Below are 72089 nucleotides of genomic sequence, written 5' to 3' on the forward strand. Positions count from 1 at the left end.
GAAAAAAGGAAAAAAAACACTAGTAAGATTCGAACCCATGACTTTGCACTTGTAATCCGTCAAACACTCTCCTCACTACCGATTTGGCTAATTCACATATGCAAAATAAATTGCGACACAAAACCCTATATAATAAAAAAGAGTGGGCAAAATTTAGGGTACAACAACACTAGGGTGGCAAAGTGAGTGGCCCGCTCCATTTAGGCCCGATCCGCCCGTTTACTAAAAAGTTGGTGGGTTAGGGTTAATTTAGTTATAATTAATTTAGTTTCACTTCGCTGCATCATCGCAACATTCACGTCATTCTTTAAAATAAAGAAGTCTCAATAAAATAAACATCAATAAAAATTCAACAACATTAAACAAGTTTCAAAACAAATGCAATCACCTAAGTAAGGGTCAAAATAAATCGGATCAGAATAAAAACATTGCAAGTAAAGTTTAGTTTAACTCTTTTTTTTTTTTTAGGCCGAGAAAAAAAAACAAAATAAAATGCTTGAGGGCCAACTCGGCCCGCCCTATTTTATTAGTAGATTAGGCAAGACGAACCAACTTAAAACACCAAGTCAAAAACTTCGACTCAACCCACCAAAAATAGCAAATTAAACATACCCATCCAATGTATATGACCAGACTTAAACGGACACTCAAAATACATATCACATTTTCTATAAAAAAAATAAATAGAAATGTTTAAATTTAGGTATTTCATTATTTTCATCATCACCATCATCAAATAAAATTAGGAAAAAGTAGAAAAATATATCATTGGTTTGAAAAATTGGATATTTTTTGGAACACATCCCCCATTTAGCTCATGAAGTGGATTGATTAAAAAAAAAAAATCATGAAGTGGATTGGATCATGACCATGATGATTGAAAAGCAAGGGTCCATAAACATCACCATGAAACCATAACCCACCCGTTTTCATTTATAGTCGGCACGTTCCACAAAAAAAAAAATCAACACGAAACGACACACCGAATCACATTATTATCAAATTAAACGCACTTCCTTTTTAAGAACTCGGGTCAACCCGACCCATAATCCATATCCATAAAACTACCTTTACACGCAAATACACCTATTTAAATTTCCTCCAACCATCATCTCTCTCTTCTAATTCTCAATCGTAAATTAGGGTTTTGAATTTTCAAATTCCCAAATCCCCAAATCGTTTTCATTTTCAATTGTTTTCACGATGTCGCTCAGACCTAATGCTAGAACCGAGGTTCGTCGCAACCGTTATAAGGTTGCCGTTGATGCCGACGAAGGTCGCCGGAGAAGAGAAGATAACATGGTTGAGATCCGTAAAAACAAGCGTGAAGAGAGTCTTCAGAAGAAAAGACGTGAAGGTCTTCAAAATCAACAGTTTTCTACTCCTCTTCAATCTGCTTCCATTGTTGAGAAAAAGGTAATTGTCGATCGCGGTTATTTTAGGGTTTGATCGTGAATTTCCGATTTCGGATTTTGATTATGCAGTTTTGATTCAATATGTTTAATCCGTTTACGCGTTTTGATTTGATTGGGTTGTTTTTGTGATGTTAGGTTTAGTGATAGTTAGTTAAACAACGGTTTTGACGGTTATTTATTGATGTTTGTCTTTTTGTTGGTGGTGTTGCAGTTGGAGAGTCTTCCTGCTATGGTTGCTGGGGTTTGGTCGGATGATAATACCCAACAACTGGAAGCAACTACGCAATTCCGGAAGCTGCTTTCGATTGGTAACTTTTGATTCTGTTTAATGTTTTTAAGTGCATTGCTATGTTGATGTTGATGTGATTCTAAGTGTTAAAGTATTGATTTTGGTTTTGTAGAACGTAGCCCTCCGATCGAGGAAGTTATTCAATCTGGTGTTGTTCCTCGTTTTGTTGAGTTTCTAGTTAGGGAGGATTTTCCTCAACTTCAGGTTTGAAATCTTGTCTTTTGTTTTTCCCTTTTGAAAGTGTATATATATAGTGTAGTTGAATTTGTTGTTTTGGTTGGTTGTTTATATGACATGTTTTTTGTTTAGTTTGAGGCTGCTTGGGCTCTCACAAACATAGCATCCGGAACTTCTGATAACACTAAGGTGGTAATTGATCATGGGGCAGTGCCAATCTTTGTCAAGCTACTAAGTTCTCCTAGTGATGATGTTCGTGAGCAGGTATATTGATTATTGCTATTTGATAGCATTAGCAATAGCATAACATGCATTTGTACTTTTTTTTATGATTTTTTGCGGAACTATCCTGGTTATTAAAACTTTGAAATTTGTAGGCTGTGTGGGCATTGGGAAATGTTGCTGGTGACTCCCCTAGGTGCCGTGATCTTGTTCTCAGTCATGGTGCCCTGATCCCGCTGTTATCCCAGTTGAATGAGCAGGCAAAGCTTTCAATGCTGAGAAATGCTACTTGGACCCTGTCAAACTTTTGCAGGGGCAAGCCACAACCTCCATTTGACCAGGTAGTTGCTGTGTTTTTTTTTTTTTTTATAATAAACCTGATCCTGCAAGACGACCTTTTATGTGTATTAATAATGGATCATTGATGAACAGGTGAGGCCAGCGCTTCCTGCTCTTGAGCGTTTGGTTTTTTCCAATGATGAAGAAGTCTTGACAGATGCATGCTGGGCGCTCTCATATCTTTCTGATGGAACAAATGACAAAATTCAAGCGGTGATCGATGCAGGTGTATGTGGAAGACTGATTCATCTCCTTCTGTGAGTACCAATTCTTTTATTATGTCGACCAATATTTTGTTGCAATTATTGATTTTTTTGGCTCTAAATATACCTTTATGTTTTGAAGGCACCCATCTCCTTCAGTGCTTATCCCAGCACTTCGCACGGTGGGAAATATTGTAACTGGAGATGATAATCAGACTCAGGTAATGTCATAATGGCTTGTGAATTGTTGTGATGATTAGTTGCTACCTAATTATTATTTCTAATAAAATTAACTTTTATTGAGTTATGTACTGAATTAGTGTTGTGTTAAACATATTTTAAAACAACTTAAAGTTTTAAATAGTATAACCTGGAATTAATGATAGGTAAATTTTGCTTATGAGAAAACATTATTAAAGCTTTAGTATGTCGTTGAAGCTTGATTGACAATTTTAGGATTATTAGCCTAGGTATCGATTTTGTTTTTTTGAGGGGTGAGGGAATCTTGGTCACTGCGAAGATTGTAGAGCTATATTTGATAATCATTGTTGGTGAATCATTATTATTTATTACCTTGAATCTAGTATCTTCTTGCCCCTTGTCTTTTATTCATTTGTCACTTGTCAGAATTATCTGATTTTGGTGGGACTATTTTTGCCAGGCCATTATCAACCATGGGTCACTCCCATGCCTTTTGAGCCTGTTGACCCATAATCATAAGAAAAGCATTAAGAAGGAAGCTTGCTGGACTATATCAAACATTACAGCTGGAAACAGAGAGCAGATACAGGTAAGCTAGTAAATCTCATCCTTTTAATAATCAATTGATTGATGTTAAAAATCATGTATAATAAAGTGTAGTGTTAATTTCTTTATTGTTTATCTTTTTCTTCAAGTTTGATGTGTGGGTATCATTTGAATATAATTTAAATTTTCCAGTGTAGTTATTGACCTTATGAAGTTGATAATTCATTGTTCCAAGTTTCTTGGCCTGTTGTTAGATGTTAATGTTGCTTTGGTCTTGGTCCTTCCATATGGGGAACTACATGCTGTTTAGCTTTGATGTGTTGTCCAATAACCATTGGAGTCTTGTAGATATATTTAGTTCTTAGGTTACACCAATTAGAGAAGATTTAGAGAATAATATTTATTCACAACACACCAACATTTACATTCATTTTCCCTTTTTAATCACCAGAGATTGAAACTGTGCTAATGTTATTTCGCTTTGTGTTGTCTCGTAGAGTAATAATTAGACTGTTAGGTAATTGTAAGCCCTTTTTTCTCCATTTTATTGAAAATACATCACTGAACGGAATGTAATGTGTTACTTGATGGATAACATTGACTTTATGTTTTCTGTTTTGGGTCTTGAGATTATTTTGCGTTTTACTGCAAAACATGTGGCTTTTGTTGGCTTATTTGCTAATGATGCACTCTGAACTCTACCTTCTATGTATGATGTAGGCTGTTATTGAAGCTGGTTTGATTGGTCCCATCGTCAATCTTCTTCAAAATGCCGAGTTTGACATTAAAAAAGAAGCTGCTTGGGCACTCTCTAATGCTACATCTGGTGGTACCCACGAGCAAATCAAGTATGTGAAGTGAATTTTTATTATTTTCTAGCTCTGCTTCATGCTTGCAACATTTAGAGTTTATGTATTAACTTGCCAAATGTTGTTGTTACAAGGTACTTGGTGAGCCAGGGTTGCATTAAGCCTCTATGTGATTTGCTTATTTGCCCTGATCCAAGAATTGTTACTGTCTGTTTAGAAGGTCTTGAGAATATACTGAAGGTTGGAGAAGTGGAGAAAAGTCTTGGTAACACAGGAGATGTCAACTTATATGCTCAGATGATAGATGATGCTGAGGGATTGGAAAAGATTGAAAACTTGCAGAGTCATGACAACAATGAGATTTATGAGAAGGCTGTTAAAATTCTCGAGACATATTGGTTGGAGGATGAAGACGAGACACTACCATCAGGCGATGGTTCTCAACCTGGTTTTAATTTTGGAAGCAATGACCTTTCGGTCCCATCTGGTGGATTCAACTTCAGTTGAAGACTTCTCTTCAGTGAGTAATATGCCTTGGTTGGGGTTATAATCGTAGTTTACATATCCAACTTCATTTTATTCCTATGTTCTCTAAACCAATTGCTCTCAATAACTGTAGGAACTTGGTTGGATGGAGCAGGGTTGATTTAGGGTGACAGTTGGGGTTGAGTCCGGGTGGGTTGGGGTGGGGTTGGGTTGAGGGGTCGATCCATGTACTTCATGGTGTCTGGTGTCAGTCCGGTCCGGTCTAGTGTCTAATGAAGTGCTGGGGTGGGTCAGTCTAAACTGCCATGTCCAAATAAGAATGGGGGTGGTGGGTTCAGTTAGCAGCATAATGTGGCCATCATATCTTCTACAAGAAATATATTTACCGAAGAAAAAGTATGTTGCAGCAGCAAGGACCCGTTTTGTGTGTGATCATGGGGGGAGGGTTTTCTTTGAAGCGGCTTTCGAGTCCTATTTTTTATTGAGTCCTAGTTTGTATTGGTAATTAATTTACCGAGTCAGTATTTTAATTGAGTGAATACAGTGTTCAGAAACAAATTTTATGGTGTATTCTAAGTAAAATATTCACGTTATTTTTTGTGCTTGCATTTGCATATATTTGTAGCAATAATCACTTTCTTTTCATGTATAAAATGAGGATGAGATTAGGTTCATATACAAGTAGTGTGGTGGATAATTTAGGCTAGGATTGTGTGCTGTCACATTTGTGGATTTTTTATTAAGATTAGACGTAAAGAGGAAGAAGACAATTGTTCAGCCTATTTTTAATTCTTAATCATGGGAACAATATCAAGGGAAAGAGAAAGCATTGACAACTAGAGAAGTCTTTATCTTTAAAATTGTGCTTTTAGTCTCTGAGTCTCTGTAGACTTTAAAATTACCAGGACTAAGAAACCTAATTTTATAAAGAATTTAAATTTTTTTTTATTAATAATTTTTATTTTGATAATTTTTATTAATATTTCTAATCAGTACTTCTAAAACACTGTTTAATATTTTTAAAAAATTTATTTAACATATATTCTTAGAATAGAAGTTAACAAAATTTTAAAGTAAAAAACCTTTAAAACATGGGATTGAAGAAGGAAGGTGGATGGCAGCCAAGCTGAGCTGGATCCCTCAACTCTTTGTTTGTAGGACAACTGTACAAATAGTACTAATAGTAATAAACTGTGAATTCTAAAAAGCATGATGATAATTTTCCAAAAAATAAAATAAAAAGCTTGATGATTGATACACACACGAATTAATTCACTCAGAAATGAATCATTGGTGTCAGAACATATAGTAATGCCAGATCATTCTGACAGCTACCCAAAGGATTCTCTCATTGGATGGATACAGCAACTATCCTAGTCCTTTCAGCATAGCATATGATCAATTATCTTGCACATGTTAGAGAAATTATAAATTGACATCTTTTTTTAGACAACATTTACTACAACCGTACGGAGGGGTAATTTTGTAAAATAAAAACAAAAAAAATCAAAGGTTTTCCTTCTAACCGGCGAACATCACAAAGGTTGTTTCCACCACCACGCCAGTCGCACGCCATAGAGATCTATGTTGTGAACAATCGGCTTCTGGTTGAAAGAATTTTCGTAACCACGGCGTTGTCGTTGAATAGATTCGTAATTGCTGGAATCGTGTCGTTAGTGACAGGTTTGGATTGAGGCATGGAGAAGTGGTGGCGGCGGTACTGATGCTGTGCTTGGTGAATGATGAAGATGGTGAAAGTGGCGGTGTTGTGGTCGGTGAAGATGATGAGATGGCGGTAGGGGTGATCGTATCTGAACCAATTCAAATCGAAACCGCAAAAACCGCATTTAATTTTAACAGCATGCATCATTTTCTTCTAAACCGCATGGTTTGGTTTGGTTTGCGGTTTTCATTTCAGAAAATCGAACCAAACCAAACCAAACCACAATACTTAATTTAGTTCTATCAACTATTAGCAATCGATCCAAATTGAGTTCGTAAAACAATAGGCTGTCAAAACATATCATTTATGCGATCCAGAACTATATTGTTGGTATTAAAAATAAGCTATTATGTATATGCAATTTATGTATATACATATTGCATCATGTAAACAATAAAATAAAATTATACCAGAACAATCATCAGAAAGATTTTTTTTTTTTTCATACATATAGGAAAGATAATTTTTTTTGTTGATACAAGTAGGCAACGTAGCACAAAATAGACAGTACGCAAGACGACAAAAATAACAATTAAATATATTTGACTCCTATAAATTTTAAACACTTAAAAATATAAGGCAAATGCTAATAATATCTTAAAAGTTTAAATTTTTTATTTTTGAAGATAATATTTTTTTTTATTTCTTTTTTTTTTTTATTTTTTTAGGCTCCTTTTGATTACTTAACAAGTATCCTAAGAATAGTTGTTTGCAAAACTTTTTCAGAAAACTTTTAGTTTAATCTCTCTAATATCACTTTTTTCCTGTTCGGTTCTCCAAATTTAAAAAAATAAAAAATTTGTCCATAATATTTTATAGATAATTCTGAAGTTTGATCAATAGGACTATTAGAGCAAGAGTGAAGGTAGTTTGGGAGTCAAAAACCTATGTTTGGATTGGTGGTACAAAATGGAATGGAGCGGAATGGAACATAATGGAATGGAGTGGGGTAAAGGATAAGTTGAATAGCATTCCACTCCATTCCATTATGTTCCATTCCGCTCCATTCCATTTCATTAGCATTCCCTCGCTTGTATAGTTTGTCAAATCAACCACAACACTCTATTAGAGACATGGGGGAGTGGGAGGGTGGTACCTGGGTTAGAAATTTTAATCGGAGAAGCCCAAGATTTGTTTGGGAGGAGGAGTTGCATATATAATAGCTTATTGACCATGTTGGAATCCGCTTTAATCTCCACCGAAGAAGATTCTTGGATTTATTGTCTTTGTAATGGAGGTACGTACTCAATTAAGATAAACTATTTACACATTTATCATCTTTTTGCTTCGTCCTCTTCTTCTTTTTTAGATATCTCTCGTTGTCGAAATGTGGTGGATATTTGGGAGAGGTTGACACCTTTAAAGGTAGTTGTTTTCTCGTGGCAAGCTTTCCTTGGGCGGCTTCGGACGAGACGAAACTTGGCTATTAGTGGGGTTATTCAGGGGGATGGTGAAGAAGGTTGTCTGTTTTGCAACCTTGTTCTTGAGTCTTTTTTGCTTTGCCGGTTTGCATGAAATATTTGGTTATATAAATGGTTCGGTTTGAGCGAGGTTTTACCAAACACTATCGGAGATTTGTTCCTTAGCTTCTTTGGGGCTCTTAGAAACAAGAAGGCTCTTAAAGGAATAGTCATGATTTGGCAAGCGGTGATTTGGGTGGTATGGCGAACAAGAAATGGTAGAATTTTTGCTCATAAAGCTCAAGATATTAAGAGAAATGATATTTGTACAACCATTTTTTAACAACTTTTGAGACAACTTTCTCTCTCATACTCACATTATCTTTTTACTTTCTCTCTCTATTGCTTTGATTTTTGTGCCAACACCTACTTTCATTTGTAAATTTATTGTTGTCCCAAAAGTTGTCACCTAAATTGTTGTTCAAATAACACAACTCGATATTAATATAGCAGTTGAGAGAATTAAATGTATCTCTTAAAGTGATTGTTGGCAAAGAAGTCTAGATTACCTTGTTTGTTTTATAAATGGAATGTAAATCCATTTTATTGTATAATTAGGTAATGGTTGGGTCTCTCCCTTGTGGTGGTGACCTTTCTTCCGGTTGTTTTGGTAGAATAATACCTATACTTAACTGTTTTCGATAGGTTGAGTACCACATATATTTTATTTCAATTATTAATACATTATATTTTTGGTCGTTTAAAAAAAATGTCAAAATATTAAAATTACTTATATTTTTATAAGTGTAGGAATCAATAAAAATATGCTGATAGTTGGTTCAGTGGTGATTTATGCTGAACTTGGTAGGGAATACCACAGTTCGATCCCCCGCAACTGTGATCGGGAGGGGGCTGAAACCACTTGATGTCAGAACTGACCTCCGAACCAGATTATACTGGTGGTGAAAGAAAAAAAATGCTGATATTTAAACGATCAAATTAAAGGTTTACTATAAATATTTGATTGGAACAAACTTTGTATAAATTGTTTGTAGTGCAAACTTGTAGAGACCCATTAGCGAGACGCTCCTAACCATGAGTGGGCTAGAAGAGAAAAAGAATACTCCCTTTATCCCACAATGAGTGAGTCAGTTGACTGTAACACCTAAACCCATTATTTAAGTAATTCTACCTTTGTTTAATCTTTTTCAAAATACGTGACGGAAAATTACAAATTAATTTATAGAATATTAGTTCTAGGTATTACACTCCTCTTTACAACATAATACTAACGTGATTACTTAGTAAAACTCATTTTATACAATATAAATCCTCTTATAAGAGATACATTTTTCCAATCTAAATACATAAGTCATGAATGACTCTATATACTAAATACAACCCTTTTTCCCGTGTCACAATCAGAGCGGAGCTTCACACCAACGACTCGACATCGATAAACACAAAACATGTGAATCTGGACCCCCAAAGGTCCAGCACATAACACATAAAAGAGAGTTAGATAACATACTAAAAAATATACAAGTGTAAGTAAACTATACTTAAACACTTCATCACAATTCATGCATATTCATAAATCATAAATATACATCATCATTCATACCAATCATAGTATTCAAGAGATTGAAGCCAATTATATTTTTAATCATCGGACAATCAACACATAAAGCAAGTCTAACACACATAGACAATTATCACCAATTCCAAACATATGTGTCATATATCAAATATTAAATAATGTACACATATCCTAATGTAATCTAATGTCACAATCTTCATGCTATGTCCCCTAGACATATCTAATACATGTGATACCATCGTCTTTATTAGAGTATCTCACCTCTAATATCATTCTTTATCGGATAAATATAATCCGATATCATTCTTTATTGGAATATCCAATATCACATATAATTCATGAATGCATGTATGTATTTCATGAATTCACTCACAATCAATAGCATTAAACTCTTCATTTATAATGTGGAACACTATCCAACATTTTGTCTTTATTAAGATAACACTATACCTTAATATCATTCTTTATTAGAATAATATAATTCTAATATCATTCTTTATTAAGTTGATTAACACCTTAATATACTCCCTCCGTCCCGAATTATAAGAGAAAATAAAAAAATCACACTTATTAAGAAAAAGTAAAACATAAGAATTTGAAATATGTTTTTGTGGGTTTTCCTTGTAATAACTTGCATAGGAAAATGTAAAAACAATTTTTATTGGTCGTTGTTTATTGAGAAAAGGGTAGAGAGAGAAAATTAAATGCAATTTGCATTTAATTTTATGAGAATAAGGAAATAACATTCTTGAAAATGACTTTCTCCCTTATAATTTGGGACAAAAAAAATGGGCTTTTTTCTCTTATAATTTGGGACGGAGGGAGTACTTCTTTGACAATTTAACAAACATCATCAACACAATCAGCAACAATTATAATCAACAATTCATCAACAAGCAATCAATCATGGTTATAAACACTTAATTGCATGTTAGGATACCATTAATCCATGTTACAAGTGTCTAATTACACTTTAAAACATCAACAAAATAAGTCAGACCTAGTACTGGTCACTAAGCGAAGACTGGCGAGCCATGTCCGTGTAAGAACAGCTTCTGGCGAGAACTGGCGAGGACGGTCGCCAACACTCGCTAAGCGAACAGCTACAGACAACAATTGCTCTGTTCGTGATTCTGGACGTAAATCCACCCAAAAATCTCATTTTTGATGTTCCAGACCCAAAGTAAGTTTGTTCCTAAGTGTAATAGACATATATAAACACAAAAGGACGGTTCATTTCACTGATCTACCATTTTTACTACAAAAAAGTAGAGATTTACCATTTTTATCTCAAAAGCTCAAGAACACAACAACTCATTCAAAACATAACAAATTCCCACTTTTAACCCACAAAATCGTTTGTATAACATGTTAAGAGTGTAATATACATGTTTTAATCAATAGATTTCACTTTTATTTAGGAAAGATCCCTCAACCCAAAACGAAAATGGAGTGGAGAAAGTTCGGGTACGGAGAAATCGATATTCTCCCTTTTCTCGAGTCACTCACGAATATGAAATATACTCTCTTACTTTAATCCGACGAAAGCTCGACAATTTGCTCTTGATCTCTCTTGCTCAAGCTTGCCCTAGCTCCTCTCTTCTCTTCCTTCTCTCTACTTCTCCAAAAACAAAGAGAAAATGAACTCTCTCTCTAAGGGCTTCATATAGAGCCCCCCCCCCAACCTTAAGTCCAAGGCCCAATGGGCCTAAAACCCACTAACACGGCCCAACTCGCGTAAACTCTCACTAACTCGCGCGTTAACTAAAGCTCTTGATAAATAACTTAAAGTTACTATCTTAATTAAAAATCACGTCACCAAATAATTAAACACTTAAATAGCGAATAATAAATCAAACAAAAGTTGTCAATTCCTTCTTTTTTAGCAGATCAAACACACTCATAATCTTTTTAATCAATAGTAAAAACAAATTTTTTGTATGATGAAAATCTTACATCACTTGTGTATATTAGTCAGAATTACAAAAGTATCGTTTTATTCATGTACCCCCTATAAGAAAAATTGACCACAGATCAATGAACTAGATCCTTCTCAACGGTTCGAATTTATTTTATTTATTTACCTTTTATTGTCTATTTGTGAGATAAATAGATATACAAGTGAAGAATTGGCGTGAACTCATTAGTACATCTATTTATTAAAATGGATCTTCCACTCTCCAAATCAATGACTTGTTAGGGAGGGGGTTGGAACCACTTGATGCAAGAACTGTCCCCAGAACCAGATTAAACTGGTGGTGAACGCAAAAAAAAAAAAAAACTTCCTAAGCAATTAAAAAACTTCACCAACAATTTTGGCGTGTTTGGTTTTGTAGAAAGAAAGTGGAAGGAAAGAAAATTACGAAAATCGATGGATGAACTTAGACTCCTTCCACTTTCTTTCCTTCAAACCAAACGAAATCTTAGCGATGAGGTAGCAAACATCAACTATAACTTACACTCACAACTATAAGATTCAAACTCGATAAAAATATCTATATCTGTATATCGATATTGTCGATTAAATATGCTAGCTCCAAAGTACCACGATCCCTATATATTCCAGCTGTAACCCTATCTCTCATCACTAACATCATCATCCACCGTATAGAAACAATAATTTCAATCCTATTTCACAAGTTGCCATATTTATTTGAGGTGTCATCTTTAAGAGGAGTGCTATATCCAACGAACGGGTATTTCAAGAAATTTCATAACCTTATATACAACTCAATGGTAAAACAGTTTTGTTAACACATAAATTCCAGATTTGACGAAATACAAGTAGGTGTGGTGTTATGTGGATAAATTGCACTATCGTAATGGATTCGTGAAAAAAAAACCTTCGCTGTATATATCATTTTCCTATCTTTAAACATACAAAAATGAACACCATATTTAATATCGTATACTCACTTTATAACAAGACAAGATATAAATAAATAAAAAAAGTACACGATATTAAAAATAGTAACACATCGTATACTCACTTTAGAAAGAACACATATTAGCATTTTCTACGGAAACAATAGATATAATTGGATTAAATTATTTTATTATATAGAGTAAAATACAACTTACTTGCATAATTTTGAAATTGATGAGAGAAAAATCAATATGAAAGTTGATAATGTTATCCACATTCTGTGTTAATGTCAAATTTTGTATCCGAAAAATATTTACATTATTGTTAACAAATTTCAGGACATATATGAAAAAAAAAAAAAAAAGAACAAATTTCAGATCAAAATTACTAGTACTTGAGTTAGAACTTAGAACACTTACTAAAACAAGCAACTTCAAAATTTAAGTGATTGCTTATCAAATGTTGATGGTAATTAACACCAAAATAAAAACTCACTTATATGTAACAAGCACAAAATAAACGAAAATTAATAAAATAAAACTTAATTTATTTCATAAATTAATGTATTTTTCATACTAAATAAACAAAATTAAAAAGCTAAATACAATTATAAATTATAAATAAATTACAAATTGTCAACAAATTGCAGATCTTCGATCAACCTACATTACCATTAGAAAGAACCAAAAATAACTACACTTTGCATATTCACTGACCTCACTTTTCCATTTTTACCCTTCAAGATCTGCAAAATTCCATCCACTTATTTTCTTTCTTTCCATTTTCCTCTCATTGTTTTTTCTTCTATTAAAAGAAAGCAAGAAAAATAGGTAAAAGAGAGACAGCATAGAGCATTATCGATCCCTTCACCGGAGCCGCCGTGGACGGCGGCGGAGTATGGTAGTAAAATGGAAAATACGGCACAATTGGATTCGGTGGAGGTGGAGTCGGATAATTCCCACCCCCACTTCCACCAGTCGGTGGCGGATAATAATAACCGCCACCTCCACCACCTCCACCACTCGCCGGAGGCGGTGGAGATGAGTAGTAGTACACCGACGGCGGTGGTGGAGAGTAATAAGTTGAACCACCACCACCACCGGAGCTCGGTGGTGACGGAGGCGGAGGACAGTTACCGGTGGAAGCAGGCGGCGGTGACGGCGGCGGTGGAGAAGGTGGCGGCGGAGATGGAACTTGACCACACGGCGTACACTTCACTTCATCTTTTGAGTTAGTTGTAAGATTCTTCTGATCTATAAAATCGCCAACCGCTATAGTAACTGTTTGAGATAGCAACACAATTATGAAGCAACACAATCTTAGTGTTGCTATTGTGTGAAGTGTTCCCATTTTTTTTGTCTTGTTGAATTTGTGAGAACAATGAGAATGATGAAATTCTTAAAATGAAATGGGGTTGAATAATGATGTTGCTTAGTAAACAAGGGTGTGAGAGAGTGGAAAGTTTGTTTTTGATAAAGAAAAGTGAAAGGAGTTTTTGTGTTGCTATTTGATGTGTGAAGTGTGGTGTGAAACAACTTACTCTTATCTTTTGAAGCTACACTATACTACACCTTGTCTTTTTATCAATGCACTCATTGTTTCTATTTTTATAAAAATGTATATATATATATATATTTTAAAAACAAAATTAGAAAGTCAGTAGTATCCGTTTTAAGAATCGACTAATTCAGTTAGACCAATTTTACTATCGACAAATAGAGGACCAATTGAAGTTAGAAGAAACTCTTAACTTTGAAATTATTAGCAGAGAAAGGAGGATCTGATCTAAAATTTAAAGAGAAGCACACTCCGAGACCTCAAAGATGAACAACCAAGCGATTTGTTATATTTTATTTTTTAATTGAAAAAAATGAGTGAAATGAGAATATATAAGTCAGCACAAGACAGAAAACAATGGAAGACACCGACACGTTTTACTTTACCAAAAAGCAGCCACGTTTGAATAGAGTTATGAGACATAGACTTAGGTTGGACGGTAATTTAACTACGTAACAACATTTCTAATTGTATGTGTTCAATGTTCATACATGAGTTTTTGTAAGAATTGGTTTTACCATTGTATTATTAGTAACCTTTGATATAGACACGATATGTAAAAATAGTTTAATTTTCTAGAATAATTGTTCTCACCTCAATTGTAAGTGTTGAGCCTTGCAAAAATTCATGATTTTGTCCTTAAGTAGAAAGATTATATAAAGAACCAAATGCATTTCGACCCGTGGTAGTTCTCAATCACTTCGTGGCACCGAGCATGGCTGAACCATGCCACAAGTGGAAGCAACCAAAGCTTTGGTCATTCAGTTGACTCTGCCAGTCCATGCTTGCTATCATATATGCACGTTGGATTGAAGAGTACTAATGTTTATAAACTATTTTTAATCTTAAGTTTTTTTAGTAGTATGAAATTTTTGATGTAATAGAATAGTAAAACGAAACATACAAACTGATTTTATCTGTGGATCTAAATCTCGACCACCGCATGATTTTCGTCAAAGAGGATAAGTGTTTTCAATTTCATTATAATGAATATATTTGATCTATATATAAATTAAATACATTAAACTATTCAATGAATCTATGAAAACCAAAATTTTACTTATATTATGTTGAAGAGGAAGTACTACAGTAAAATTTTGTTTGAAATTTTTATTCTTATGTGGAATTATATATAAGTCTAACTTAAAATAAGTTAAAATATCAAAATGCACTCTAATCATTGAAGATAAGGTCAAAGTTGTCAAGCACAATTTGATGCTCTTTTATGTAATTTACTTACCACTTGGTAGTTTTTTTATAGTAAGGTATATATGGTGACAGTTACTTTAGTTAGTTAGATGAGGCCATAATTAGGAGTAGTCAGCCAATGTGTCTCATTCTAGCAGCCCCAAATCACCAACTTGGTATTTATTTTGGAGTTAATATTTTTAGGTAAGTAAGGTTAATATGAGTTATTATGGTAATATGATGTGTGTATAGTAGGAGGAGGTAAATTGGTAATAATGTGTTAGGATGGTCCTATAATGAAGAGACGTAAAGGGAACGTAAGAAGCCATTAAGAAAGAGATGCAAAATGCAAAACAAAGTTGGATTCATCTGATTATTTGTTTGTTTGTTTATTTGTTTTGGGGGAACAAATGCGTTGGATCTGTTTGTGTACAAATTACTTCTTCTCTCATCCTTTTAGTGTATGTATTTATTATTTCTTAATATATCGTATACTAATTTCTCTATTTGTGTTGGTGTTATTGTGTTTGGCTGATAATTTAATTTTTAGTGAGTAGTATCATGTGTCACTTTACCCAAGAGTAGACGGTTAAAATGGGCTAATCTGAATGGGCCGATCCGTCAAGCCCGATTTTTTCTCGGGTTTGGGCCTTGAAAATCCTAGTCCGAATTATTTTCGGGTTTTTTAGTCCGGCCCGACAAAGTCCGATTAAAATACGGGCTAGCCCGAATGGGTCCCGGGCGGCCTGCAAGCCCGAAAAAATTTAAAATAAAATAAAATAAAATATAAATATAAATAATTTGTTTTGGATGATTTGAAATTAGTTTGTAATATAAATTATAAAACACCATCCGCTACTTAAGTAGCAGATGAGTAAAAATATGGCACCCAAGAAACTCGTAGGTAGCGGATGAGTAAAAATAGGATGCGCGAGAAACTCGTACGTAGGGGATGAATAAAAATAGGACACGCGAGAAACTCGTACGTAGCGGATGAGTAAAAATAGGGCGCGCGAGAAAGTCGTAGGTAGCGGATGAGTAAAAATATGACGCGCGAGAAACACGTAAGTAGCGGATGCGTAAAAATAGGATGCGAGAAACTCGTAGGTAGTGGCTGAGTAAAAATAGGGAACGTGAGAAACTCATACGTAGTGGATGAATAAAAATAGGGCGCGCGAGAAACTCGTACGTAGCGGATGAGTAAAAATAAGGCGCGCGAGAAAGTCCTAGGTAGCGGATGAGTAAAAATATGACGCGCGAGAAACTCGTAAGTAGCGGATGCGTAAAAATAGGGCGCGAGAAACTCGTAGATAGGGGATGAGTAAAAATACGGACGCGCGAGAATTATTAATGTTATTTATATAGTTGAGTTTGAGCACTAGAAGTAGAAAAAAAATAAAAAAAAAAAAACCGGGCTGGCCCGAAAGCCCGACTATCCATACCGGGCCGGGCTCATGCACTAATTTTGGTAGCCTGTTTTTTTATCCCGGCCCGACGAAGCCCGAAGCCCGACCGGGCCGGCCCGAAATTGGCCGTGCCACCCGTTTTGACTGCTCTACCCAAGAGCACTAAGAGCATTTAGATGAGATGGCACGGGTTTCTTCTAACTTAGTCAAAGTCCTGAGTTCGATCTCTGGCTTGGACATACAATAATGTTAAAACTTTTATGGAGAATTTGCGACCCATTTGAGTCCCACAAGAGTCGAAGGATTAATCTATGCAGTTGAGTAAAGAGGATACCCGGTATACACAAAAAATGTCATTTTTTTTTAATCTATGACATTATATATAATACCAAAATTTCGTACTATTAGATTAAACATAATGGCGCAAACACAATCGCGTATGTGTGTCGGGTGAAAAGTTAACACTATGTTACTTTGATACCAATTGGTATTGAATGTGGCTAACGTACGATTGGTTTCCTTAGTAAGAAGTTGCCTCATGCTACAAGGGTGTGAATTCATCTCTTACTACCAGCATTAAGATCTGTTAATTAATTAACAATATATAAGTATTTTTGTAAGCAATTTTTTGAGCCTTGAGGAGTCTTCATTTATCCAAGTTTGTATACATGGTTGTTGGATTGCGTTAATTTTTAGTGAATTAGTTTTAAAGTTTTTTAAAGGTCGACTTGTCTTAAAATTAGTACATTCAATTTTATATAATTTATTTTTGTTATTGATAGGTCAGCCCGTAGGTCCACCCGCCACAAGGGCTAGGTGGGAGTTTCAACCCACAACACTAATAAGTGGAACCACCCCAGCCCTTTTTAGATGACGGTGTGGGTGAAAATATGATAAGTTGGGCAATTTTGGCATCTATAGAATTTAGGCATGAAAACTATTGAAGAAGAGTTTTTTTTGCTCACTTGATCTTATTCCATTTTTTTTTGACAAATTCCATTAAAAAGATCAGTCTACGTAGTTGTATATATGGGGTGATATATGATCTACACAAAAACAAAAACAAAAAACTTAAATGCACACACTTTTGGTCTTTTTTATTTCCATTGACTTATGATTTTAGTCCTTTCTGTTTGGTAAATCAAAGGTCGTTGATGTTGCGGAAAAGTAAAAAGAGAGTTCTACGTTCACAACGTTCTAAGATCCTCTTAGATAGAAGCTTTGGTACGAGACGAAAGGGAGAGGGATAGAGTGGCAAGGCAACCTCTCTGCTAAATTAGGAATAAGCTCTATCGGCTAGAGGGACGAGAGAGATGTTAGTCAAACGACAAAATCAACGGGCTAAGGCACATACAAAATGAATAGCCCGACAAGAGAATCAATGTCTTATTAGAACCAGAAAACAATAGTACGAATTCTGAACCAAATAGTGAAGATATCAAAATATTTAACGTTCATGCCACATATTGTTGATTAGTCCATATATTTCTAAATTTAAAGAAATGGTCTCTAATATTTAAAATTTCAAAAATGCTCTCCACTGTTGAATTATAGACTTAACTTTACTTATATGTCTAGTTATATTATTAAAATATTATTTAAAAAATCAAGTTCATTATTCCTCAAAAAAATATATTTATAAAAAATACTCTAAAAAAACTTATATTTTTCAAAAAAATGGTACTGCAACATAATTTAGTAACTTGCTAGTTCGTTTGGTATCTGAATTTCAGTCTAATACCTAACTATAGACATGTTAGAAATACATGTTTCCTTATGGCTTGAAATAACCACATGAAACCATCCAATTATTAAAAGTATTCCATAGACAAAGGCAAAGCACCCCAATGCCAAATCCATATATTAAAAACCAAACTTTGCTTTGTGGTAAAATTATTGACTTCATTTTCAAAGGCAAATAAAAGCCAATTTTCCACCGTAAATTGTTGTCCATGTTACCTTTCCAGGCTGGTTTGGCTTAATTAAATAATCCATAAAGTTCAGTCACTACTCACTCATCCATCGGCCTCCGCCGTAGGCTCCACCACCGAAGGTGTTGTTTCATTTTACTTTCAAAAACAAAATTATGATTAGTCAACAATTTTCTGTTTAAGCTATAAAGGTTATTGAAAAAACATGAAAAGACGTTGATACCTTTTTTTACTTCTTTTTTTTTTTTAATAGCTTAGTGACCATATTATAAGTATGGAGAAATGGGGACCCATCATGTGTTTGAACTTTGCTCTTCTAATAATATTCATAATAATATCAACCGATATACTCTTATGAAACGATACATTTTCTTACTAATCCAACTCTACCGTGATAAATACAAATCCAACTCTAACTGTACATATTTGTTTTTTTTTTTTGTTTTTGTCGAACTAACATCGATTAAATCATATTGTGTCATTCTCTATGAGGCCGACGAAGGTCATGAACTTCTAATTTTTAGAGGGCAATGTTTGTCATCATTGTTGTTTTAAATGATTTTCGAATAAAGAATGATGATGACCATTTATGAAAGTGATTTATCATATAATTTGTCTAGGTTGTTGTAAAATATAGTTAATGTCATTAAAATTTTACACAATTAAATTGCATTGAAATATATAGGTTGGTATGCATATATTGTTGGAAAAATTAAGCATGATGGCATTGACTAATAATTTAAGTGTGTGGTTGTTATTGATCTAATATGTGTTAATCAAATTCAGCGGGGCTCCCCAGTCTCATGGCTCAACAGTGGTATTCGAGCTCGGTTCGACTTGATAGGGGAGCAATAAGAAAGTGGGACGATGAGAGACTCACACACTTAAGGGAATATGTGCAAGTTAAAGTCTCACATTGATTGGAAGAATTGCAGTTGGACAACTTATAAGTGAGTATAAACTTAACGCTTTAAGATTTTGATTGAAGATGCGATGTTAAAAATCACTTGTGTGATTGTTCTTGAACCAATGTGTATTGATCCAACCCTGCCCAACTGTTGTATCACAGTTCGGTTCAAATTGATAATAGAGCAATAAGAGAGTGGGATTATGAGGCTCACACTTGAGAGGATATATTGAACAACATACAAGTAAGAGAACCCAGTGGGACTCTCTCGCGGCCTAACAGTTGTACGAGAGTCTGATTCAACTTGATAAGAGAGCAATAAGAGTGGGACGATGAGAGAGACTAACACTTAAGATGATGTTTTGAGCAATATATAATTGAGAGAACCTTAAACTTAATGCTTTAAAGTTTTGAATGAAGATGTAATATTAAAAATAAGTTATGTAGTTACTCTTACTCAATGTTTGTTAATTCAAGACATTATGACTCTTCATCATAGTTCAACACTAATGACACCATTTATTATTTTCTTTAGGGTAAAATAATAAAAATTCCACCATTATTTTTGGTCAAATTAGCTTAATGCCTAGAAATTTCATCTTAAAGGTAGGTAAATAAGTGGAGTATCCGTAGCTTGAATCTCATCTCCTACACATATAGCACGATGTTCCTACCAATTAAGCTAAGCTCATTAAATACTTACATCTTTTATCTACTCGCGATTGAAGGGAAACTTTGTTACTATGAGGGCCAATCAAATAACATCACATAGGTGGAAAATCTCGTAAAATCAGGGTTTAGTTAAAGGGTATTTTGGATATTCCACTCTTTAGCTGTTCAACATATTCTTGGGATTGACATGATACATACATTATATTCAAACTTTCCGTTGCCTTTGCATTTTCAATGGATGTCCTTGTCCAACATAATTTCTACTTTTTAAAATGATACTTCATCCGTCCCAAAATGAGTGAGCCATTTTAATTATATACACCATTCACATATCTTACTTTGACCTTATTTCTGGACTAATAAATAAAAACAAATATTAGCATATAAGATGTCGTTGAATTCATCTCGATGAGTATTTTCAAAATATCATATTTTTATAATTTTTACTATTATACAATTAAAAATATTAATCGTCAAAGTTATGCATTGACATGTGTGATGCAATCAATTGGCTCACTTACTGTGGGACGGAGGGAGTTAATTATATAACTTTATTATTTTCACTTTCTAAGCATTCCTTTTCATACTTTTGATTTGGTGAAATATGTCAACTTTTCATAATCCTCATGTATTTCCCTTTGGGGTCACTTCAAATGTATCTATGTAGAAAATACTCACGTAGAAAGGATGCCTTCTCTCCCGACCTCCGTGATTCTTTTATAGCCTCAATATTTCAATTTTGCCTTTGGAAAAAAATTCGGTTCGCAGAGACCGAATTTTTCAAGGGTAAATTCAGAGTAAATTTCGGTTTTTAGAAATCGAAATTTGTTTTCAAGACAAAAAAAAACTTCGGTTTCTATAAACTGAAGTTTTTTCAAGAGTAAAATTAAAAATTCAGGAGTATAAAAAAAACACGAAGTCGGAGAGAAAACATCTGTAGTAAGAATATTTGGGCCAGGTCCTTTAATAACTGCTTACCCAAGATTTTCTTTTGAAAAGTTGCATGAATATTCATCATATCTGAACTAAGCCAAATATATGTACCCAAAAAAACTAAGCCAAATGTGTGTCGGTCACCTTGTGCTGCCTTGGATGATACTCATTTGTTCTTTCTCTTTTTTTGATTTTGTATAGTTTCAGTTCATGTGAGGTATAATATCTATTTAAATGAGAAATATGTTATGTTCAATTTTTTTAATTTTCCAATGCACATTAACATCAATTAGATATCCGGCTACGAAAAAGAAAAAGTATCATCGAAAAAATAGACCCTATTTTTTTTTTATAATGTATCTCAAATAAATTTTAACAATTGTCACTTCTGAACTCCCCTAAATTAAACTTCATATATTTAATGTAAAATTTTATTGATCTATTTTTATTTATATTTCAAAATGGATGGAACACTTCCACACATTTTTTTTCTGCAGACACACTTCAATGGAGAAGTTAGGTAGTATTAAATATGAAATTATGGAGGATGGATCGAGATGTTGACCTCAATGTATAATTGTCACACCCTTTCTACCAATAATGCGGCAAACATATTAAATATGCTTTTTCAATTAGAGGATAACTGTTTTGACACACAGAAAATTAATTAATTATCATATTATCAGCAACATATTTTTCTTTTGTTGATAAAGACAGTATAGACGAAAATATCATTATAATGATTTCAGTTGGCACACCCTAAGATAGAATATAACAACTGTAAAGAAAGAAATACCTTTTTTTGGTGTAAAGATAGAATTTTATCTTGCATACTCCTTGCGGTCTTAAATATATTTTGACAAAATCGGAGGGAGTATAAATTAATATTAATTGGAAGGAGATAATTTTATTTGCTATTTGACGGACCAATATTAATTATTGTTAAGCGGCAAAATTCATACATATATAACATAGTTAAAAAAAAGGACACAAACTATTAAAAAAAATGTAAAATAGCCTGACAGATCATGGTTGTTTTTTAAAAAATTTAAAATTAAAAAACGAACGTGCTCTAAATATAAATGAAATTTGATCGACAAATATTAGTAACTAGACAGATCATTAACTAGACAGATCATGAGCACTGGACTTAGACTATTGCCAATTGGGACCTTGATCAATGAAACCAACCAAGTTACCTTTAATTAATTAATTAATTAATTAAATAAATACTTGACCCATCATATACCAGTTTTTTTGGTAATAAACAAAAAGTAATTATAAACTCTATAAATGAAGGGATTGGAGGTTCGAATCTGATCATGACGGTTAAAAATTTCAATCTAAGAATGCCATATTGTATTTTTTTTTTTTTTTTTTTTTTACAAATATAAAATCACATCATTTCATTATAAAGTAAATGTTCAATACATAGAGGTATCAACTTGTATTTAAAAACATATAAAGTCGTAAAAATCTTAAAAGTTACAAAGAAATCGGTCAAAATAAAATTTAATCAGTCAAAATAAAATTAACTTCTAATCTTCCTCTCTTCCATCTTAATTAATGTTTGGACTTGTATAATTCTTTTGTTCATAGGCACTAGCCAGAAGCATCTAAAATCTATTAAAAAAAATAAAATAATACGAATTATTTTTAGTTAAAAAATAATACAAGTTACAAACTAAACATATGTTTTCATATTATTGACGAATGAAATAGAAGAGTAAAATACAATATATCTTTCTTGCAACTTGTAAAATATCATTCACATCTTCTCCAGAAAATCGATTTTGAATCAATGCCATAACACTTTCCACCAATGCACACATCCTTGCTTGATTTTCTTTTAGGTTCGGGAGTCTTGCCCATACAACACGCACATCTCTCACCATGAAATATGCATTGCGTAAAACCTCTAAAAATTCGTATCGCGGATCAATTAAGTGTTCATAAACACTTGAGCGAGAACGTGACTTACAGTTGACACATTTTCTACAATGACACAATATTTTTCCGTTGACTCCTAACTTTTGAAAAGCAAATTCACGAAGAAATCCATTAACCCCTCAAATATATTCTTCACTTTGTTTTGATGGACATAGAGTGGTTGCTTATGGTGAACTTCAATTGGTCCACACACATCAGAATGGACTACATCAAGTGGTTGTTTTGACCTAGAGTACACTGAACTCTTAAATGAATTTCTAGGTTGTTTGCTTACAAAGCAACCTTCACACAGCTTCTCTAGTGTGTGAATCAGTGGCAACCCTACAACCATTTTCTTATTACACAAGTGATTCAAACTTTTAAAGTTCAAATGTCCATACCTGTAATGTCACAACCATTTCTCATCTTCAGTGATCAAACTTGAAAAGCACTGAAATGCAGAAGCTTGAAGATTCACTTTGAACGTTCTATTGTTTGACAATGGTGCTTTCAAAATCAATTTGTTCTGAGGGTCAAATACTTGAATGTTGTGATCTTTTGTGGAGTAATTGAACCCTTTCTCAAGTAACTGTCCAAGACTCAACAGGTTGTGCTTCATAGATGGTACATACAGCACATCAGTGATAAAAGTGTGATTAGCATTCTTCCTCTGAACCATCACTTTGCCTTTGCCTTCTACTAATATAGTGCTGTCATCTGCAAACTTCACTTTGCTTTTGAAATTTTCATCAAATTCCAATAATCAATCGCTATGCCCTGTCATATGGTTTGAACATCCAGTGTCAAGATACCATAGCTTAGAGTTATCACTTTCTGAATTTGTTGTCACCATCAGAAGGAAACCATCTGAATCTGAATCATGTTGTCTAGCATGATGTGCCTCATTGTCGAGCTTCTTCTTTCCCTTGCTTCTGCACTCAAAAGCATAGTGACCCCACTTTTCACAGTTGTAGCATTGAATCTTGCTCTTGTCACTCTTCTTTCCACCATTCTTACCCTTGATGAAACTGTCTTTCTTTGAAGATTCAGGTTGATCATGATCACCATTGTGATCATTACTGAACTTAGTCTTTCCCTTATGCTTATTCCATTTATTCTTTCCCTTTCCATTCTTATTCCATTGACCTCCATTTTTTGCATACAAAGCCTGTTCTTGAGTAGCTTTGTTGTCTTTCTTTTCTTTCCTTTCTTGCAACCTCTGTTCATGTGCTGCAAGTGAACTTTGCAACTCATTCACTGACATTGTAGACAGATCTTTTGATTCCTCAATTGCTACCACTATGTGATCATATTCAGGGTTCAAGGTTCTAAGCACTTTTTCAATGATTTGTACCTCAGAGATTACTTCACCATAGTTTTTCATTGAATTTACCAGAGTTTGTAATCTTGTAAAATACTCACCAATGGATTCTTTATCCAATATGCCCACCAGTTCATACTGTCTTCGAAGAGATTGAAGCTTCACCTTCTTGACTTTATCTCCTCCACCATGGGCATTGCTAAGTATATCCCAAGCAGCTTTTGCAGTTTTTGCTCCAGCAATCTTCTCAAAATTTGATTAATCCACGCATTGATGGATCAAGAATAAGGCTTTACTGTCTTTCTTCTTGACTTCTCTGAAAGCAGTTTGCTGATCCTGTGTTGCATTGGCTGCAAGGGTCTCATAACCAGTGGTGATGAGATCTTCAACATCTTGATAGTTGAAGATTACATTCATCTTCACACACCATTGGTCCCAATTCTTGCCATCAAGAATTGGAAGATTTGCAGGGAAACCATTGTTATTATTCATCTTGGAGTAAGAATGAATCAAAGGAAGAAGGGAATGGTTGAATGCTATGTGAAAAGGGAATTGGATCAAAACATAAAAGGCTAACTGATACCACTTGTTAGAGTGGAAGAAGAGAGTGAGAGAGAGGGAATAGTTTCATCAATGAGCATTGATTATTATTGATCTTAGAAATACAATTTATAGGGATACAAATTGTAGTGTGATACTTGGTTAACAAATAACCATGATTAGAGTAACTAACTCAAGTTAGTTACAAACTATCTAACAAACTAAAGTAGTTACAACAATCAAACTAATAACTAACTTGCTAAGCAAATAACTAACAAGTTGTTGATTGTTTTCACCAAGTCATTGAATTGTATTTCTCAACAATTATATCAGTAGATAAGCCCACATAAGTTTTAAATAAGTCAATCTAAATGGAACCTAGTATTTTAAGATCTTAATAATGATATGTTAAAAAATAAAGTCATTTTGAATATGATACACGAACTTTCAAAAAAAGTAGGGACTGAAACTGCAAACTAAAAATTTAGAGAGATCAAAAATAAAATTTGATATATTTAGAGGGACCAAAAACATATTCAAACCAAAAAACTAATAAAAAACTCTAGGATTAAATATGTTTTTAATCCATACTTATATGCGATTTTCTAAAATTGGTCCCTACTTATATTGCTGAGTGGACAAACGGAATATGCCACACAACACCACATGTAATGCCTCATGGACACATTTAATGACATGGCACGCCACATGTACATTTAAATTATTAACTAAAATGAAAAAAAAATATAAACACTAGACCACCATTAATTTCCTTCATCTTCTTGTTCTTAATCTTCTTCAATCTTCACCCGGCCAACACCTTGGTAAAATTGGAAAATGTTATAATAACTAGACATGGTTGTGAATGAGGCAAGACCTTGAGTTGTTCTTGATGTGCATTTGATGATATATCTTCAAAAGTTTTACTAGAAATTATTTTCTTTGTAATCCATTCATAGAATCTTGTAAGCAGAACTGAGAGTTAATTCACACAATACAAACATTTTTTTCAATTTTAAGGTTTAGGTTTTGATTGTTGAAATTGAAAAAAGTACTTGAAAATCAGAGGAGAGGGAGAAATGTGTTTAAGGCTTCTTCATGCATTGAATTTTTGGGTTTTTTTTTTTTGTTAATCAGTTTTTTGGGTTTATGATAGGCGAACACTCTGGTACACATATTATGTGGATATGTATCGGTATATGGTTTAAGTGGATGATTGTGATTGGTCCACAAAAAATATTTAATATAGAAAAATCAATAAATACTATTCATAAACCAATCAGAATCATTCACCTCGACAAATGTACCGATGCATATCTACATAATGTGTACCGGAAAATTAAATTATATATATATATATATATATATATATATATATATATATATATATATATATAAGAACTTTAATTTAAATCTGGTTTTTAACACATGGCATGGCATGTCAATTTGAGTCCACGCGGCATCATATGTGGCGTCAACGTGGAATGTTTAGTTTGTCCACTCAACAATAATTTAAAGGTAAAGATCAATATTAAAAATGGAAAAATTGTTAGGACTAAAAATCTAATAAAATTACAGTATGGACTAATTTAAAAAGTAGCATAAAAATAGGACTAAAATGATATTTAACCCAAAACTCTATACTAGTTATATAATTATGAAAATGTCAATTGCATGGTACAAAAAGCTTACCATCCAATTCTTTAGAGCATCTCCAATAAGAGTATCATAAAGAGTATCATAGGTTAATGATCCGTACCTTAATTTTTTTATTATTGGAGTTCTATGACTTGGCATATAGAGTATCAAAATTGATGATACGTACGGTATCTTGTTTAAGGTACTGTTTCATCAAATTAATATCATTAATTTTGTTATGAAATATAAGAAATAGTAATACTCCCTCCGGTTCTTATTATAAGGAACAATTTGGTAAAAACACACATACCAAGAAACCTTATCTTTCTTAATAAAAATTCTAAAATTTTACAATCTATTCCAAAACTAACCTTTGTGTATTAATTTATTCTTAGGGAATATGTCACTCTAATTAATGCATAACTTTGGAATGAATACAATTTAATAAGGGTAGAAATGAAATTGTAAGAATAAATTTAATGATTGTTTCTTATAAAAAGGACCAAATTTTTTTTCCAAATTGTTCCTTATAAAAAGGACCGGAGGGAGTAATATATAAGTATAGAGGAGAGAAGAAGATAAGAGAGAAAGAATAGAGATTGTATTATTCTCATCAAGGTGTCTCTTTACATGACAATACAAGTCCTATTTATAGGACAATATAATGGGCCAATGGAATGGGTCAATGCTTAATGGACATCCACCAAATTATTCATAACACTCCCCCTTGGATGTCCATCGAGGATATGCCTCGTTAAAACCTTACTAGAGAAAACCCATTGGGAAAAAATCCTAGTGAAGGAAAAAGAGTACATCATCATTTGTGTGTGAACTGCCTCATTAAAAACCTTACCAAGAAAAACCCAGTGGGACAAAACCATGGTTAAGGGAAAAAGAGTGCAGAACATATTTATATCTCCCCCTCATAAAGACAATTATATATGAGACGAAGAAAATCAAATAATCTTATATAGTTGTAGTAGTTGCTCAAAAGTTTTACTTGAAGCTGACTTTGTAGAAAGACATGTCTTATCTTCTTTATCATATAATCTTCTCCAAATATGTAGTTTGTGCGACATTATCTTCATGTTGAATCGTTGACAATAACTCTTTAGAAGAAAACTCACAAATTCTTGTATCTGATGAATGACACACTTCAACCAAATCACATTCTTGATTTATCTTCTATATACTCCTCAACTTTCCTCGTCATTTTTTTTCTTCATGATATTGTTATTGTTGTTTGTTTCATAGATCTCCATGAGTAATTGTACTTCTTCATGTGAACATATAGTTTGTTTGTGATCTATACCTTTACGAGGATTAAACAAATTACCTGCATATCTAAAATAACAAAATATATATTTGATGATATATTGACAACAAATAATAGGTCCATAATGTATTTGGCCCCAATTGAACTAAAATGTGGTACTTCAGGACCAATTAGTTCTTCATCATTTACTCGAACTCTAAAATATTCTTCAAATACTTATTTTGTAAGAAATGACAATATTTCAAGCTCTTAAGGAGTCTCTTGATGATATTTTTATCATCAACATAGATAGATAAAAAAATTCATTGCCAAATATTTTCTTAAAATGAACAAATTGTCATTTTCATATTTCTCACTTGGAAATATTCAACAAGAATATTATACAACATGCATATATATTGCTCGAGTATTTAAGGAGACTTATTCATGTTTATTAAGTCACATTTCCAATAGTTTGATATATGTGTCTCACGAAAATTAAATCCTTTTGGGATTTTCATATAATTATCAAGTGAGATGATTTTCATGTAATCATCATTATTAAGTGAGCCATTCAAATACATATACTAAACTTAATCAATTATAAAGAAGTTCTGAATTCACTTCAGGTGAATATGCCTATTGAAAATTAATGATAGACGTTTATCATTATTCTTTAATAATGAGTCAAACTTTAAATATTTGTATATTTTCTTTTCTCAAATAGTTTGAAATGTATGTCTCGTGGAAATTAAATCATTCAAGGAGTTTTATATAATTCACACTAACAAGTGAGCCATACAAATATATCGTGACACATTTGTCAAATAAATTGAATTTTCCATGTGTTAATAAACTTAATCAAGTAAGACTTAATCAAGTAAGAGAAGGATTTTGATTTCACTTCAGGTGAATATTTCTCTTCACATTCAATGGCAAACTTTTACCAATATGCTTAAATAAAAAAATCAAGCTTTTAATGTTTGTATGTCAACATTTTCTATTCACACGAAAATTAATTCGTATCTATCATGTTTTACATCTTTAGGTGTATGGACTGCTGGTCCAAAAATCTTCACTTTGCAAAGTGACTTTAATTACGTAGCAATTGCGTTTTCATTTAGACAATCATTGTCTATAATTCTCAATAGAATTTAGTTCATGATCCTCATTAACTCTTTTCATAAATAGCGCTATATTATATATAAAAATATCATCAACGTTGACTTCTTTTCGGTTCCATCATATTTCATTCATGACATAATTCGTCAAGATCTCTTTATTATCATAAATTTCAGGTACCTGAGAAGTTCTTCTGGAACTTAAAACTCAATTATGTCAAATACTCTTTTGAAGTTTTCATATCCTCACTTGGGTCATTTTCTTTTTAGCTCCTTTTCTTATTTGAGAATTTCTATCGTTGGAACCGACTGATCTACCACACTTCAGGGTGGTTAATACTGATTTGAAAAATAAGATTGTCCAACAGGGACATCCATTTTGTTTGGAGCATTAGCAGCTAATAGTTGATTTCATAAATTTTGCAAATGATTTATATTTTGAACATTTGATTCAAACTATGAGGATCAATGTGAGATAATAACATTAATTTATTTCAAGTGATTCATTTGAACTTCTGGTTCATATTTTTCAGCTGCTTATTCTCCCCCCTAATATTGGGAAAATTAATTCATCACTTGAAAATCAGCCTATAGGGCTGTAAATAATTCTCCAATTTTTGGCTCAAGATGATTTATAATAGATGAAGATTCATATCAAATACATTTTCCCAATATTCTTTAAGAACCGTTTAAATGCATTCTATTGGAGCAATTGCACATACACGACACATCCAAAAATGCTTATATGGAAATCATGTTTATAAACAAAGTTCAAATTGTAAATTAGGGGAGAACTTATAATAACTAGTTGGCTTGATGCGAATTAGTATCTCAATATACATGTTTGAATGTTCCCAAAATATAAATTAGAAGTTATGATCTCATAAGTATCAGTCATGTAATTACTTTAGACGTCTAAAGAATGGATCTTCTAGTCCATTTTTTGTATGATCATATTCTATTTGATATCGATTTCAATTGACATACGATACTTATCAAATATTTTCTAAGAATTTAAAAAATGAGATCTTAGCAAAACTATTTGAGAAAACAAACTCACAAACTTCTGGTTGTGAGTAAACATGTATGTGACCAATTTAGTTGATGCATCAATTCAAGTCACAAAATATCTAAATGGTCAAAAATCTCAAATTATAAATTTCTTTTGGGAATTAGTAACCGATAAAAATTACTAGAATGAAGGAACTTCGGGCCCTTCAATATATATTTATAGTATTTTTTTTTCGCATCATAATAAATCCGGGATGACCCAACCGGTATTGCCAACAATAAATTTAATATGATATGTAAACTTCTGGTTTACAATAATTTGTGCTTCAATTGCATTATTATATATAAAAGTGTAGTATAAACTTCTGGTTTATAACTTTTTTATTACACTTAATTTATCCAAAATATGTGTAGTAATATATAGAGATATTCAACATCTCTTCATTTCTTGTTTCCATATTGATATTCATAATATGAATGACAAGAAGATTAATACTTATGCAATCAATTGTTCTGCAAATCAACATCTCTCTTATTATTGGGCTGAATTATTACTATTGTCATTTATGTCCGTTTAAAAACGTTTCATCATATTAGCGAGTGAATGCCCTTACCAATCATTTGTACATTTATATAAATGAGATCCAAGCAAACTTCAGGTTGCCACTCGAATTCTTCCTTGCAAATGGAGCCAATAAACTTTGATGACTTTACAAGTCATCTCAAATAGCCACAAATCAACTGCAAACCAATATATAATAATAATAAAAAAAACTCTAATAATAAATCAATGCAAGGATAATTTAATATTCAATTGTCTTAATAGTTCCTCAAAATAATAATTTCAATAACAATTTGCAAGTGAATATTCAAATAACAAGACAATATAAAATTTACAAAATATTTACAAATATTCATATAAATAACATTTGGTGTAATAATTATCGTAAAAAAAAAATTTGGTGTAATAATTAACAAAATTGAGCCTAAAATAAATTTCCAAATAGAACACTTTAACAAAATAATTAACATTAGTGTTACAACTTTTAAAGTAAAAAAGAGTTTCTCATATAATATTTTAGGATCAAATCGTGAGATTAATATAGTTTAAAATTATATATGATTCTCAGTTCTCACATTCAATCAACACCAAATATTTAAAAATTTCACAAAATAAATTCAAATTCCATAAACCAAGGATATGATATTAATATCAAACAAATATTCTTGAATTCTTGAATTGAATATATAAAAAAAATATTCCGGGTATAAATTATAATTAAATTTATTTCCAAAAGAAAAAAGATATGATTAAGGTATGAATTATAATTTTAGTTCCAAAAGAAAAAAATATCAATTAAATTGATTTATTATGGAAGAAAAATATTTTCTTAATAAGACATAATTCATACCTTAAGCATTGTAGTAGCTGAATTAATTCATAATAACACATAGTACAAAGTTATCGTATAAAATAAAATGAATAAAGTATTAAGTCATGCACACCTTTTATTTTAGTAACATTCAAACTTAGTATATGAAAGTAACAGGAAACATCACAATTGTCAAAAATAATATAAATAAATAATCCCTTAATTCAGGATTTAAAAGGTCAAGTTGATTTCATCTTGCAAAAATCCCAAAAGTAATAGGTAGTATCACAATTACAAAAATTTGGCTAATAGAAATCACAAAAGAAATTAAACGATATGATATTTCAATTGATATTTGAAAATTTGTCAAATCAACTAATTTTATTTTCAAAACAAATCATTTAATTTCAAATGAATCAAATCATGTAATAAATTGAAAACAATAAAAGAAAGAAATAAAAGGCATTCAATTGTTTTCAATGAGATTGATTGACCAAATTAACATATGAATGACATTTTTTTTTGACGGTACATATGAATGACATATGAATGTATTAGTAGTGTACTAAATTATTGAATTCTTCTGGAATTCACACGGAATGGAATTCACACGGAATGGAATTCACACGGAATAATCTTGAGTTCTTCATGAACTACCCTTTTGAATTCTTAGGAATTCATAGAGAATAATATGAGTTCTTCAGGAACTATGCTTTTGAATTCTTCGGGAATTCATAAATTAAATCTGTATGGCCGCAAAAACAGTGCGATTCATGCTACATGCTTTTGTGAAATTTACTTAGCAATTGAATTTTACAATTTTATCCATTGAGTTCTTCAGGAACTATATAATAAATCACTATCAATTTACAATCCTTCAAGGATGTATGAATATTGAATTCATCTAGAATTCATTGAAGAGAAAAAGAAGTTGTTTTATTAGTTCTTCAGGAACTATATAACACATAAAAATATTTTTGATGTGCAATCCATTAGGGATTCATGGTGATAAATGGTGATATTTCGTAAGTTCTTCAGGAGCAAAATTAATTTTTTCTAAGTTCTTCGGGAACTAAGATTATGAATTCTTCGGGAATTCATGTATTAAATGTCTAAGTTCTTCAAGAACTAAGAATAGGTTCTTTAGGAACCAAGATTATGAATTCTTCGGGAATTCATGTATTAACTTTCTAGGTTCTTCAGGAACCAAGATTATGAATTCTTCAGGCAAAATTACACTACAAGTCCTTTATCTTATTTTTTTGTAACACTTTGGTCCTTTATCTTTTTTTTGTAACACTTTGGTCCTTTATCTTTTATTTGTAACACTTTAGTCCTTTATTTTTTTTATTTGTAACATTTTAGTCCCTTTTTTTGTAACAGTTTGGTCCTTTATCTTATTTTATTTGTAACACTTTGGTCCTTTATTTTTTATAAATAAATAAGATACGGATCAAAGTGTTACGAAAAAAAGAGATAAAGGACCAAATTGTTACAAAAAAAAGATAAAGGACCAAAGTGTTACAAAAATAAAAGATAAAGGACCTGTAGTGTAATTTTGCCAGTTCTTAAATATGTTTATGTTCTTTTGGATGATCGAAGTGTCGATGTTTCACCATACAGGTGTCGGTCACGAAGCATAATGATGCTTCACCAGACTATTGTCGGTCACGAAACTCAAACAATATCAAACATCCAAGATACATATTATAAATAAATAAATAGTTGATCAACATTTTATGTAATATTAATGATCAAAGTGTTATGCTTCACCATACAAATGTCGGATATCACGAAGCGTAAACAACATTGAATCAATTAAATACATAAAGAAATGATGCTTATTTATTTATTTAATTTTAATTATTATTATTTGATCTTTATAAGTATACAAGGTTCAAACGATTCATAATCATATAATAATCAAAAATAAAAACTACTTGTGATTTCATAGAATAAGAATTGCGTACCTCAGTTGGTAAGCTCGTGCTGATAACGTGTTATGAAATATAAGTAATAGTAATAATATATAAGTATAGAGGAGAGAAGAAGATAAGAGAGAAAGAATAGAGATTGTATTATTCTCATCAAGGTGTCTCTTTACATGACAATACAAGTCCTATTTATAGGACAATATAATGGGCCAATGGAATGGATCAATGCTTAATGGACATCCACCAAATTATTCATAACAAATTTCAGTTATAAAAATAAATATAAAAGAGGTCACTTGCTAATAATGTATGATACCCAAATGATATTACCATAGGAGCAAAATATGTATGAGTTGCATAAATATTACATGACAATGTATGGACCACTTATTAGTAATATATGATACCCAAAATGATATCACCATTAGAGATGCTCTTAGTAATCTAAATTCAGTCGAGACATAAAAACAAATATATCAAATATTGCTTAAATTAGAGATCAAAATTATATACTCGTAATTGATAATTGAATTTTGAATTTAATTTGAAATTAAGAATTTTATTTTTAATTGAGAAATGTAAGTGTTAGGAATATTAATTAAAAAATATATAAAAAGTTAATATATTATTAACTTTAAATTAAAAGAATGAATTTTGAATATTAGATAATTCACACACAATTGGTTTTCACTCATTCTCATGAATTAAAAATGACTTTAGTCATGTATTTTAATAGCAAATAACATCACCAACTATATACCAATCGAGATATATATATATATATATATATATATATATATATATATATATATATATATATATATATATATATATATATATATATATATATATATAGTAAAGAATAATAGATCTCTTATTTATTTTTATTTATTCATGCATGTCATGTGAGAATAAATTTTATATATATGATTGAAATACAAAGTGATTGTAAATTTGAACTCTTATTATTTTATTATATATTTATAAAACCCTATTACACTTATGTATCTATTATTTATTAAAAATGGTCAGTTGGCTAATTATGTCACGTTCATCCTTGTTGGTGAGTGTTGTATGTATGGCTATCAAGACATATGACTGCCATAAGTTATAGGGATGGCTCGCCAAGCCTACCCTCAAAATAAATAAAAATTATGTATCTATTATTTATCATAATTTACGTTATAAAGCTAGGAGTACGAAGAGGAAAAAAGTCCCACATTGCTTAGTTTCACAAGTTCTAAAGCTTGAGGTATATAAATAAGTGTACAAAAGGAATTCAAAGAACAACATTGGGCAATGCTTAATGCACATCTTCATTGATGGGCCACTGTTACTTTCCAAAGTGTAGACAATGCCTAAACGCAGTTTTAAATTTTAATGCAGTGTTAATATTTATAATAATTATATGCTGGTTCGCTTGGTTCGCCATTTTACGTGAATTCTTCACGAATTTGTGTGAACCGAATTCGCAAAAGCATTGTGAACTGGTTCGCATGAATTGGTTCGTGGTTCACAGCTTGAGTGGACAAACGGAATATGCCACACAACACCACATGTAATGCCTCATGGACACATTTAATGACGTGGCACGCCACATGTACATTTAAATTGTTAATTAAAATGAAAAAAAATATAAACACTAGACCACCATTAATTTCCTTCATCTTCTTGTTCTTAATCTTCTTCAATCTTCACCCGGCCAACACCTTGGTAAAATTGGAAAATGTTATAATAACTAGACATGGTTGTGAATGAGGCAAGACCTTGAGTTGTTCTTGATGTGCATTTGATGATATATCTTCAAAAGTTTTAGTAGAAATTATTTTCTTTGTAATCCATACATAAAATCTTGTAAGCAGAACTGAGAGTTAATTCACACAATACAAACATTTTTTTCAATTTTAAGGTTTAGGTTTTGATTGTTGAAATTGGAAAAAGTACTTGAAAAACAGAGGAGAGGGAGAAGTGTGTTCAAGACTTCTTCATGCATTGAATTTTCGGAGTTTTTTGGGTATATGATAGAGGAACACTCTGGTACACATATTATGTGGATTTGTATCGGTATACGGTTTAGGTGGATGATTGCGATTGGTCCATAAAAAATATTTAATATAGAAAAATCAATAAATACTATTTATAAACCAATCAGAATCATCCACCTCAGCAAATGTATCGATGTATATCTACATAACCGAAAAATTAAATATATATATATATATAAGAAATTTAATTTAAATCTGGTTTTTAACACATGGCATGACATGTCAATTTGAGTCCACGCGGCATCATATGTGGCGTCAACGTGGAATGTTAGTTTGTCCACTCAACAATATTAAAAATGGAAAAATTGTTAGGACTAAAAATCTAATAAAATTATAGTATGGACTAACTTAAAAAGTAGCATAAAAAGGACTAAAAAGATATTTAACCCAAAATTCTATACTATTTATGTAATTATGAAAATGTCTATTGTATGGTACAAAAAGCTTACCATCCAATTCTTTAGAGCATCTCCAATAAAAGTATCATAAAGAGTATCATAAGTTAATGATCCACAAGTGGATCAAATGAAAGAGGAAGCTCCAAAATCTAAGATTTATGATACTCCTTCTTTTTTGCACTGCTTCAACATTCACCACAAACGGATCAAAATCACAAGAAAAAAATCAAAAAATGATTAAAAAAGAAAAAAAGACTACACTTCATATCAACGCCAATTCTGCAAATATAGATATGAGAGAGGAAGCTCCAAAATCTAAGATTTATGATTTTGATTTTTGTTACCACTTGAAATGGATGAGAATAAATTAGTGAATTGGTTTGATTTTAAAGGTTTCACAATAGCACGATATGATTTTATTTTGGGAATTTGCGGATCAGATGATACAGGAGTTCATATTTTTTTATCACCCAACCTTAAAACCAGGCGAAAAAAGTTTTGGCGGTGAGAATTAAAGGGGATACAATTGAAGTTCATCATTTTTCTATCACTAAATAAAAAAAATTCACATCGATGTACACAAAAATAAACTTTATACATAAATTCATTAATTTTATTATTTTACTATTTTTCGGCCCCCGGTGTGATAAGCTTCCGGATCTGTTCTAGATACACATGAAATTAATATTCCAAGAGATATTTCCAATTTTCCATTGCCAAAACGGTCGCTGCTTGGTATTTTGATTTACTCTGTAATGCCCAACTAACGGAACACATATGGAAGTATGATGGAAACACAGCCATCTATTATTATTTTATTAAATGGCATAAGTGATAGTATAATCCATAAAAACAGTAGGTGGTCTAATCGATATGCTTGATACTTCGTTTTTATATCAAGATTGAATCATCCTTATAAAATCAGTTTGTAAGATGAGTGTTATATTTCTTTATGAACTTTTACTCGATTTTCTATCTTTTTTATATGGGACTTTAGTTTTCACAATAGTTTCATCCGGTTAGATTAATCCATAACTTAGTTTTTTTTTAAATTACCCAATAAGAATATGTAAACAAAAAAGTTCAACCTATTCTCAATACCTTTTCAATTGTCAACTCAATCCATTTGGCAAACAATCTTTGTCCTTGAGTTGTTGACCATGTCTTTATACACTTCATTTGGTCTCATATATAAACAAAAATTGTTTTATCATCATGGACCGAATACATAAGTTATTAAATAAACCTGAAAAATGAATCTTTAGTTACATGACAAAAATATATGTCAAAAATCAGCAGTAATGTCATCTAGCATTAGGTAAAAAAAAATGTATGATCATCATATCTACCAACACATTTAACAGTCAAAATCAACCAAACCTCCCCCCTATGGGACTAATGTCATCTATTTGGCAATGCAAACAAACATAAGCATACAAAGACACTCATGAATGATGTTAGCCTTTGGACACTCTTGCAAATTTTATATATCCCTTTGAAATACTCAACACAATTAATTATTAATTACTATTCATGAATCCATTCTTAATGATTCTTAACAAGGTCACATACATATACATATATATATATATATATATATATATATATATATATATATATATGATGAATTAGTATTACTAGCTCTTACTTTTTTTAGTTTCAAATACCTCTCTTTAATAAAAACACATAACTGTTGAATGGCCTCAAACTTGTGTAGCTGCCGGTGCTTTTTCATCTTCGTTGTCTTATCAATCTTCACTGTAACCCCAGCAACATCTCAGCCACAAACCTCAGATTCATGCAACGGAATATTCCTGTCGTACGCATATAACAGAGGTGCAAAGCTACCGCCGAACGTGTCTGATCAGGTGGAGCAACCGTACCGGTTTGAGTCGACACTAAGAGTGCTCAACAATGGACTCGTGGAGCTGAAGTCTTGGAAGGTGGTGTTATTAGAAATATAGTTAGTTAATACTAGTTTGTTATTAGTTACAGTAGTTACTAACTAACTCTATATTTCAAATAGGTATTCGTTGGGTTTCGGCACCAAGAGTGGTTGGTGTCGGCGTCCAATGCAGTCCTCGCCGACGGGAGAAGCATCCCAAGCGCAGTTGGGAATGGGACCATATTTGCAGGGTCTTCAGTAATTGATTTGAAGACAGCAGCAGAAACTGCAGGCGACTTAACGCAGATGCAGGTTCAGGTAGAAATGGTGGGGACAACATTAGGGGTTGCGCCACCAAGCGTTCCTATGCCTTCTACCATAAACCTTGCTAATGATGGATTCGTTTGTGGTGAACCCGCTTCTCAAGGTTCGTATGCAGTAATGTAATATGGTGTCTAAATTGATACTCCCTCCGGTTTTAAATTTAAGCAAAAAGTCATTTTGTAGATTCATTGAATAATAAATGGATATGAGCTATAATATAGACCAGATTTATCCATTATTCAATGAATCTGAAAAGTGACTTTTTGCTTATATTTATATCCAGAGGGATATAACTATACTCGATTTTAATGACTCATGACACTTCTTCAGGGAACAATGAAACTCATGTATGTTGCAAAAGTGATCCCAATTTCAAGACAAAAATCACACCAAATGAAAAATTTCTACCTAGACAGAATGGTGATCTTACCATAATGTATGATGTGATCAAAGCATACAATTCCAATTATTGGGCAGAAGTAACAATTTCAAACCATAACACTCTAGGACGACTTGACAATTGGAAATTAAGCTGGAATTGGACAAATGATGAATTTATCCACACAATGAAAGGTGCTTATCCATCAACTATAGATTCTTCAAACTGTATTTTTGGTTCACAAAGTGAATTTTACAAGGAACTTGATTTTTCTAATGTATTGAATTGTGAAAAAAGACCAACAATAATTGATTTACCTCCAACAAGGTTCAATGATACACAACTTGGTAAAGTACCATTTTGTTGTAGGAATGGTACTATACTACCACCACATATGGACCTTAGCATGTCAATTTCAAGGTTCCAAATACATGTCTTTAAAATGCCACCAAATATCAATCGGTCAAACCTTATACCGCCACAAAATTGGGAGATTAAAGGTGATACGATTAACCCTGATTACAAATGCGGCGCCCCGATTAGGGTTAGTCCTAGTCAATCTCAAGATCCAACAGGGTTACCTTCAAACATATCTTCAATTGCAAGTTGGCAAGTTGTGTGCAACATAACTACAAAGTCATCATCAAAAAGTGATTCTCCTAAATGTTGTGTCTCATTTTCAGCTTATTATAATGAATCAGTTATTCCTTGTAATACATGTGCATGTGGATGTCCTAGTAATCAAGAGAGAACATGTAGTGCTAATACACCAGCTATGTGGCTTCCATCAAAAGCACTTCTTTTTCCATTTGAGAATAGAAGTGAAATAGCACATAAATGGGCTAGGTACAAAAATTTACAAGTACCTAACCCTATACCATGTGGTGATAATTGTGGTGTGAGTATAAATTGGCATGTAAACACAGATGATAAAAAAGGTTGGACTGCAAGGATCACAATTTTTAACTGGGGTGAGACGGATTTCGCCGATTGGTTTGCTGCGGTGCAAATGGACAAAGGTGCAGTAGGTTTTAAGGAAATGTATTCATTCAATGGAAGCTTATTAGAGAAATTAAACAATACAATATTCATGCAAGGTAAGAAAGGATTGAACTTTCTTGTAGCAGAAGCAAATGGGTCAAACCCTCAAAGAGATCCGAGGGTGCCTGGGAAACAGCAGTCGGTAATTTTGTTTACGAAGAAAAAAAAGGATGAAATCAATGTGGCTGGTGGTGATGGTTTTCCTAGTAAAGTGTTCTTCAATGGGGAGGAATGTTCTCTCCCTTCGGTGTATCCAAGCAATGGTTTGAGGAATGAATTTTCCTCGGTTACTATTACGATCCTAATATTGTTGTCAATCATCTTGATGCAACAATGGTGACATTGTATTTATATTTTGGATGATTCGTTGTTGTTCCAAGTTTTCAGATTTGTGTAAGACGATATAAACATACAATTTTTTTATGATAAACTACCTAAGCCTGAAATATTCGCATAAACTAATTTCTATATTTTGAACAATTTAAACTCAGATATGAGCTAGCCAATTGCATAATGATGATTAGATTCATGTGGCGCACCAACTATTTACATTGGCAACTACAATTAGAAAGAGAACTAACATGATCTGTTATAAACCGGAATGTTGTCTAAGGAATATCCATCAAAGTCAAACTCATTTTCAAGTGGACCAATGCCTCCGTGCTGCGAGAACAGAAAGATAAATAAATTGATTTGTCTATAAAGGAAAACTAAGGAAACATAAATATTTAGAGTCAATGGAAAGGAAGAACCAACCTGATTCAGAAATGCACTCATGAGATCCTCTTGACTGAATTGATCAGAGAAAGGGTTAATCTCAGAGTTTGTATCCAGAATTCTTTCGCTCTTAACCCTTAATGAATTGTCAAAAAAAGGTGTATTGAGGTGTTGACCAACATTTTGAAGACTACCTTGACTCATACCATCTCTATTTTGTCGTGTCTGTTGGATAGAGTGAAAACCACCATTGCCTAAAATCGGCGGCGAGACATCAATGCTGCCTTGTAAAGGATTTGCATGTTGAGAAGCATCATATGACAGGCCTGTATTTGCTAAGCACCAATTGTTGGACTTCTGATGAAGTTCATTAAAAATATCATAACTAAATCCACCTGATTCTTTAATTCCCGAAGTAGCTTCCGCATGAAATGCACCTTTTGAACTGCTACTGGATGAACCCGGAGTGCATCTAAGAGGGAAACTATTGACTGATATTCCATTTGCTCCTGTAGGTTGCATTGAAGATGATGGAAACCTTGTAGTATGAGAATTGATATTCTCATTTAGCATATGACCTCTTGGTTGAGACTGAGCCATCTGCATCAACCAGGGGCTTCTCTTTGGAGAAGAAGCATTGACTCGCGTGTTCGTGCTGCTAAATGATTGAGCAGATTGATGGAAATTGGCAAACTGTTTTGGCTCCATGTTGATAGGGATCCCGTGAAGAAAGTTCGTCGGTTTAATGCTGCTCATATGTTGCAGTTGTCCTTCTCCAAATCTTAGTTTTGAGTTCTCAGAACTGAAAAGTCCTGCCGCTTGAAGCTTGGCTAGATTTTGAGGCGAGAGGTGGCCAGAAGTTGAAAGAGTTTGAAGATCAATTCCATTTATTGGCGTTGCCCCAAATATTGACTCTTGTGGATTCATGAAGGGGTTGTTCAAGTTACTCTGCTGCTGGGAAACTCCGCTCAACCGTCGAAGATACAAACGGTATTTCTGTACCAAACAAAACACAGATGAAAAAAGTTAGCTTCTTCAATTAATATCATTGATGACTGTAACTCTTAGAATTTGAGTTGGGCCTAACTTAACCCTTACAAAACCGGTTGGTGAGGATTGTCCACCACTTATAAACACTTTTTTAGGCCGTGTCTCATCCAATGTGAGACTATTAACGGTAACAAAAGTGGAAGTATGATAACAGCAATTCCTGAGTCTCTCCGAAAGTAAATGTAACACGAGTCATTATAGTGTCATACCTGAAGATGACTAGCAACGTTTTCTCTAGTGAGCCCAGGAACATTCATCATTTCCATAATCTTTTTAGGAACAGCCTCTGCACATGAAAATCAAATTGGAAAACAAAAGATGAGGCCTTTACGTTATACATAAATCAACCAGACAAACAGAAGTATTTGATATACTATTATTAGGTAATTTTTTGCGCGTAAGATGAGACACCATTGAAAACAAAGATGAAAGCGAACATTCTTTGCAAGAACATAACATAGTTGAGGGATACATACTGTCTAATCCCAATTGATTCACAACAGCCATAAACTGTTGGTGGAGCTCAATAGACCAAACAACTCGTGGCTTCTTTGACGTGGAAGAATCATCCCTCTCATCTGTTTCATCTTCCTCATCCCTCCTCTTCTTTGACGAGCTCTTGCCTTCATTAGCTGAAGATGAGTAATCAGCATCACTGGACACCTTTTTTTCTCGATCTCTTTCATCTAATCCACCAGATTGCTTCACATCCTTCCACTTATTCGTTCTCTTCCTAACCACATGCTGCCATATATTCTTCAAAGCCTCAATTCTCACCGGTTTGATTAGATAATCACAAGCACCATGTGTCACACCTTTCATTACCACATTTTTTCCATCATCAGCCGACATCACTATAAACACATTCACACACACAATGTCAGTTAATGTCAATACTCAACTATGAAGCACAGACACTCCTCAGATTAGGCGTGTTCGTGTATGTGTCTGTGCTTCATAGATAATCAATGCAAATCAATAAAAAACAATGCTTACTAATAACAGGAAGATCCATCTCCAATCCAATATGTTCTAAAAGTTTGAATCCATCCATATCAGGCATATGCACATCACTTAAAACAATGTCAAACCCATTTTTGTTCTCTCTAAGAAGTGATAATGCAACCTCGGCTCTCTTGCATTTGGTAACTGAAAATTGAAATAGACCCAACAAGCAAAATAGAATCAAATGATGAAAAACAAATCTTACACAATATATTCAAGTCTCATACTTTCATTTGAAATCTATAAAGCACATACACTCCTCAGATTAGGTGTGTCCCAGTGCGGACACCACACATCATCATGTCATTTTCTCAAATTATTACCGGTGTCGACGTGTCAGTGCACGTGTCGTGTTCAGTATATATGTTCGTGCTTCATAGTTTGAAATATATTCCAATAGTTGGAAAAAAAAAGAAGCAATTTTTTCAAGTTTCAAACAAATCTGCCATTAAAGGGTTAAACCATATCAAAAGCATAATTCAAAAGAAAGATGGTTGCAACTTGCAAATAAGAATCTAAAGAAAGAAAAAAAAAATGAAATGGGTCAGAATAAAAACAACTCAATCAAACTTCATAACAAAAGGGTATTGGTAATTTGTATCTATAAGAACATAACAGTTGAAAAATGAAGATAAAGTTAAGATTTTTAGTGCTAATTAATCAAGAAGACATGAGCGTTAGTGAAACAAAGATGAAGATTGAAACCTTCGTAGAGGCAAAAACGAAGCATCCTTTCAAGGATCATGAGACAGGTTGGGTCATCATCGACAACAAGTACACGGAGACCCGCCGGAAACTGGTCGGAGATGAAGTTGTCGCCGGAGTTTAATGGTGAAGTTGAAGTTGGCATGGAAACTTTGTTGTTGTTGCTGAGTTTCATGGTTTAGAGATCCAACAAAAAACAAAGAAAACACAACACTTTTGTTTTGTTGTTTTTCACATGGTTGAAAATGTGTTGGAAGTGAAAATTGATGATTTTATGTGGAAGAAATGGAGAAAAGGGTAATCTAATTTAGTTTTTTAGTAGAAGATAATGTTATTGTTATTTATACACCTAGTGAAAAAATACTCTGTAGGTTTGATGCTGTCTTGATTCTTGAAGCCTTATTACTTTTGCAAGTTGACGTTGATGTTTTTTTTTTCTTGGACATTTTGGGCTTTACACATTTGTTACTTTCAACCGTCTGATTTAAATTGACAGTTAAGATTATTGATATATAATTTAAATTATTTGATTATAAATTAACGGTTGTAATCAATTATTGTGTTTTGCTAATGTAGTTAATCTGAATTAGATTTGAACTCGTTATGATAATGATGATGAGTTTGATCTCTGGCTCATCTAGTGTGTTTTAAAGGTTTTTTTTTTCCTTATAGAGGTTAGTCATTTGCGTTTCACTTATATTTATAAGCCTTTTTTTTTGTCAATATGTTTAACCATCAGAATTTAACTTTTAAAGTGTTCAAATGAGCTTAGCTCAGTTGGTAAGCGACATCACATATTATAAGTAGTGGCTAAAGTTCGAACTTCATGCATTCCACTTATATATCTTTAAGGGTGAAATTTCTTACCACTAGGCTACTTGACAAAAAAAATTTAAGCCTTAAAGTAAATAAATGAAGAATTTCGAATTCGAATATCAATTCATGCATATTGTACCATAATGTCTTTACCGAGTGAGATATGGAAGGAGAAATCAACTTATTTTATACTAGTATTTATCAGCTAGTGTAGCTGTTAATATTTTTTTGTTAAAAAAAATATTTTTATGTTATTTCATACTAATATTTATCAGCTAGTGTAGCTGTTAATTTTATCAATTTTTACAAATTCAATTTATTTATTTAATTAACTATAAGTTTATCCTTTATCCACTAGTTTATCAAATATCTACTATCTTTTACCAAACTTTTCTTTAATTCTAGCATAATACTTGAAAGACTGAAATGAATTAATCCAAAATATGTATAATACATTTTATAAAATTTTAAACTACTATTTTCATCTTTTTAAAATGATGAAAGTTGAAACAAATATTGTAGATAGGATTCTATTTTGGACGAATTATCTGAAGAGGATCGCTTAATCGTAGCAAGAGCACGAAAAATTGAATGTGGTGCATCTTCGGATAACTATGTCGGGGATACGGGTGAGAACCTCATCAAAACAAAATTGCAATTAATATTTTAAAATATGCTTTCTTTTTATTTTGATGTATTAACAATAATTTCGAGTAACAATTATACAGATATAAATTCTCTATTGAAGTTGAATCTCAGCTCTTAAATCAGATCAATACATTTTATAGCGTTAATTCTACATTAACCGTCTGTCTTGACTGCATAAAATCCATATTCCAATTAAAAAGATAAGCAAATAAATCCTGAGATGTACTATGATGTGTGGACCCTAATATTGAAGGGTACTAGAGCCACGTGCAAGGACAGGGAGGGATTTTAGGTTGGACCACTATACAAAACAGTAATAATTGGCCCATTCTGACGAGTAATACCATAAAGTGTTATAATCTCATAAATGTGGATCAGGACATTTTCGTTTTGGTCACTAAAAATAGGCCATGAAGGAAATGTGTACAAGTTTATTATTGTAATAATTTGCACATTTGATGATAAATCAGCACATACCTGCCAAATACATATTAATGATCATTTCAATCTGATATAACTACTACTAACTGTCAAAACAAATTTCTCATAGGTTCTCTATATAAATAATGTTGTATAAATTTCTCATTTGAGTTTTTTAGGGAAATTTTGAGATTAATGCAAGAAAGGTCTTAATCCATATGGGTTAGATTATTCTTTTTTTTTGGTTACAATATGGGTTAGATTATTCTATTAAGCCTAATAAAGATGTTGTCATCAGCTAAATGATAATAAGGGTAATTATGCTCTCAAATTTTTTATTTTTTTTCTAATTCTATAGTAACTAGACTTACATACTATAAATATGAAGAAGTGAAAAATCTGATATTCGAACTTTAACTCCTTTAATAATGTCTTTAATTGCTACCAACTAAATTATCTTTACGAAACATTCTCATAATTGTTATTTATCACCAACTATCTCTGCAATTCTAAATTACATTGTTGTTGATTAGTCTTGTTTTGAAAATATATATATGCTATATTGTTTTGACGAATTTGTATGTATAATTAACCTACATGGATTTGTGTGATGGTGAAAGCTTAAATTTTTGAAATGTGTTACTTTCAATATCTCATATTCGAATTCTCCTAATGTCATATTCGAATAAAGCTCTGACTTTTCATTGACTATTTTTTTTTTTTGAACGACAAATATATTATTAATAAAAAATTAAATCTCTACACAAGATGAATATAGACCAATAAAAAAGGAGTTACAAAACAAATGTGTCGTATATAAGCAGAAATCATTTAACTGAACTATTTACTAATTAGCGGTTGAACTGATATCCCTCATATAATATGGAATTAAAAATAATAGCAATAATCATTTAAATGCCATGTTCTTTGAACTTGATCTAAATTTACAATGTGTCCATAAAATATGTCCTTATCTAGGTGTCCTTCCAGTTAGGACAACATAATCATTCACTTTTTTCTTTGCATCATCTACTCAAGTGGTAGAATCTTAAATTATGATTGCTAAAAGTCAAAAACCTGGCCTTATTGCAGTTACAATATGGTGTAAGTGTTGTGATATACCGCTGAACTATAAGCTATACCCAGTTTTGTTTAAGCAGAAAAACAACAAGTACATCACATACATACACAACTTCATCTGACAGATTCTATGAATAAAGGGATTTAAATAGCGACCCACCAATGGCTAATGAACTTTATGTTGTTGTCTTTTAAGTTTTAACAGAATTAACTTGTTTTGTATATACATAATTTCTCTACAAAGAAAATGAGAAGTATCACTAAAACTCACATTACATTTTTTTCCTATCTATAGGCAAAGTGACATGTATGAAACTCACATACACAATTGCAAAGTTTCGAATTCGACCTCGAATGAAAGTAGCACCATTCGAAACATTTACAGGCCTTATTATAATTTCACCCCCCACCCCACCCCCAAGGCTCCCAGACAGCCCTAAAATTTCATAGCTACCATGCTATAGAAGCATGTTTTTGCGATTTCAGATTATAGAATTTGAACTTGCATTTTTGAACTTTACAATCCAAACCAATATTTTACAGGAAACAAAATTATATTAGAATGCAAAATTAAAAATTACATAAGCTAGGGTCGACCTGCCTAGAATACAACCGGTTCTCTAGATGCCAGTGTCCTTCCATCTTGGAAGGTGGTTGGGAGAACGAAGATTCCCAAAGGTTAAGTAATGGATTCGTCGAAGGCTACCAAAGGTCCTCCAATATATGGTAACATGTGCTCTTTCTTCATCTTCAATTTGGAAAATAACTCCTCGTACATAACATCACATAAACTTCCACGTCAATTAGTATCCGGGATACATCGTGGTTGTTTGTGGTGGTTAAAATTATGAGGGGTAGTTCCTTGTTGGGGACTCCATCTACCAATTCTTGATCTCCAAACTCTAGGATTATGATCTCCTTCCCGGCTTGGGGTCTAACTCAGGCGTCTTGCATTTGATGATGCTTGATGACTCTTCGCGTGGAATGATTCCACCTGAGATGGTGGATACAATATGGTGTTGTTCAGAGTTTTCAGATCTTGCCATTGGAATTTGTTGCATCGAGATGAAATGGGTAGAGATGGTGAATTAGTGAAGATTTATGGGGAAAATCTTCCCCACAGACGGCACCCTTGATCTGAATAGGCAGTTTGATGAAGTTGGTGATGGTGATGGCGAGCTCAAGTGCGATGGGAAGGGTACATGTAAAAATATTAACAATAGCGCTCAAGTCAATAACTGCTCAAGATGAGAGTGTATGAAATGGGTGAATCGTGTGTACGTTGAGAATGAGTGCACGTGCGTATATGTAGGAGAATGATGGAATAATTGTTTCATGGGTCTCACTATGAGAGTGGAATGGGGAATAAATATCTCTTGATAGAGGTCATTTATCCACTATGGACAACACATCATAAGAATATAGTGATCTTGTAAAGGTGTCATTTATATGTTCTGAGTGAGGTATCTTAAGGATGACAGATAAGGTTGTTGGGCTTGAGATACAAATGGGCGACCACCTTTATGAGTGTTGCCTAGTCCGGAACAATAATATAATAATGTTGCAAATTTTTTAGAGCCTAAAATTTTGCATACGGTATACTCTAAAATAACAACAAATCTTAATTAATGATTTTTGGGCCCAAATTTTTTAAACGGCCTAAATTTTAGAATTGACTTATATTTAGTTTTGGACATATATTTTTGAAAAAAAATATATTTATAATTTGAGAATTAACATATATATCCAAATGTTAATTCTTTTACGAATTTATCTTCTTTTTTTGGACAATTGACTTTTTATAGAGTTGACTATTATTTTTACTCGTCTAGAGAATTGACTTTATTTCTTAATTTGTCTTTTGAATTGAAACATATCCTTTTATATTTATTTTGATTTCCTTTAAATACCACCATTGATTCACCACTCTAACATGCAAATATTCCACAACCCTTTTTTGTGTCTTTTACGTACCTCAGTCATGGCTATGTCTCACTCTTTCATTCCTCTGGTCTTTTTCATATTGTTGTTGGTGTAAGCCCTAGAGGCCAATTATTTATAATTGCATGATACTTGTATTGGATAATTTACTTATTAAATAAAGGCTTTTTCTTTATTATGTTTATGTGTTAAATAATAATAGAGTCCCTAGAATAGTAAGTTCATTGAATGGAACGTTAAGTGTGACTTAATCGTGAGATTCCATTAAATATAAGAACACTATTCTTAAACATATCCATAGTCAAGCTTTATTGTGAAATGGGATAACGTTAAAGCATAAAGACTATTATGTTGGTAGACTGATGATCATATCTCACTGATCATGGATAATGAGTTATCAAGTCTTCACATAGATATAAATGTTAAGGGTAACTTTATATCGGATTGACCCACCATGAGAATACTACATAGAGTGTTATGAAATGTCATAAGTTTTCTCATAGTGATAAAAGGTGTATCCCACCCTTCGACCTGAAACCACCATGTACCCTAGATGCAGGAGTGTAATACCTTGTTGCCATTCAAACGTTATCCGTAACTGGATAATTATAAAGTTGGTTGATGGGTATCCCACGAATCATGCTGAGGGACATGAGTGACCTAGATGGAATTTGTCCCTCCTACATAACGGGAGATATGTCTATGGGCCCAATATTGAACTAGACAAGGATGACATACTATGCCTTGTGTTCAATATAGACATGTGGGCAAAAGGGTAATTGTGCACAAGATATTTATCACGGAAAGGTTAGTCAGATCACGTGACATTCCTGTGACTTGGGTAACAGTGATGTGTTGCTAGATACCGCTCACTGTTTATAATATTACGATTAATATTATTGCCAACGTCATAAAAACCTACAGGGTCACACACATAAGGACAGTTAAGAAGGAAAAAATAAGTAAGACTTATTGCGGGGGTGCAGTTAGTGACAAACGGTTATTGGGCTTGAGAAGCCCAATTTCGTGTAAACTAAAGACCTCATAAGAAACTCTATAAATAGAGCCTTATGAAGTTCAGTAGTTATGTTTTTAACAAACCCTAACCGAATTTAGAGAAATTCTGAATTTCTCTAAACCCTAAACCGCACAAAATTCCCTCAGCCTTCATCCAAGAACAGCTAGCACTGTGAGATCGAAGGTTCCTGTTCGTGTGGACTAAGTGGAGGTGCTGCAAGTGCGGTGCTTGTGATCAAGAAAGGCGGCCACAAATTTGTTCTTCAAAGGTAATATTCTAGACCTGATCATGCTCATTCACAAGAATCCATTGATGGGAAATTTTAATTTTAAAATTCCGCTGCGTTTATAAAAGTGTTTATGAATCGATTTCCCAACATGGGTAAGGTGATCAATCATGGTGTTTTATTAATTGGACTAATGTAATAATAATAAATTATGTGTTTATTGTTATTAAAGTTGCATGATGAATGGTTATGGCCTTAGTTCTTCTTTTCGTTTTATTTGGGATTTTAAATACGGCCTGCGTGTCGTGCCTCTCTTATATTTTCTTGATGTAATTTCTTTTCTCATCTCACTCCCTCGTATGAACACGAGTTTCTTATAGTGATGTAATATAAGATTAGCAAATAGGACAGGAAGAACAGCAATGAAGATCTATCTTGGAGAAGTATAGGTCGTTCTTAGATATAGCATAGGTTCTCTCATTGGCTTGAGGGAACAATCACGCTAGGGGCCATAACCATATCATTTTATTATATTATGTATGTTGATGCATGTTATGTATGGAGTGACGTCATTGTATGTAAGCCGTGGTAAGGTGAGATCAAATTAATTATAAAAGCCCTCAAAGGAATTAATATTAAGTTTTATCGCTTTCCAACGAATAGCGCCCTTCAAGATCAATATTGATCAATGTACGTAGGTTTTGCCAACGCGAAGTGCATTGTCAATATTGATAAGTTGCGGTGAGGTAATTTATTTATCCAATCGCTATTTAATGGGTCTAACTTAACTAAAGAAAATATAATAAGATTATATGACTTTAGAAGCAAGTATTGGGTTATTCCATGTGATGGATTAGAATAAGTGTTATTCACCCAATAGAAAGGGTATGAGAGTTGTATGAGATACAATTGGAAAGGAGTTTCCTACCTAAATAACTAAGTTTTGTGTAATCAGCCCAACGCTGACTTAAAACGAAGTGAAATATGGATCTCATTCTCACTAGAAAATCTTCCAACGGGATTTTCCGAATCAAATGTCGAGGGTCATTTGTTTTGAGTAAAATAGTGAGAGAGCATGTTTAATTAAAGGCCTAATTAAATGTGTATTAAAATTGTTCAATACTTATGTTTTCACTTTTATAATTGTAGATCACCATGTCAAACACCAATACTTCAAACAACATTTTGCGAAGCATTCTTGACAAAGAGAAATTGTCTGGGACAAATTTTCTTGATTGGCATCGTAACTTGAGGATAGTCCTCATGCACGAGAAAAAGCTGTATGCTATTGAGGAACCCCAACCTAACCCTGAGGATGAACCTGCAGCCAATGCTCCTAAGGCTCAAAGGGATGCTTATCAGAAGCGTCTTGATGATGCTATGTGTAACGCCCCGATATTTTAAACATACATTTTATTGATTTATTATTTAATTAAATATATTTCTTGTTTCATTTCTTGTTTAATTATTTTAGAATTAAGAGTGACCAAACCAAATTTGACTAGGTCATATTTGAATCATCCTTATCCTTAATAGTTATCACGTGAATAGTATGATAGTTAGCCAAAAATGCTCCATGATTTAATTAACCATAAAGTCTATAGTATTTTCTTAATATAGCCTTCTATTTGCCAATCAAGTTACCGATAGATGTCAAATAAATATTTCTTCTTCACCATTTTGATCGGGTGCATTATTTCCCATTCATTCCAATTCAATTGTCTTAATACCATATAATTAACCTATTAATCACCAACCATTATATTCATACAATAATTACCTTTAACCTATTATTATTGGTTTCAATGTTATGCCATGCGTTTTTAATTACATCATTGACAAGGCATTATATATGCAACGGTAGATAACCAAGTCTATGAAACCAAACTCTTATTTCATCAATTTGGTCGTATATAGTCAGTATAGCCATTCCTATTAATTCTAGTTTTCATTCCAACTAAAAGACTACCACACACATTTTCCACCAATTATTCCAAGTTCTATAAATTTCTTCTCTCATAATTTCAAGTGATGGTCAAGCTTTGATTTCGTGAGCATCGTTTCGTGGGCTTTAGAGTTTCTTCAATTAGGAAGTAAAGCGCCTATAAGGTAAGGGCTTTTTCCCCACACACTCATGCTACATAGGATTATGTTGTGAGATGATAGTAGAACTTTTACCACTTAAAATGAACCAAATGAATCAACTCTATATAGAAATGATAATAACAATAATCTGTTTCGGTTAATGCTAACTGTGTTTTATTCTTTCACGTACTTAACTTACTAGAACTGATATATATTGTCATTAATTACCACAAGTACTTATTATGTGAAATAGATTGTTCTTTATTTTTCTTATTGGTATACATGATGCTACGTGTGTTTAATTTTACTTTCATTATATTCATGAGAGGATCATGGTTGGATAATTTATACTACCCTTTCGTACTGTTCACTTTAGATACATATATGATTTTGCTTCCGGTTGCGAGGATTACACTAGTCTTGTTTAATACAAATTAAAGGATATACTTAAAGTAATAAAGGGGAACTAGTTTGTCGCAGGTCAAGTTGGTCTTGATAAGATAGTGGAGTTTCATGCATCATATAGGATGTGTATAGCAGAGTTTCTGTAGGTAGCCTTTGTGGCTTGGTTTATTTTTAGGGCCTGTGTGGCAGAACTTACTTTTAGCCTGTGTGGCAGGAGCCTGTGTGGCAGAACTTATTTTTAGCCTGTGTGGCAGAACCTACTATTTAGCCTGTGTGGCAGAACTTATTTTTAGCCTGTGTGGCAGAAGCCTGTGTGGCAGATTTTCTTATCCGGATCATTGTCTCATGTAAGATTGTCTTAGTTGCATTTCATTGCATATAGAGAGGAAGAAAATTAACAATAGTAGATAATTATCCCGGTCATAAAAGAACCAACGTAAAAAGGAAGGAAAACAAAAAGTATAGTTATAGTCCGTAGTTGAGCTGCGATCGTTGCTTCTCTTATTTCATTTGACTTGTCGTGCAATTTGTAATCTATGTTGCTTTGTTTATTTTCTGCTTTAACAACTTCTTACACTTGTGCTCTAATCACCAAACTCTTTTTTGAAAACTAATAATTATATTTTCCATAAGGTGAAGTGTCTTGTTATTGTTTTATAACATTTTCTTGTGGTGAGTATGATTCAATGTGGACCAGGAAATTGATCCTTACAACTAACATTTTAGGTACTCAAGGAGAAAGCTTTGATTGAATGTGATGTGATGCTTGAAGCGCGTACGAACGGGGAAAAATTGGGTTTTGTAATTTGAGAATTTCATGTAATAAATAGTTCTTTGTTGTATTTTCTTCCGCTGTAATTTTCAAACTATTACTCATTTTAATTAAGTTTATATTTTAAGTGAATTTCAATTCAGATTTTATTATACTATTTTATTTGATAAAAAAAAAAAATATAGCTGCATATTTTCTAACTAAGTAAATTTTTAGGAACGTCTTGGATAGAAATCCGGGATGTTACACTATGGATGCAAAGTGCCTCATGCTGGCTACCATGACCTCTGAGCTTCAGAAGCAACATGAGGACATGAATGCGTTCGATATGATCGAACACTTGAAGACGCTCTACCAAGAGCAAGCCAGGATTGAGAGGTTTGAGGTTTCCAAAGCCCTGTTTTCAGCCAAGCTATCTGAGGGATCTCTAGTAAGTCCACATGTGCTCAAGATGATTGGGTACGTGGGGAACTTAGAAAAATTGGGATTTCCACTTGGAAATGAGCTTGCAACTGATCTGATCCTACAATCGTTGCCGGAGAGTTTTAATCAGTTTGTTCTGAACTTCACCATGTCGGACATGGAGAAGACTCTGCCACAGCTGCTAGGCATGTTGAGGCAAGCTGAGCAGAACATGAAAACAAAAGGGAAGTCCAACCATGTTTTTATGATTGGCAATGGAAACAAAGGGAAGGGCAACAAAGGGAAGGGAGGCAAAGGGAAGGGCAAGGAAGTTGCCAAACCCAAACCTACCCCTAAAGCCTTGAAGCCCACTGGGGGAGTTGCAAAGGAGGGTAGGTGCTTCCACTGTAACAAGACTGGACATTGGAAGAGGAACTGCCCAAAATACCTGGAAGATAAAAAGAATGGAGTAGAGAGCTCCAATTCAGCAGGTATCTTTGTTATTGAAATTAATTTATCTACTTCTTCTACATGGGTATTAGATACCGGATGTGGTTCTCACATTTGTACTAATGTGCAGGGGCTGCAAAGGAGTAGAGGATTGGCTAAAGGTGAAGTCGACCTACAAGTGGGAAATGGAGCAAGAGTTGCCGCATTAGCTGTAGGAGTTTTTAATTTGACTTTACCTTCTGGTTTGATAATACAGTTAGAGAACTGTTTTTATGTACCTGCCATTAGCAGGAATATTATTTCTGTTTCTTGTTTGGATAAACTTGGCTTTTCATTTATAATAAAGAACAATTGTTGCTCCATTTATTTAAATGATATCTTTTATGCCACAGCACAAATGAGTAATGGATTATATATTCTTGATCTTGAAATGCCAATATATAACATTGATACAAAAAGGATTAAACCTAATGAGTTAAATCCTACATACCTTTGGCACTGTCGTTTAGGCCATATAAATGAGAAACGCATTTCCAAGCTCCATAAAGATGGGCTCTTGGATTCATTTGACTATGAATCTTTTGAAACATGCAGATCTTGCTTATTGGGAAAAATGACAAAGACCCCATTCACTGGTAAAGGTGAAAGGGCAAGTGATCTCTTGGCTCTCATACATACTGATGTATGTGGACCATTGAACACACATGCTAGAGGAGGTTTTCAATACTTCATCACATTTACTGATGACTACAGTAGATATGGATATGTGTATCTAATGAAGCATAAATCCGAATCCTTTGAAAAGTTCAAAGAATTTAAAAATGAAGTACAAAACCAACTAGGAAAGAAAATCAAAATCCTTCGATCAGATCGAGGAGGTGAGTATTTAAGCCTAGAGTTTGATGACCATCTAAAAGAGTGTGGGATCTTATCCCAACTCACTCCTCCTGGAACACCACAATGGAATGGTGTGTCTGAGAGAAGAAACCGAACCTTGTTGGACATGGTGCGGTCTATGATGAGTCACGCTGATCTTCCAAACTCCTTTTGGGGACACGCCCTATTAACAGCAGCTTATACACTTAACCGTGTTCCTTCTAAAACGGTTGAAAAGACACCATATGAGATGTGGAGTGGCAAGAAACCACATATGTCTTACTTAAAGATTTGGGGTTGCGAAGTTTATGTAAAACGTCAAATTTCTACTAAACTTGAACCTAAATCTGACAAGTGCTTCTTTGTGGGATATCCAAAAGAGACAAAAGGATACCACTTCTACAATCCTTCTAAGGGCAAAGTGTTTGTCGCTCGAACAGGAGTATTCCTAGAAAAGGACTTTGTTTCCAAAGGAATCAGTGGGAGGAAAGTAGATCTTGAAGAAATTCACGATCCACAAAGTAATGACACACCAATGGAGGAACAAGAGCGGGATGCACAAGATGTTGTGACAGAGAATCTTGCTCATATAACACAAGAACCACGTAGGTCCAACAGGATACGTCAAGAACCTGAAAGATATGGATATCTCATATCGGAACAAGGTGATGTATTACTCATGGATCAAGATGAGCCTGTGACTTACCAAGAGGCCATTACTGGCCCTGAATCTGAGAAGTGGCTTGAAGCCATGAAATCTGAAATGGATTCCATGTAAACAAATCAAGTTTGGAACTTGGTGGAAGCTCCTGATGGGATTAAACCCATAGGATGCAAGTGGGTCTTCAAGAAGAAGACTGACATGGATGGAAAGGTACAGTGTAACACCCAAACCCGTTATTTAATTAACTTTGCCTTTATAAAATCTTTTTTCGAAAATACGCAGCGGAAAAATTGAAAATCTGATTTATAAAGCGCTGGTTTGAATATCACAAACTTCATTCAAAGATAATACTAATACATTTATCTAGTAAAATATTCGAATGAACTAAAAACAAAACCTCGCATCGAACGATGCGTTATTAGTTATACAAAACGGATACTTTTCAAATGAAAGCTTAAGACCAACAGAGTATACTAAGAGGACTACATGCATATACATATAAAAACCCCTTTTTCCCCGTGTCTCAATCAGAGCAGAGCTTCACCATTGCACTCGGACGAGGCTAACACATAACCTGTCAACCTGGACCCCCAAAGGTCCAGCAATTAACACAAAGCAGAGAGTTAGAAAACATAAACATAAGTGTGAGTAGTATACTACACACTTCACACGCTATCATACATTTCTAACTTACGCACATACATCGTCAAATACGACTACCAATTAATCATTCATTTACAAACACACCAATCATATAGTTTCACGTCTTCTCGGACACTACCAAAGTGTTCATTTTATAGTCATGACGGACTCTACACTTGTTCATTTTATAGTCATGACGGACTCTACTCACATACCAAGTCATGGCAACAATCACAGTATTAAACAATTAGTAAATACCAAAGCTTAACACATACGGAAAACACATTACAATCCAATCAGATATTGTCACATAACAATTATCAAATACATGTGCATTTACCCTAATGCATCTAATGTCAATTATCCAATGTCATGTCATCCCTAGACACGACTAATGCATGTGGTACCCATTTACATTGTTCAGATTTCAGTCATGACGGACTGTTCAGATTATAGTCATGTACGGACTGTTCAGATTATAGTCATGCACGGACTGTTCAGATTATAGTCATGCACGGACTCTACATCAGTTTTACATCATGCAGGATGCTGGCCAACTTAGACCATCTCATTCAGTTTTACATCGTTGCTGGATGGTGTCAGTTTTAGATCATGCAGGATCATCATTAATACAGTTTAAAATCATGTCGGATCTCGGTTATCATCAACCATCTCACTCATAAAGAGGAGTCACACAGTTTTATATCATGTTTGGATATGGGCTCTAGATTTCGGATAACATAATCCCATCTTCGGCCACTTTTGGAAAACATAGTCCATTTACTCTATTGGAATACACATGATTCCAATATCACAATTTATTCATGAATGCATGATTACTTTTAAAACACATCAAATACATGACGCTATCTAGCTCGAAGCTATTCATTCACTGATGCGGAAACACAATTCCAACATCTAACACATTAGGGATAACATAATATTCCTATCACTCGAATCATAATTATTCACATAATAATTATCTGCATAACCATTTTTATACACATAAAGTTTCATTTACACTTATGTCATAAAACACACATCATTTCCTTAACATTGCAAATTAATGCTAAAACATCACATTGCTCACTTTAAGCTACAACTTTATTGCATACACGTTTATCAATTCATATTAACGATTAACAATAAGCATTAACAGTATCAACATGTATCAATGATCATGTAAGGATACCCTTAAACCATGTTACAAGTGCCTAATTACACTTATAAACATCAACAACAATTGCTGTCACAGAGGCCTTCGCTAAGCGAGGGCTTAGCGAGACATGGCGAACCTCACCACGGAAGTCACCTGCTCATGGCGAGCTTTGGCGAGCTTCAGCGAACATGTTCGCTACAGCGAACTCCTGGTCGCTTAGCGAACTATACCAGAAAAATATCTGTTCTTGAGTTTCTCTAAGGCGGTTTTAACAATTGAATCCACTCAAAAATCCATCTAGACATGTTATAAATTCTTATAAACAGCTAATTCAAGCATATATGGTTATCTATGAACATTAATTAACACTCACAAACACCCACATACATCACACTTACAAATTCATACCAATTTCTTGCAATTTAAGCAAGTTTAACAAAACATGCAAATCATTGATCAAACATCTACATATACCCACTTTCAACTCCCCAAAGTTGTTTACCTCATCTACCATGAGTTCACTACACATGTTAGGATCAAAAGAATCCATTTTTCCATTAAGAAAATCACCCACAAAACCCACAAGAAAATAGAGTGGAAAGAGTTTGGGAATGGAGGAATCGACATCCTCCCCTCTTTCGAATCACTCACGAATATGTAATCTAACTCTCGTACCTTAGCTCGACGAATCCACAAGCTTGCTCTTCTCTTTCTCTCCCACGAGCTCTCCCTCTCCCTCATGAGCTCCTCCTCTTGCTCTTTCTCAAGAATTGCAACTTATGAGACTATTCATTGGTTTGACTTGGCTACTTATAGAGCTCCCATTGTTCTCATGGATCCAAGCCCACTTGGCTTAGACCCAATAACCACTTACACGCTCCCAAGGCCCAAACAACATAACTTCTCGCTCAATAACTTACGTTTGCGCTAAATGATTATTCGCCGCTTAATAATTTAATTATAAATCACGCCCTCGCGTAATAAAATAATTAAACAACGAATACTAAATTTTGGGTCGTTACAACTCTACCCCCCTTAAAAAGATTTTCGCCCTCGAAAATTACCCGACTCAAACACAACTCCGGATAAACTCCCTCATCCGACTTTCTAATTTCCAACTTGCATTCTAACCAACGGGTTTTCTAGTCATAATACCCTTAACCGATACGGTTCTCTTACACAACTCCGATTCAAAATCACACTTCTTCCGGATTCGTACCAACAAAAACATACAAACTCCAAACCAAACCAAGTTTGACAAAATCAGTCAATCCCAATCGACACAATCTCGTCTACTCATCAACAATAGATCAAGGACAGCTAATCCCTCGATTTGTCGATAGATAGTCAACCAATCGTGATGATGGCATAAACCATTCTCGTCAAACTACTTAAAACTTTCTCTTAACATCTTTCGGTACTCACAGCACCGCCCCAAAAACAAATTCTACTCCGTCTAATGCACTCCGAAAAGACACCTCTGTTGCATACTCCGCAACTCCTTAAGTTTCCATAGGTTCTCAACATTTTCTTAAATCGTTTCACTGTGCCGAATCTCATTCCAACTATTCATTCGGTACCACAACCTCTACACTCATCTGCTGTCTAACTTCTCAAATTTCTTAACACATGCCAAAAATATACTATCCAACCGTCAAATTCTTTTTCCTTGCAATTCCCCCAAATCATTGCATCGAACATTCAACATAACTGTTTTATTTTCCAAATAATCTCTTATCCAATTTCTGACTTCCTTAACATGACCTTCCCGATATCATTTCCCGTCGAAATATTCTTATCCAAAATATTACCTTAAGTCACTCGTCGACTCACTATCATCCCACCGTTCACGACGAAAATATCTATAATCATTTATTTCCTTCCCACATGGTATTACTATACTATTCCCATAGATACGATGTGTCCGACATCTCTAATCTCCACCGACTTTTCCATTTCATAGTTAACTTTTTCCAATTGCTACAAAACATCATTTGACACTTACTTTGAGCATTGCTTCCAAATTCTTAATACACATTTTCCAAACACAACAATCACTTATGTGTGAGATAGTCCTTTCCGCAAATTCTTACTTGACATAAGTCACTTTCTTACATCTCTCTAATACTCGTGCTCGACACGTTTCCAAAGGCTAACTTTCTTATCCCCAAACATCCTCCGTCTTGTTGATTCCAACACAACTCTCATCAGATTCCTCTGAAAACTTTTCATCAACAAAGCTTCCATCTTTATCACTCTTCCTCCTCTTTGAGGATGAACCATCAAGTGAAAGACAACCAATCAAGGGGAACATTCTTGCTACGAGTTCCGCTAGAAACACCACCAGTCCCACTTATTGTAATCGGGTTTTCAGTTCCCTAAACCACACCTTCAATCCTTGACATCAATCTCCCACTTAACTTAACCCTCAAGGTACCCACCATTCGCATACTCGTCGTATGATCATCACTAGGTTTTCTTACCCTTGACGCACACGTCTTCTCCGTTTCCCAGCAACGGTGTTCACTTAACATTCAATCTGCTCCATCGGTCCCCAATGGCCACATTTCTCCCTACGGCTAAACAACTTCATTCCGACTCACTCTGAGAAGGGAAAAGGAAGAAAGGGAAAGGGGGAAGAGGGAGGAGAAAACGGGGAAGGGAGAGAAAGGGAAGGGGGGGAAAAGAAAAAGAAGGGGGAGAAGAAAGGGGGGGAAGGAGGGGGGAAAAAGGAAGGAAAGGAGGGAAAGAAGAAAAAGGAAGGGAGGGGAAGGAAAAAGGAAAAGAAAGGGGGGGTATCTCAAACCCACCTTTACACTTCCACTAGAACATCCGGTGTAAGCACCTAACCGTCCTATCGATTCCAAATTTATTCCTCCCAAGAGAAATCTAATACCGACAGCATTCACATGCATGTCGTATGCAAAGGGTAAACATAAGGTAAGATATCTAAGCATCTACTCAAAACCCCGGTGCAGTCCTTTTGACATACACACCACTACAAAATACATAAACACACTATTCCCATCTATGCTAATGTAACAACCTACGTAACAACTAGCATACATAAACACACAACAACATGTCAATACATATATTTATAACTAAAATATATGTAAGACAACAAAACATCCATGTACACAAGACATCGAGTCAAGTACATGCATTACATTTCATTTGCCGCATACTTACAACATCTACTCAAACATGTATAAAACATAGCATGTTCTAAAACAAGTTCTCATCATGAGAATACATTCACATAGTTCAATTAAAGAACCACACTAAGTACTAGAAATCAATCTACCACATGTTATAAACAAACATATAACAACACACATTAGGATCTACTTACATCCTACTCCTTTCTCACTCTAGTGAAAAATTCATTTTCACTTACTCAAAAGAAAATAATCTTATGTTTTCAACAAAATCTTCATCACATGCAGTTTTACATCATGCTGGATCATTAACAACACAGTTTTACATCATGTCGGATCATCAACTATTAGCAATAAGCATCTACAAACCAAAGTTCAAACCACACAAATTTTAAAAACTTTAAGCATAAAAATACTCAACCACTACTTGACTTGATAACTTATAACAATGATAAGTATCAATCGCATCAAGTACACACAACAAGAAAAGACAGACACAACTGGCACACACGCTCACTCGATCTGACTGCACAGAACGGCTCTGATTGACACATAACCTCACAGTCCGAAGACAACTGCTCTGATACCCACTTTGTAACACCCAAACCCGTTATTTAATTAACTCTGCCTTTATAAAATCTTTTTCGAAAATACGCAGCGGAAAATTGAAAATCTGATTTATAAAGCGCTGGTTTGAATATCACAAACTTCATTCAAAGATAATACTAATACATTTATCTAGTAAAATATTCGAATGAACTAAAAACAAAACCTCGCATCGAACGATGCGTTATTAGTTATACAAAACGGATACTTTTCAAATGAAAGCTTAAGACCAACAGAGTATACTAAGAGGACTACATGCATATACATATAAAAACCCCTTTTTCCCGTGTCTCAATCAGAGCAGAGCTTCACCATTGCACTCGGACGAGGCTAACACATAACCTGTCAACCTGGACCCCCAAAGGTCCAGCAATTAACACAAAGCAGAGAGTTAGAAAACATAAACATAAATATAAGTGTGAGTAGTATACTACACACTTCACACGCTATCATACATTTCTAACTCACGCACATACATCGTCAAATACGACTACCAATTAATCATTCATTTACAAACACACCAATCATATAGTTTCACGTCTTCTCGGACACTACCAAAGTGTTCATTTTATAGTCATGACAGACTCTACACTTGTTCATTTTATAGTCATGACGGACTCTACTCACATACCAAGTCATGGCAACAATCACAGTATTAAAACAATTAGTAAATACCAAAGCTTAACACATACGGAAAACACATTACAATCTAATCAGATATTGTCACATAACAATTATCAAATACATGTGCATTTACCCTAATGCATCTAATGTCAATTATCCAATGTCATGTCATCCCTAGACACGACTAATGCATGTGGTACCCATTTACATTGTTCAGATTTCAGTCATGACGGACTGTTCAGATTATAGTCATGTACGGACTGTTCAGATTATAGTCATGCACGGACTGTTCAGATTATAGTCATGCACGGACTCTACATCAGTTTTACATCATGCAGGATGCTGGCCACTTAGACCATCTCATTCAGTTTTACATCGTTGCTGGATGGTGTCAGTTTTAGATCATGCAGATCATCATTAATACAGTTTAAAATCATGTCGGATCTCGGTTATCATCAACCATCTCACTCATAAAGAGGAGTCACACAGTTTTATATCATGTTTGGATATGGGCTCTAGATTTCGGATAACATAATCCCATCTTCGGCCACTTTTGGAAAACATAGTCCATTTACTCTATTGGAATACACATGATACCAATATCACAATTTATTCATGAATGCATGATTACTTTTAAACACATCAAATACATGACGCTATCTAGCTCGAAGCTATTCATTCACTGATGCGGAAACACAATTCCAACATCTAACACATTAGGATAACACAATATCCTATCACTCGAATCATAATTATTCACATGATAATTATCTGCATAACCATTTTTATACACATAAAGTTTCATTTACACTTATGTCATAAAACACACATCATTTCCTTAACATTGCAAATTAATGCTAAAACATCACATTGCTCACTTTAAGCTACAACTTATTGCATACACGTTTATCAATCATATAACGATTAACAATAAGCATTAACAGTATCAACATGTATCAATGATCATGTAAGGATACCCTTAAACCATGTTACAAGTGCCTAATTACACTTATAAACATCAACAACAATTGCTGTCACAGAGGCCTTCGCTAAGCGAGGGCTTAGCGAGACATGGCGAACCTCACCAGGAAGTCACCTGCTCATGGCGAGCTTTGGCGAGCTTCAGCGAACATGTTCGCTACAGCGAACTCCTGGTCGCTTAGCGAACTATACCAGAAAAATATCTGTTCTTGAGTTTCTCTAAGGCGGTTTAACATTGAATCCACTCAAAAATCCATCTAGACATGTTATAAATTCTTATAAACAGCTAATTCAAGCATATATGGTATCTATGAACATTAATTAACACTCACAAACACCCACATACATCACACTTACAAATTCATACCAATTTCTTGCAATTTAAGCAAGTTTAACAAAACATGCAAATCATTGATCAAACATCTACATATACCCACTTTCAACTCCCCAAAGTTGTTTACCTCATCTACCATGAGTTCACTACACATGTTAGGATCAAAAGAATCCATTTTCCATTAAGAAAATCACCCACAAAACCCACAAGAAAATAGAGTGGAAAGAGTTTGGGAATGGAGGAATCGACATCCTCCCCTCTTTCGAATCACTCACGAATATGTAATCTAACTCTCGTACCTTAGCTCGACGAATCCACAAGCTTGCTCTTCTCTTTCTCTCCCACGAGCTCTCCCTCTCCCTCATGAGCTCCTCCTCTTGCTCTTTCTCAAGAATTGCAACTTATGAGACTATTCATTGGTTTGACTTGGCTACTTATAGAGCTCCCATTGTTCTCATGGATCCAAGCCCACTTGGCTTAGACCCAATAACCACTTACACGCCCCAAGGCCCAAACAACATAACTTCTCGCTCAATAACTTACGTTTGCGCTAAATGATTATTCGCCGCTTAATAATTTAATTATAAATCACGCCCTCGCGTAATAAAATAATTAAACAACGAATACTAAATTTTGGGTCGTTACATACAGACCTACAAAGCGCGATTGGTTTCTAAAGGTTTCAAACAAATTCATGGGGTAGACTATGATGAAACATTTTCACCAGTTGCGATGATCAAATCCATTCGAATCTTACTTGCCATCGCTGCATACTATGATTATGAAATCTGGCAGATGGATGTAAAAACTGCCTTCCTTAATGGGAGTCTCCTTGAGGATGTGTATATGACACAACCTGAAGGCTTTTGCATTCCAGGAGAAGCCAAAAAGATATGCAAATTACAGCGATCAATCTACGGATTGAAGCAAGCTTCCAGAAGTTGGAATCTTCGTTTTGATGAAATTGTAAAACAGTACGGATTCATTCAAAATGAAGATGAGCCTTGTGTTTACAAGAAGGTTAGTGGGAGCATAGTCGCATTCCTAGTATTATATGTAGATGACATATTACTAATAGGAAACGACATCCCTACCTTGCAACAAATTAAAACTTGGTTAGGGAATTGCTTTTCTATGAAAGATCTGGGTGAAGCAGCCTATATATTAGGAATAAGAATCTATAGAGATAGATCACAAAAACTGCTTGGCCTAAGCCAGAGTACATACATAGATAAAGTGTTAAGACGCTTTAATATGCATGATTCCAAGAAAGGATTCATTCCTATGCAACATGGCCTATGTCTTTCAAAGACACAGTCTCCTTCATCTAAGGAAGAAAGGGACCGCATGAGTAAGATCCCTTATGCATCGGCTATAGGATCTATCATGTATGCCATGATATGTACTCGACCAGATGTTTCATATGCCTTAAGCGCAACAAGTCGTTATCAGTCTGATCCTGGTGAGGCTCATTGGGTGGCTGTCAAGAACATCCTTAAATACTTAAGGAGGACTAAAGACTCATTCCTAATATATGGAGGCCAAGAAGAGCTAAATGTAATTGGTTACACTGATGCTAGCTTCCAAATAGATAGGGATGACTTTAGGTCGCAATCAGGCTATGTGTTTTGCATAAATGGTGGCGCTGTGAGCTGGAAGAGTTCAAAGCAAGATACAGTTGCTGATTCTACAACCGAAGCTGAGTACATCGCTGCATCAAATGCAGCAAAGGAAGCTGTTTGGATAAAGAAGTTCATTACTGAACTTGGCATATTCCCTAGCATTGTGGATCCCATTGAATTATTTTGTGACAACAATGGTGCAATCGCACAAGCTAAGGAACCAAGATCTCACCAAAAGTCCAAACACATACTCAGGCGCTATCATCTTATTCGAGAAATAATTGATAGAGGAGATGTGAAAATATGCAGAGTACCAACACTTGACAATGCTGCTGATCCACTTACAAAGCCTCTTGCTCAGCCGAAGCATGAGGGCCACACTAGGGGCATAGGTATTAGGAGTATGCCTGATTGGCTCTAGTGCTAGTGGGAGATTGTTGGTGTAAGCCCTAGAGGCCAATTATTTATAATTGCATGATACTTGTATTGGATAATTTACTTATTAAATAAAGGCTTTTTCTTTATTATGTTTATGTGTTAAATAATAATAGAGTCCCTAGAATAGTAAGTTCATTGAATGGAACGTTAAGTGTGACTTAATCGTGAGATTCCATTAAATATAAGAACACTATTCTTAAACATATCCATAGTCAAGCTTTATTGTGAAATGGGATAACGTTAAAGCATAAAGACTATTATGTTGGTAGACTGATGATCATATCTCACTGATCATGGATAATGAGTTATCAAGTCTTCACATAGATATAAATGTTAAGGGTAACTTTATATCGGATTGACCCACCATGAGAATACTACATAGAGTGTTATGAAATGTCATAAGTTTTCTCATAGTGATAAAAGGTGTATCCCACCCTTCGACCTAAAACCAGCATGTACCCTAGATGCAGGAGTGTAATACCTTGTTGCCATTCAAACGTTATCCGTAACTGGATAATTATAAAGTTGGTTGATGGGTATCCCACGAATCATGCTGAGGGACATGAGTGACCTAGATGGAATTTGTCCCTCCTACATAACGGGAGATATGTCTATGGGCCCAATATTGAACTAGACAAGGATGACATACTATGCCTTGTGTTCAATATAGACATGAGGGCAAAAGGGTAATTGTGCACAAGATATTTATCACGGAAAGGTTAGTCAGATCACGTGACATTCCTGTGACTTGGGTAACAGTGATGTGTTGCTAGATACCGCTCACTGTTTATAATATTACGATTAATATTATTGCCAACGTCATAAGAACCTACAGGGTCACACACATAAGGACAGTTAAGAAGGAAAAAATAAGTAAGACTTATTGCGGGGGTGCAGTTAGTGACAAACGGTTATTGGGCTTGAGAAGCCCAATTTCGTGTAAACTAAAGACCTCATAAGAAACTCTATAAATAGAGCCTTATGAAGTTCAGTAGTTATGTTTTTAACAAACCCTAACCGAATTTAGAGAAATTCTGAATTTCTCTAAACCCTAAACCGCACAAAATTCCCTCAGCCTTCATCCAAGAACAGCTAGCACTGTGAGATCGAAGGTTCCTGTTCCTGTGGACTAAGTGGAGGTGCTGCAAGTGCGGTGCTTGTGATCAAGAAAGGCGGCCACAAATTTGTTCTTCAAAGGTAATATTCTAGACCTGATCATGCTCATTCACAAGAATCCATTGATGGGAAATTTTAATTTTAAAATTCCGCTGCGTTTATAAAAGTGTTTATGAATCGATTTCCCAACAATTGCTCCTTATACAGGCCATAGCTGGCATTGACCTAAATTGGTATGATGCTCATGCAACCTTCTACGGTGATCCTTCTAGAGCTGGAACCATGCGTAAGTTCTAAAATTAAACTTCGATTTTTTACTTTATAACATTTTAGATGATACAAATCGTTTATACGTAATTTATTCTCTCAACAATAAAGAACAATGAATCTCAATTATTTTGTTTGTCTAATATTCTTCACCCACATGCAATTATAAATAAAATCATATTTCAATAATGGACTTGCAATTATTTTGTTTGTGGTTATGGTGATCTGTACAAACAAGGATATGGACTTGCAAACACAGCACTAAGCACAGCTCTATTCAATAATGGAGCTACTTGTGGTGCTTGTTTTCAGTTATTTTGTGTCAACGATCCCCAATGGTGCATAAAGGGCGCAAAGCCAATCACAGTAACCGCAACAAATTTTTGTCCTCCAAATTCCGCCCAGCCCGGTGCTTGTAACCCACCACTAAAACACTTTGACTTAAGTTATAAAATGTTCACTTCTATTGCCTACGAAAAAGGCGGTATCATACCCGTTAAATATCGACGTGTTTCATGTGTGAAACAAGGGGGTGTTAGGTTTGAGATCAACGAAAACCCTAATTTCTTGTTTGTTTTGGTGTTCAATGTTGCCAATGCTGGTGATGTTTCTCGTGTTAGTGTCAAAGGGTCTAAGACTGGATGGATTCCCATGAAGCGCAATTTTGGACAAAAGTGGAATACTGGAGTGAATTTGGTAGGACAAGCTTTGTCATTTCAAGTTACTACAAGTGATGGAAAAACTTTGGAGTTTTATTCAGTTTCTCCTTACAACTGGCAATTTGGACAGACTTATCAGAGCCAGGGTAATTTTTAGATAAAATTTAACTCATAAATATATCAAGTCAAAAAATTATTAGGAGAATTGAGTTAAGAGACAATAATTATTGTGAGTATCATGTTATTTCAATTCTAGCATTTTGATGAAATAAAAGTCTACGGTTTATAATTTTTAAAATGGTTTTCTTGTACACCTTTTCGTTGTATAATTTATGTTTAAATGATATTTCCAAATCCACTTAGAATTCTAGTTTGTTTTTGCCATTTATATATATAAAAAAATACTAATTTGTTTTTTTGGTCAATATTTTTAGACTTATATAAATGACATTTTTCACAAGTGAATTGTATATAGACTTATAAAAAACTTACATATTGTGAAATTCTATATACAATTCATTTGTTAAAAAAGCTATTTAATACATTCAAGACAAATTTAGTTATTATATATATACATGTGAGTGTATGCGCGCGCATACACTTTTTTATGGTATATATATTCATTAATATTGTACGTAATAGAGTATAGTTGTCGATATTTGGGGCATTTATCTATTATTAAAGCTTGCGCGTCAGTGACAGAGTTGTTCAATGAATCAACCTTATTATCTCATTGTTTCTCGTATTTCATCGCTATCACGTATAAAAACTGTGGAATATGATTCATTTTCTCCTTATCAAGTTCCGGAGATGAATCCACTCTCATTCAACTCGAAACTCCGAATTATCTATAACTTCCTTCATGGTACAATAATACGTGGAACAAACCCTAACCCCGTTAAAACTTTTGCTCCAAATAAGCCCATACCACTTTTCGCATGGATAATTTTTCCTAACTTAGAAAATTAATACCTCTCTGGACACCCTTATTTGAACCCCACCAAAAAGAATTCATCATCCTCTCCAATTTTTCACCGAGGGATGACGGTAGCAAAAATGTGCTCATATAGTAAGTTGGAATAGCTTGAGTCACAAATTTCACAAACAAATGACAAGTATCACTAAAACTCACATAACATTTTTCACATGCTCCATTAAATTTTTCTTTCTATAGGCAGAGTGACAAATACCACTGAAACTTGCATACACAATTGCAAAGTTTCGAGTTTGACCTTGGATGAAAGTAGCACCGTTTGAAACATTTTTTTGAGATTTCATATTATAGAAGAAGGAAAAATTACACTCACAACCCCTGAAATCTATTTAAATGATATCGACAACTCCCTCTAGTTTTATAAACTTACACTAATCTCCCTTTAATTCATATCAAATACACAAATACCTCCCTTTCTCATTAACGATGTTCATTTTCTGTTAACTGTTTTCATAGTTTTTTTTTTATAAGAAACTTTTTTCATAGTTGATCGTTGTTAAATGTTGAACATGTCACCCCAATTTACAATCAAATTAGTTTTATCATTAGTATTATGTTGACGACAGCCAATTATGTGATTATCGTTTCAAATAAGTTGTTGTTATATGTTTTATTTATAGTCAATTAGCTCTATATCGTCTTTATACCAACAAAATGTAACAAAAAGAAAGAGAAAGGGAATTTGGTTCGAGAAAACTAAGAGGTTGATGGGACATAAGATGAAATGGTGATGAAGTCATTTTATAGAATCTTAAGCAAAAATGAGTTGACTTTATTGTGGTGTTTGCCCTCTTTTAGGCCTGGTTTGTTTCAGACTTTCTAGCAAAAAAAAAAAAATCAATTTTTTTTAATTTTACTTGTGTTTGTTTTAGATTTTTTCAAAAATCATTTTAGTAAAAAGAAAATCATTTTTTCCTACAAAATGAAAAGCTATTTCCAATAGCTTTTTTCAAAATCTATTATTTTGAAAATCATTTTCTGAGAATTTATCCTATATATGCAAATGTTAATTCTTTAATGAATTTATCTTCTTTATTTTTTGGACAATTGACTTTTTATTAGTCTTGAGAGTTGACTATTATTTTTAGTCGTCTCGAGAATTGACTTTATTTCTTTATTTGTCTTGAGAATTGAAATATATCCTTTTATATTTATTTTGATTTCCTTTAAATACCATCATTTATTCACCACTCTAACATGCAAATATTCCACAACCCTTTTTTGTGTCTTTGACGTACCTCAGTCATGGCTATGTCTCACTCTTTCATTCCTCTGGTCTTTTTCATATTGCTACTTATACAGGCCATAGCTGGCATTGACCTAAATTGGTATGATGCTCATGCAACCTTCTACGGTGGTCCTTCAGGAGCTGGAACCATGCGTAAGTTCTAAAATTAAACTTCGATTTTTTACTTTATAACATTTTAGATGATACAAATCGTTTATACGTAATTTATTCTCTCAACAATAAAGAACAATGAATCTCAATTATTTTGTTTGTCTAATATTCTTCACCCACATGCAATTATAAATAAAATCATATTTCAATTTTTTAATATCATATGGTATGCGTTAGATGAAGTTCAGATGACTAATCCTTATTATTTATTATATATACATGAATTAAGAATAAATGAGCAACAAATCGTGCCGCTAATCCTTTCTTGTATTTGTGCAGAGGGGGCTTGTGGTTATGGTGATCTGTACAAACAAGGATATGGACTTGCAAACACAGCACTAAGCACAACTCTATTCAATAATGGAGCTACTTGTGGTGCTTGTTTTCAGTTATTTTGTGTCAACGATCCCCAATGGTGCATAAAGGGCGCAAAGCCAATCACAGTAACCGCAACAAATTTTTGTCCTCCAAATTCCGCCCAGCCCGGTGCTTGTAACCCACCACTAAAACACTTTGACTTAAGTTATAAAATGTTCACTTCTATTGCCTACGAAAAAGGCGGTATCATACCCGTTAAATATCGACGTGTTTCATGTGTGAAACAAGGGGGTGTTAGGTTTGAGATCAACGGAAACCCTAATTTCTTGTTTGTTTTGGTGTTCAATGTTGCCAATGCTGGTGATGTTTCTCGTGTTAGTGTCAAAGGGTCTAAGACTGGATGGATTCCCATGAAGCGCAATTTTGGACAAAAGTGGAATACTGGAGTGAATTTGGTAGGACAAGCTTTGTCATTTCAAGTTACTACAAGTGATGGAAAAACTTTGGAGTTTTATTCAGTTTCTCCTTACAACTGGCAATTTGGACAGACTTATCAGAGCCAGGGTAATTTTTAGATAAAATTTAACTCATAAATATATCAAGTCAAAAAATTATTAGGAGAATTGAGTTAAGAGACAATAATTATTGTGAGTATCATGTTATTTCAATTCTAGCATTTTGATGAAATAAAAGTCTACGGTTTATAATTTTTAAAATGGTTTTCTTGTACACCTTTTCGTTGTATAATTTATGTTTAAATGATATTTCCAAATCCACTTAGAATTCTAGTTTGTTTTTGCCATTTATATATATAAAAAAATACTAATTTGTTTTTTTGGTCAATATTTTTAGACTTATATAAATGACATTTTTCACAAGTGAATTGTATATAGACTTATAAAAAACTTACATATTGTGAAATTCTATATACAATTCATTTGTTAAAAAAGCTATTTAATACATTCAAGACAAATTTAGTTATTATATATATACATGTGAGTGTATGCGCGCGCATACACTTTTTTATGGTATATATATTCATTAATATTGTACGTAATAGAGTATAGTTGTCGATATTTGGGGCATTTATCTATTATTAAAGCTTGCGCGTCAGTGACAGAGTTGTTCAATGAATCAACCTTATTATCTCATTGTTTCTCGTATTTCATCGCTATCACGTATAAAAACTGTGGAATATGATTCATTTTCTCCTTATCAAGTTCCGGAGATGAATCCACTCTCATTCAACTCGAAACTCCGAATTATCTATAACTTCCTTCATGGTACAATAATACGTGGAACAAACCCTAACCCCGTTAAAACTTTTGCTCCAAATAAGCCCATACCACTTTTCGCATGGATAATTTTTCCTAACTTAGAAAATTAATACCTCTCCGGACACCCTTATTTGAACCCCGCCAAAAAGAATTCATCATCCTCTCCAATTTTTCACCGAGGGATGACGGTAGCAAAAATGTGCTCATATAGTAAGTTGGAATAGCTTGAGTCACAAATTTCACAAACAAATGACAAGTATCACTAAAACTCACATAACATTTTTCACATGCTCCATTAAATTTTTCTTTCTATAGGCAGAGTGACAAATACCACTGAAACTTGCATACACAATTGCAAAGTTTCGAGTTTGACCTTGGATGAAAGTAGCACCGTTTGAAACATTTTTTTGAGATTTCATATTATAGAAGAAGGAAAAATTACACTCACAACCCCTGAAATCTATTTAAATGATATCGACAACTCCCTCTAGTTTTATAAACTTACACTAATCTCCCTTTAATTCATATCAAATACACAAATACCTCCCTTTCTCATTAACGATGTTCATTTTCTGTTAACTGTTTTCATAGTTTTTTTTTTATAAGAAACTTTTTTCATAGTTGATCGTTGTTAAATGTTGAACATGTCACCCCAATTTACAATCAAATTAGTTTTATCATTAGTATTATGTTGACGACAGCCAATTATGTGATTATCGTTTCAAATAAGTTGTTGTTATATGTTTTATTTATAGTCAATTAGCTCTATATCGTCTTTATACCAACAAAATGTAACAAAAAGAAAGAGAAAGGGAATTTGGTTCGAGAAAACTAAGAGGTTGATGGGACATAAGATGAAATGGTGATGAAGTCATTTTATAGAATCTTAAGCAAAAATGAGTTGACTTTATTGTGGTGTTTGCCCTCTTTTAGGCCTGGTTTGTTTCAGACTTTCTAGCAAAAAAAAAAAATCAATTTTTTTTAATTTTACTTGTGTTTGTTTTAGATTTTTTCAAAAATCATTTTAGTAAAAAGAAAATCATTTTTTCCTACAAAATGAAAAGCTATTTCCAATAGCTTTTTTCAAAATCTATTATTTTGAAAATCATTTTCTGAGAATTTATCCTATATATGCAAATGTTAATTCTTTAATGAATTTATCTTCTTTATTTTTTGGACAATTGACTTTTTATTAGTCTTGAGAGTTGACTATTATTTTTAGTCGTCTCGAGAATTGACTTTATTTCTTTATTTGTCTTGAGAATTGAAATATATCCTTTTATATTTATTTTGATTTCCTTTAAATACCATCATTTATTCACCACTCTAACATGCAAATATTCCACAACCCTTTTTTGTGTCTTTGACGTACCTCAGTCATGGCTATGTCTCACTCTTTCATTCCTCTGGTCTTTTTCATATTGCTACTTATACAGGCCATAGCTGGCATTGACCTAAATTGGTATGATGCTCATGCAACCTTCTACGGTGGTCCTTCAGGAGCTGGAACCATGCGTAAGTTCTAAAATTAAACTTCGATTTTTTACTTTATAACATTTTAGATGATACAAATCGTTTATACGTAATTTATTCTCTCAACAATAAAGAACAATGAATCTCAATTATTTTGTTTGTCTAATATTCTTCACCCACATGCAATTATAAATAAAATCATATTTCAATTTTTTAATATCATATGGTATGCGTTAGATGAAGTTCAGATGACTAATCCTTATTATTTATTATATATACATGAATTAAGAATAAATGAGCAACAAATCGTGCCGCTAATCCTTTCTTGTATTTGTGCAGAGGGGGCTTGTGGTTATGGTGATCTGTACAAACAAGGATATGGACTTGCAAACACAGCACTAAGCACAGCTCTATTCAATAATGGAGCTACTTGTGGTGCTTGTTTTCAGTTATTTTGTGTCAACGATCCCCAATGGTGCATAAAGGGCGCAAAGCCAATCACAGTAACCGCAACAAATTTTTGTCCTCCAAATTCCGCCCAGCCCGGTGCTTGTAACCCACCACTAAAACACTTTGACTTAAGTTATAAAATGTTCACTTCTATTGCCTACGAAAAAGGCGGTATCATACCCGTTAAATATCGACGTGTTTCATGTGTGAAACAAGGGGGTGTTA

The 72089-nt window shown here is 33.6% G+C and overlaps 8 protein-coding genes across 8 annotated transcripts in view; 5 read left to right on the top strand and 3 right to left on the bottom strand.

Annotated features, from left to right (window-relative positions):
• The first annotated feature begins 1089 nt into the window (after positions 1-1089).
• On the top strand, positions 1090-5280 carry LOC123885181 (importin subunit alpha-2-like). Its single transcript, XM_045934446.1, has 11 exons — positions 1090-1416; positions 1627-1723; positions 1817-1908; positions 2014-2145; positions 2259-2444; positions 2536-2699; positions 2788-2866; positions 3307-3435; positions 4113-4240; positions 4336-4721; positions 4821-5280. The coding sequence occupies exons 1-10, from the start codon at positions 1204-1206 to the stop codon at positions 4706-4708; spliced, it is 1593 nt and encodes a 530-aa protein (XP_045790402.1). The 5' UTR covers positions 1090-1203; the 3' UTR covers positions 4709-4721; positions 4821-5280.
• A 7576-nt stretch (positions 5281-12856) lies between these two features.
• LOC123884608 (formin-like protein 20) lies at positions 12857-13851 on the bottom strand. Its single transcript, XM_045933744.1, has one exon. It carries the CDS (start codon positions 13624-13626, stop codon positions 13084-13086), a length of 543 nt encoding a protein of 180 aa, XP_045789700.1. The 5' UTR covers positions 13627-13851; the 3' UTR covers positions 12857-13083.
• A 9357-nt stretch (positions 13852-23208) lies between these two features.
• LOC123886874 lies at positions 23209-24612 on the bottom strand. The gene is made up of 3 exons (XM_045936148.1): positions 24433-24612; positions 23612-24363; positions 23209-23533 (listed from the first exon to the last, which is right to left on the bottom strand). Exons 1-3 carry the CDS (start codon positions 24610-24612, stop codon positions 23209-23211), a joined length of 1257 nt encoding a protein of 418 aa, XP_045792104.1.
• Positions 24613-37132: 12520 nt separating this feature from the next.
• On the top strand, positions 37133-39544 carry LOC123885640 (COBRA-like protein 7). Its single transcript, XM_045934933.1, has 3 exons — positions 37133-37378; positions 37462-37747; positions 37975-39544. Exons 1-3 carry the CDS (start codon positions 37133-37135, stop codon positions 39402-39404), a joined length of 1962 nt encoding a protein of 653 aa, XP_045790889.1. The 3' UTR covers positions 39405-39544.
• A 14-nt stretch (positions 39545-39558) lies between these two features.
• Positions 39559-42916, bottom strand: LOC123885641 (two-component response regulator ARR2-like). The gene is made up of 6 exons (XM_045934934.1): positions 42542-42916; positions 41828-41980; positions 41308-41685; positions 41041-41117; positions 39821-40777; positions 39559-39727 (listed from the first exon to the last, which is right to left on the bottom strand). The coding sequence occupies exons 1-6, from the start codon at positions 42714-42716 to the stop codon at positions 39641-39643; spliced, it is 1827 nt and encodes a 608-aa protein (XP_045790890.1). The 5' UTR covers positions 42717-42916; the 3' UTR covers positions 39559-39640.
• A 21448-nt stretch (positions 42917-64364) lies between these two features.
• LOC123886875 (expansin-A23-like) lies at positions 64365-66110 on the top strand. Its single transcript, XM_045936149.1, has 3 exons — positions 64365-64385; positions 65235-65313; positions 65533-66110. Exons 1-3 carry the CDS (start codon positions 64365-64367, stop codon positions 66108-66110), a joined length of 678 nt encoding a protein of 225 aa, XP_045792105.1.
• A 2070-nt stretch (positions 66111-68180) lies between these two features.
• LOC123885756 (expansin-A23-like) lies at positions 68181-69261 on the top strand. The gene is made up of 2 exons (XM_045935073.1): positions 68181-68328; positions 68626-69261. Exons 1-2 carry the CDS (start codon positions 68193-68195, stop codon positions 69237-69239), a joined length of 750 nt encoding a protein of 249 aa, XP_045791029.1. The 5' UTR covers positions 68181-68192; the 3' UTR covers positions 69240-69261.
• A 2047-nt stretch (positions 69262-71308) lies between these two features.
• The window catches only part of LOC123885606 (expansin-A23-like), a 1152-nt gene continuing 371 nt past the window's right edge, over positions 71309-72089 (top strand). The window contains exons 1-2 of the mRNA XM_045934892.1: positions 71309-71456; positions 71754-72089. The exon at positions 71754-72089 is cut by the window's right edge and continues 371 nt beyond it. Coding sequence (XP_045790848.1) covers positions 71321-71456; positions 71754-72089 — 472 coding nt within the window. The 5' untranslated portion in view covers positions 71309-71320. The remainder of the gene's footprint in view (positions 71457-71753) is intronic.

The sequence above is a fragment of the Trifolium pratense genome, linkage group LG5, assembly GCF_020283565.1.
Source record: "Trifolium pratense cultivar HEN17-A07 linkage group LG5, ARS_RC_1.1, whole genome shotgun sequence".
NCBI lineage: Eukaryota > Viridiplantae > Streptophyta > Magnoliopsida > Fabales > Fabaceae > Trifolium > Trifolium pratense.

What these genes read in the sequence shown, in the direction of transcription:
- LOC123885756 (XM_045935073.1), top strand. Translation starts at nt 68,193, where the DNA reads ATGGCTATGTCTCACTCTTTCATTCCTCTGGTCTTTTTCATATTGCTA. An exon ending in TTCAGGAGCTGGAACCATGC is followed by an intron (nt 68,329 to 68,625) that starts GTAAGTTCTAAA and finishes GTATTTGTGCAG; the next exon opens with AGGGGGCTTGTGGTTATGGT.
- LOC123885640 (XM_045934933.1), top strand. Translation starts at nt 37,133, where the DNA reads ATGGCCTCAAACTTGTGTAGCTGCCGGTGCTTTTTCATCTTCGTTGTC. An exon ending in TGGAGCTGAAGTCTTGGAAG is followed by an intron (nt 37,379 to 37,461) that starts GTGGTGTTATTA and finishes TATTTCAAATAG; the next exon opens with GTATTCGTTGGGTTTCGGCA. An exon ending in TGGTGAACCCGCTTCTCAAG is followed by an intron (nt 37,748 to 37,974) that starts GTTCGTATGCAG and finishes ACACTTCTTCAG; the next exon opens with GGAACAATGAAACTCATGTA.
- LOC123885641 (XM_045934934.1), bottom strand. Translation starts at nt 42,716, where the DNA reads ATGAAACTCAGCAACAACAACAAAGTTTCCATGCCAACTTCAACTTCA. An exon ending in GATGGATCTTCCTGTTATTA is followed by an intron (nt 41,686 to 41,827) that starts GTAAGCATTGTT and finishes ATGTGTTTATAG; the next exon opens with TGATGTCGGCTGATGATGGA. An exon ending in GAATCAATTGGGATTAGACA is followed by an intron (nt 41,118 to 41,307) that starts GTATGTATCCCT and finishes TTTCATGTGCAG; the next exon opens with AGGCTGTTCCTAAAAAGATT.
- LOC123886874 (XM_045936148.1), bottom strand. Translation starts at nt 24,612, where the DNA reads ATGAATAATAACAATGGTTTCCCTGCAAATCTTCCAATTCTTGATGGC. An exon ending in AGCAAACTGCTTTCAGAGAA is followed by an intron (nt 24,364 to 24,432) that starts GTCAAGAAGAAA and finishes AATTTTGAGAAG; the next exon opens with ATTGCTGGAGCAAAAACTGC. An exon ending in AGTGATAACTCTAAGCTATG is followed by an intron (nt 23,534 to 23,611) that starts GTATCTTGACAC and finishes AAATTTCAAAAG; the next exon opens with CAAAGTGAAGTTTGCAGATG.
- LOC123884608 (XM_045933744.1), bottom strand. Translation starts at nt 13,626, where the DNA reads ATGGGAACACTTCACACAATAGCAACACTAAGATTGTGTTGCTTCATA.
- LOC123885181 (XM_045934446.1), top strand. Translation starts at nt 1,204, where the DNA reads ATGTCGCTCAGACCTAATGCTAGAACCGAGGTTCGTCGCAACCGTTAT. An exon ending in AGGATTTTCCTCAACTTCAG is followed by an intron (nt 1,909 to 2,013) that starts GTTTGAAATCTT and finishes TTTTTTGTTTAG; the next exon opens with TTTGAGGCTGCTTGGGCTCT. An exon ending in GTGATGATGTTCGTGAGCAG is followed by an intron (nt 2,146 to 2,258) that starts GTATATTGATTA and finishes TGAAATTTGTAG; the next exon opens with GCTGTGTGGGCATTGGGAAA.
- LOC123886875 (XM_045936149.1), top strand. Translation starts at nt 64,365, where the DNA reads ATGTACCCTAGATGCAGGAGT. An exon ending in TGTACCCTAGATGCAGGAGT is followed by an intron (nt 64,386 to 65,234) that starts GTAATACCTTGT and finishes CTCCTTATACAG; the next exon opens with GCCATAGCTGGCATTGACCT. An exon ending in TTCTAGAGCTGGAACCATGC is followed by an intron (nt 65,314 to 65,532) that starts GTAAGTTCTAAA and finishes TGTACAAACAAG; the next exon opens with GATATGGACTTGCAAACACA.